We start from the raw sequence: 69,138 nt of genomic DNA on the forward strand, positions 1-69,138 counted from the left end.
GTGTTGTCGTCATCGGACGGAGTCCTCGCCCTGGAGTTACCAGTCCGGCCTGGAGGTACCGATCTGTCGGGGGACACTCTCTCCTTCCAGAGCGGTGGTCGGTCCAAGGCCAGGGTGGGTCTTAGTGTGGCCACAACCACAGTCCGGGTCAGGGGCCCGGCGGTCTGGGGGAGCTCCGGCCTCGGGGTGGTCGGTCCGCAGCCAGTGGCGGTCGCCGAGGGGTTACTGCCTCAGCAATCACAGTCGGGTCTTTTCCCTCGGAAATTTACATTCCAGACGCAGAGGGATTCATCAGCAGGACAGAGCAGGGGGCTAGCGAGAGGGGGTCAGAGTGGCCGTCTTCCCCTCTGCAGCCGAGGCGTTGATGGGATCGCGTTAGAGGCTCCTGATTCCTGAACGGCCTTCCGGTTCGTAAACAGCTTCTCGGGCTCTCTGGGCCGCAGACGGGCGCAACGCCTGTTCTCCCAGGGGACTCTGCGTCGTCCACACCCGCCGCCTTGTTGCCACACGTGTCCCTCGGCGAGTCTCCCGTGGCTGCAGTAGGGGGCTGGGTCTGGAGAACTCAGCACCTGCTTTTCTGCTCCAAGTCTCCAGATGTGACCGAAAAGGCATCACAGTTCACGACAGCCGTGGGAAACTCCAAGCAGGCTCTTGGACCAGATACTGTGGTAAAGAGTCTTCAGAAGACAGAAAGCAAGGGGAGCAGAACCAAAGGAAGCACCAAGTGTGGGTGCCACGTCTAGGGTGCCTCCGCCACAACAGGCTGGCGGGGTGGCCGGTACGGCGACCGTCGGGCGTGCGGGGGCCGCTGCCCCATCCCGGTCTCCAGCTGGGAGCGACGGCGTGGCCGTGTGAACTGGAGCAGCAGGGCCTCTGCAGGTGGGTCCAGGGCCAGCGGGGGCGGGGGGCTCGGTGATGCCGCTGAGGGGATCTCCCAGACCCTGGGCCCGCAGAGGGAGCTCCGGGTCCCGGCACCTGACAAACGGATGCGGCACAGAACGAAATGCAGGGAATTCTCAGAGAAGTGACAGTAAAGTAACTCCCAGGGCTGAGGAAAGGCTACTCTGTGGGCGACTGGCTCAGTTTCCTCCCCTGCACGAGGAGGACAATGATGGTCTCCAGCGTGGGGTTGCGGGAAGCATCCAGGCCGGCCACTCGGGAAAGCTTGACGTCGGGGGCCCGCATCATGGGAATCGCTGTTATTGGGAGGTGCCCAGGGGCCGAGGTGTGAGGCAAAGAACGCACAAAGCCCCAGACGATCAGGGAGGCATTTCGTAACACCACGGGCAAAGAGAAATATGCCGAAAACCTTCCAGAAAGAGCAACGGATCAAAAGAGAAACCGAGAAGCAGACGGTCCCCGAAACAGCAAGTCGGACCGACGCTGATGCAGGCGTGCAGGCAGCCGCACGTTCCAGGCTCTGAGGAAAAACAGCTTAAAGCACGATTTCCTCCGTGGCCTCGAGCGCCCCGGAGGGAAAGGGAAAGGCACGTTCGGATGGGCAAGGACTTAAGAGCACTGCCTTCTCATTACCCATCTGTGTGTTATGGCTTCACCTCTTCCTTCCAAGAATAAGCCTTAAAAATTATCATGTCGTTTGAAGAGCGGCCGACGCTTTGACAGAATTGAAATCAGTAATCTTTTAACTGACTCACGACTGGTGAATCAGTGACTGCGCAGCGATTGAACAGCTAGCTATCCCTCCCCCGAATTCAGATCAGAAGAAGTCATACTGGGTGAATCTCTCTCTCTCCCTTGTGGTTTGGATTATGTGTGTTCAATTCATCTTCTTTTGGTCTTTTTCAGTAATTTTTTAAGAAGAACTGAGTGTAGTCGACACAAACGTTCCAGGAATGTCAGGTGCACAGCATGGTGATGGGACGCGGCCCCACGGCTCCACACGGCCACCTGCCACCACATGACGGGATGACAATACCAGGGACTACAATCCCCACGCGGAACCTCCCATCACCATGTCCTCTTCAATCCAGAACCGGAAGGCTGGACCTCCCACCTCCCCTCCGCCCATTCTGTCTACCCGCCCTTCTCACAATCCATCTGACTAAATTAATACGGAAATGAGAGATCAATCAAAGAAGAGGGGAGATGCAAAACGCTAGTACAGCCTAAAGATAAATCGTGTCTGATTGCTAAAAACAACGGCGATCTGGAATCAGGATCCCAGAGGACACAAATGTGGGAGAGACATGAAGGGGTGGAGAGGGGAGGAAGAAAGCAAAGGAATTCAGAGTTTTGTTTTGTTTGAGGGGAAGACATAGAGACTGGTTCCTTCTAGATGTTGACGGTGATGTAGCTTTAAGTACGGATGTGGAGTATTTAGGGGTTTTCTCCAAAACAACGGAGAAGGCAACGGAACAGGAAATATTCAACATTAGAGAAGAAGCGTGCGATAAAAATACTTGGTCCATTCAGCGATAGGTAGGAAGTGGGGTGTGGAGGAAGAAAAAAGCAGAGTAAATAGGAAACACAAAACACAACGACAAGAGCTGGGGCACAGTGACCGTAACTTACACGCACCTACGGAGACAAACCTCAGGTCAGGTCTAAACATTTACCTCTGTGCTATTTACAAGGGGCACGTCCAGACCAGGAATCACACGGGGATGTGGAAATCAGAGAGAGAGCGCGAGCCGTGCTGAGCAAGACCCCAACGCCCGCGCAGCTCATGGTGCTCTGCTGACATTAGCTAACACGGGTTTCACGACAGGAAGTATTAAAGGGATAAAGAGGGATGACGGATGTCGGCGGGAGGTCCAATCCACTGACAAGGATCAGCAATCGGCAACCTTGTGACCCGAGACCGTGGCTTCAAACCACGGGATGCAAAATCCGATGGGTGAAGAAGTATAGGAAAAAGTTGATCTACAATCAGCACGGGACTCTCTCTGAAACCCACAAATCAGGGAGATTATTCACAGTCACTAGCTGGTCACATATATTTCTGCATATATGCATGTGACATCTTAGTCAACAGACAGTACACATTTTCTTTTTTTTTTTTAATTTTTTTTCAACGTTTTTTATTTATTTTTTGGGACAGAGAGAGACAGAGCATGAACGGGGGAGGGGCAGAGAGAGAGGGAGACACAGAATCGGAAACAGGCTCCAGGCTCTGAGCCATCAGCCCAGAGCCGACGCGGGGCTCGAACTCCCGGACCGCGAGATCGTGACCTGGCTGAAGTCGGACGCTTAACCGACTGCGCCACCCAGGCGCCCCAACAGTACACATTTTCAAGCACACACGAAACAAACATTCACACAAACCGACACGTATTAGGTTACAGCGGAAATCTCAACGAACTCCGATAGGTAGGAATTGCACAGCTCAGACTTCTGCCCGTCCAGTATGGCATACCACGTCCTGTTGACCACCCTTCCCTCTGAAACGGTGCTGGACGTCATTTTTTCCCCTTAAATGCACTAATAAATCGGAAAGAAAGGAACAATGAGGTCAAAAACCTAGTGAAGGCAGGCATCCTTCCCAGTCTTTGGATTTTTGCCCCAAAGGCCTTTGCTGAACTTGAAATTTGATTTGGAATAACAGGCTAAGGCCCGGGGCCAGGTGCGGAGTCTACCAGGAAACCCTCGTTCTCCTCGTTAGGGAACCAAAAATAACCCTTGATGCTCACTGTAAGGAAAACCACCTGCCTTTAAATTTGGTGTAAGTGCAGGAGGAAGAACACTTCCCTTGGGCGTAAATCAACACAAATGGGCTCGTGTTGATTGGGAAGTCTTGGTGGGCAGGACACGATACTCGGCATCGGTAACAAGTGCCTTCTGCAGTTCTGATGAGGGTGGTCCTGAACCAGTGAACTCACGCTTGTGCATGTCCGAGTTACCTGGAGAGCTTTTCAGCGTTTCAATGCCCAGGCCACCCTGCAGGCCGACAGAACCTGAGAACGTGTTGGTAGAATTCGGGCATCAGTATTCTTCACAAGGTCTCCAGGAAGGTCTCACGTGTGCCAACGTCGAGAACCACTGTCCTCAACAGGGGCAGGAGCCAGAGACTTCCGGGTGTCTGTGTGAGAGCAGGCCTCCCACCCCCACTCATCCACTTGTGCATCCCTTCATCCATCCAGCCTTCCTTCCTTCCTTCCTTCTTTCCACCTCCCTTCCTTGCTTCCTTCCATCTGGTCAACAAATATTTATTGAGCCTACTTGAGCTAGTCTGTTCTAGGCACTGGACATACAGAAGTAAACAAAATGGGCAAAAAACCCGCTGATCTCAAGCACTTTGTGTATCTGAACAGTGCAAGGCAGGTGCGAAAGCAAACTCCTGGTGGGGGTGTCCAGTGCGGCAGCCTTTGTGAGAGTAAAAAAACCCGAAAGAACCGAAATGCCTGACGGTGAGGGTGATTGGACCACGGTTTCCCAAACAGCGGTCGGGCACCTGAGGAAGCAGACAGGAGAGCCCGGGATGACTCCCAGCCCCAGCGCCCCTGGGCAGCGTGGCCTTAGGCAGGTTAGCCGGTGGCTCTCGTCCTGTCTCCTCATGCGTAAAGCGAGGACATTACCTTCCTCAAAAGATTTTTATTTATGTGACTTATTTCACGCACGCGCCCACGCGTGCAGAAGGGAGAGCGTCAGAAAGCTTAGCGGGGGTCAGAGCAGAGAGGGAGTCCCAATGGACGTCAGCTGCTGCTGTTCTGTGGCTGTTATTATGCTGGTTGATGTGACGGTTGCCGGGTTATGGTGGGAAAAGTACCAAGTTGAAAAGCAGGAAACTGCAGCTCTCTTCCTAATGATACCTCCTACTCTGCACGTGATCAGGGCACGGAACGTTTAGGAAAGGTGCCAATTAGAGCCTCATTATATTTCAACTGTCACGGTTGATAATCCGTTTCCTTCGACCAAGATACTGAGCCACAACGTCCTGTTCCTTGGGGCTCTTTAAAAAAGGAGGGTGTCATGGGGCGCCTGGGTGGCGCAGTCGGTTAAGCGTCCGACTTCAGCCAGGTGACGATCTCGCGGTCCGGGAGTTCGAGCCCCGCGTCAGGCTCTGGGCTGATGGCTCAGAGCCTGGAGCCTGTTTCCGATTCTGTGTCTCCCTCTCTCTCTGCCCCTCCCCCGTTCATGCTCTGTCTCTCTCTGTCCCAAAAATAAATAAATGTTGAAAAAAAAAATTAAAAAAAAAATAAATGAACGTTAAAAAAAAGGAAAAGAAATAGAGAATTGTCGGTCCCATCGAGAGAGCCCCCATTCTGAGCTAGACCCAGGGCTGAATACTTAACACCCAACACGTTATGCTATTTATTTTTCAAACCCCCTGCAAAGTAGGTGCTTTTATTGTTCACAGACTAGAAAAAGGACCTCTGTCCACGGAGGGTCAAAGGCGGGCAGGTGACTGAGCCCACACTGGACGTGGGTGTGACAGCAGCAGCCGTGCTTTCAATGTCTCTCTGCTTCCTGTGAGCAGGTCCCAGGGAACCGGGAGGGAAGAGACCGGGTGGGCTCTGACAGCTGCCATCACCTGCCCGAGGGCAGTTTGGGAAGAGCAGGACTCAGCGCTGTGACCTCTCAGAACTCTCTGGAAGCTTGGCACACACCTGGCCCCGAACATGTGAGCAGAGGTCTGACACTGGGACTTGATCTGAGCAGAAGTCTGACACTGGGATTTGTTACAGTGAGGGCCCTAATGGCAGCTGTCTTCTCTGGGCCACCAGGCAGGCTCTGTCCTCTGTGACTTGTCATCCCGCCTGGCTCTGGCACTGGCCTCCCCACCACTGCCAACGTCCCCACTTGCTTCAGCTGCAAAATCTGAAACTAGACCCAATGTGTCAATAAAAGCCTCATTTAAGTCACACACTGTGGGAGGATTAATACCACGTTTATCGACCGAATCAATTATCGAGTTCCGGGGTCCTCACACAACGATTTCGCCATTGTCCTTATTAATGGGTTTCCTCCCCAGGAATTGCGACTCTGCCGCTCACACTGGTCATACCCCGTAGCAGCTCCCGGAATTTCAGTGAAGGGCTCATTATTTTTGCATATTTCATGCTTCATTTTCTCCTGAACACAGTCCCACGTTGGCTAATTGCGGCTGTGTTGCCGGGGTCACGGCTGCCCTGCGTGAACCCTGCATGGGAGTGATGGATCCTGTCTCCCCTGGGCTAAGGGTGGACGTGCTGGGGGCAGGAGGCTTGTACACATCAAGTGAGCAGGGAGAGTGGGTGCTCCTCCTCTGGGAGACAGGTGGGCAGGGGGAGGAGTGGGGGAGGGTGGGGAGGGTGGGCAGGGGTGGGCAGGGGTAGGAGTGCGTGCACCCTCCCGCCCCTCTCCAGGTGGCGCAGAGGTGAGTCTCAGGGACACGCTGGCTCTACCCCATTCCCTGCCAGGTCCTCGCGCTCACCGCTCTGGCCCCTTTCCCTCCCCATGTCCACTCCTTCACCTCCCTCAGGGACCACAGCCCTGTCCCCTCGCCCAGCGCCCTCGCCCCTTCCCCTGCCTGTACCCCCTTCCCCACGTACTGCAGCCTCAGCCCCACCCCCTCCGTCCTTCCCCCACGGTGGACCCCAGCCCAGTCCCCTGCGCCCCCGCCGGGGCCCCCACACACCCTGCACCACGCGTCCTGTCCGCCGCAAGACAAACTTGCAGCTCCTCCCTGGCCGCTCCAGAGGCCGCCGTCCCTCCCACCCCTGCCACGGCGCCCCCTCGGCCGCCCTCGGATCCCGAACAAGCATCTAACCTTCGACTGCTCCACACGGCTCTGCGGCAGCACGAGCTCAGTCGGGCCGAGCATGTGACCCAAGCCGGCCAATCTGAGTGTTTCTCTCCAGGACCTTAGTGATTGGGCGGACGGGGACACGTGACCCTAGCCGGCCAATCCGAGTATTCCCTGCCCCGGACTTCTGGGTGGGCAGGGACACGTGACCCGAGCCGGCCAAACCGAGCGAGAGGCTTGTCGGGTTCTCGCAGGAGCCATGGAAACTGTGGTCTTGTCGTCTCTCCGTGGGTCCCTCCCGTGTGGGGTGGGGGAGCCTGGCGCCGGCGCAGAGCAGCAGTGGGAGTCCCCCGGGCCGGCCAGGCCTCTGGCCCGTCACCCCGGACCTGGACGTGCCGGTCGGGGCGGCAGGAGGTCCGTGTGCACGTGCGGGGCTGTGTGCGGTGCCGGGGCCGGTGACCTCTGTGGTCGCGGGCTGGGACAGCGGGTGACGGAGGCCGGCCGCCGCACCGTCGGGGCCTCTCGTAGCCTGTGACGTTGGCGCCGCAGCTGCAGCAGCAGCAGCTGCAGCAGCAGCAGCAGCAGCAGCAGCAGGAGTTTGGCCGACTCCGGTGAAGGCGGTGGGAAGCGCCAGCACTGAGCCCAGAGGTGGGCCGGGGGACGTTGGGGGCAGGGGTGCTGGGGCAGAGCCACGCGGGGAGGGACCGCGTCCCGCTCCTCCCCACTTTGTGCCATTTATACCTGTGGGTCTGTCCTAATCGTGGATGTCAGGGTGTCCCCGGTAGGACGTGCATGTTGTGGGGTGGCTCCACCCGGAAGCCTTGTAGGACTTGGGGTTTTTCTCAGAGTGAACTAGGGCTTCGGCTGAAGGAGGGGCAGCAAGACGAACAGAGGTAGGAAGGGGCTTCCAGGCAGACAAGAGCTTGTGCAAAGGCCCTGTGGCGGGAGAGGAGGGTTTGGAAGGATGGCGCTGGGTGTGCCGGGAAACACGGGTGGGTACGGCAGGGCACCATTCAGGTGAGGACGACACCGAGCACAGCCTGTCGCCCGGAAGTGCCTGACCAGGGTGACTTTCCTTCCTGGGGGACCCAGGCCTCCCAGGCTGCAGATGTGTGGGTCCCAGTGAGCAGTTTGGTCAGTGGGTTGTCCAGACACCTTGACGAGTGCCGGTTTCCTGCAGTCAGAACTGCGGGGGGGGGGGCACTGTGGTGTGACCCCAGGAGCCCAGTGTGGCGAGGCAGCTGGAACACATCAGTGTGGGCCGTTGGCTCTTCCTAGAGCTGAACGAAAGCGTCCTAGTGAGTAGGCTCGGCTCTCTCCCTTCCGGGCACCGCTGGGTTCCGTGACATCCGCGCCCCGAATTCGTATAATCTGGGGCTCTGGGCAGGAAGTAACGAGGGGAAAAGTGGTTTGGACAAATAATTGTGAACGAGTTGACGGGAACACGCGTGAGTGCTAACGTGTGGTGGGCGGTGCGTGGAGGGTGAGGAGGGAGTCGGGGGCCCTTCCGTGGTCTCCCGTCTGCGGGGACGTAGCCTCGGCCTCTGTGACGCTCAGCCTCGTGAACCTGCCCCCCTGCTGTCACTTCACGCTCCGCTTTCCCGCCGCCCTGGGGGTGCTCCTGCGGGCTCTCCCAGGTCCGGGGCCCAGACGCCGCCGTGGGTTTGGGAGACACGTGGTGGGGTCACGGCTCGGGACGTGGTCGCCGCGGAGGGTCAGCCTGTCCGGGACACGGGCACGGTTCAGACAGAACGCTGTTGCGGGAGGGCGTGGCCTTCAGGCGGGGAAGGGGCTAGCACCCTTGGGTGGGGGTCAAGGAGGGGAGCAGCCCGGTTTGGGGAAGGAGCCGCCAACGGCCGCCCCGGGCTCGACGGGAGCCGGGTCCCGGCGGCGTGATCTCCCAGGCCCGGCCTGCTGGGACCGCGCCCACCTCGTGGGCCTCAGACCGCCCTCCCGTTGCCGCCGTCCAGGGCCGGGACGTGAAGCTGGTACGGGACCCGCCCTGCCTCCGCGGCCTCGCCACTGCGCCCCGGATCACGTCACCGTCAGCTCTGCCCCGAAAGTCAGGGTCGGGCCCCATCTCCCTCGTACTTGCCTGGCCGAGCCAGTCTGTTTGCAGGCGTGCAGGTGTGAGCGGGAACGTGCGCGTGGGTCACGAGGCGGGAACGTGGGCGCGGACCTGAACGCACCTGATCGGTTGCCTGCTTCTCCCGGAGACCTCGGGGACCCTTCCGTCTCTGCGGCCACTGTCCCGAGCGGTCATCCGCCCGTGATGCTGAGTGTCCCCCGGCGTCTGTTCCCCCCTTCCAAGCGCTAGCTGGGCTGTGGCCCCCAGGCTAGAAGCTATGTTTCCCGGCCTTGCCATGACTGGCAGAGCCGGGTGCCCCTGTGGCCAGATGTGGGCAGTAGGGTGTGAGTGCGAGTGCTGTGTGCCCTTCCAGGCCCTGACCCGTAAGGCCAGCACCGTATACCGAGCTGGCAGGCCCGCATCGGGGACGGCGGCCCTGGCCGCCCGGCCTTGTCCCTGACAGCCTCGGAGGGTCAGCCTCCAAGCTAGACCCCACTGCCTTCAGAGAGGAGCGCGCTGTTTCGGTCAAGCCACAGCCAATACCCCAAGCTCGCGAGGCCCGCGCGTCGCAAAGCCCGCAGCCTCCCTTCGGAGCTGTCCTCACGTCTGATCTTGACGGTGGCCCCTGTGAGTCGGGGGCTCGTGGTAGCTACCGTGCTTTGCCCGTAAGGAAACTGAGGCCCAGAGACAGCTGGGTTCTGTCCCAGTCACAGATGCAGAGAGGAGACAAGAACCCAGGCCCCTGGGCCCCAGGGCACAGCTTTCTCGTGTGCAGGCTGTTGCCAGGAACGCTCTGAGTCGAGGCCGTGAGGTTGTTATTAAAATATTTACTTGCATGAAAAATTTCTATTACCTGAAACTCATGTATTATAGATGGAATCAGTAGCTTAGGAGGAAATAAACAAGAAGAATCACTTTAATAACAAAAGCTATGCAGATAAATTCCTCATTTCAGCAAGCTCTTGGCGGTCCCGAATAAATATATCATTTTTATCAGGCAAGTGCTCTAGAAACAGCGTCTTCAGGAAATATGTCAAAATAATCTCTCTGGCTGTGCTGCTTTGTGGAGGAAAGAAATATGACAGTGGCTTCGGCACAGGCTGTCGGGACGGAGGGCGACGAGGCGCTGAACAGGCTGGTCTCCCGGCTGCGTTCCAGCCCACCAAGCACAGCTCAGGGGGCGGGGGCCACGCTCTCACTTCCTGGCTGACAGTAGCCACGCTGCTCGCCCTCTCTGAGCCTCCACTGACCAACTCACAGAGCCGTCTGGGTATGGAAACTTCTTACCAGATGTGGAGTGCTGCTCACAAATCACGTGGGCCCCATTGAACGCCGCCACTCCTGCTGTTGTCTAAGTCGTGGACGGGGTGTAAGGGGAGGAGCAGAGTGGGGCCCGATGCCTGCTGGCTGAGGAGTGCGTGCGCCCGGTGCACACCTGTGTGCCTGCCCCTCTCCTGGAGGTGCACCATCAGCCGGGCCTCAGCGGTCCAACCCCAGGACCCTCCCAGCCCCTCGCCTCCCCTCGAGGAGAGCCGGTCCGCGCTGAGCCCCGGAGCATCGGAGCCCTGTTCCTTGAGTCCCTGCACCACCTCCTGTCCCTGCTCCCGCTGTCCCTGCCTTAGAGCAGGACACCATTGCTCCTGACTGCTGCCTCAGCGTCCCCACGTTCGCTCCCAGTCTGAGCTTCCCCCAGGATGAAAACTGTCCCTCGTTTGTGCGAAAACCTCCCACTGCCGGGCCACGGAGCCCGGATTCCTCACCTGACACCGAGCCCTCGTACCTGTCCAGCCCAGCGGCCCCGACACGCCCCGCCTTCCGTGCTCCCACACTTCTCGCTCTCCGGTCTGTCTGCAGCAGCCTCTCCTTTCTCTGGGGCGTCGGCTCTCCCTGCAGGGTCCAGCTGGAGTGTCTCCTGGACGTCAGGGACGGAGCGACCTCTCTCCCTGCTGCGGTACTCTCACGGAGTCCCATCTGTACCTCTCTGGCTCCCAGCACGCCTTGCGGGGCATGGTCACCCTCCTGCTGGTCCCGTGGTCTGAGGCTGGAAGGGAAGGGGCTGTGGGGCCCGCGGCCCTGCTGCCTGCAGCGGGCCAGCACCTCCGCTTGGGGACGGCCGGAAGTCAGCGTGCAGTCAGGGACCCGGGGGAAGGGCGTGGAGGTGCCCCTCCTGTACCCTGACCCACCGGATGTAATTAGAGCCCATCCGTAGCGACCCCCCTTCCCGTGGAGCTGTTAGGGTCTCTGTGAGGAAAGGAAGGAAAAGAAGCTCTTGTCTGGTGCTCTTTTGTTCTGGAAGGTTCCTGGCATCTTGGAGGTACAACATCTGATGATTAGTTGAGACCCCGTGCTTTACGTAACGCCCTTTGTGTAACACGTGCGTGTGTGTGATTCGCGTGCAGGCATGTGAGTGCGCGTGCAGGGGTGCAGGTGTGCGTGAGTGCGCGTGCAGGTGTGCGTGAGTGTGCGTGCGGGGATGCAGGGGTGAGTGCAGGCGTGCGTGGTGCTTCCATGCACGTGTGATCGGGTGTGCCAGGACTTGCCGGTGTCGGAGTGGATAGGTAGTCATTTTGGCCAGGGGCCCGTCACGGACGGAGCTGATCTCCCTTAATGCCAGTGTCCCTGGAAAACCAGCCTGCCGGTCACTGCTGGCCGCTGGCGCTCCCCGTGGAGGGGCGCTTGGCAGTGACTGTGTGGGACGCGCCCGGCAAAACTGCCCCAGTGTGCTGGAAGCCGAGCTGTCCCGGCCTGAGTGGCAGGGCCCGGACTGTGGACGGATTGGTGACTGCAGGGCGGCCCGCCGACAGGGAAGCTTCTCGTCCTCCCGCTTTTAGGTAATTTGGCCTTAAAACTACCAGGGGTATTGTCTGTTGGGGAATGGCCCTCAGCAGGCCCCCTGGGGAAAGAACCATTAGGGAAGAAAATAAGGTTCCGCAAGAAATTGTGCGGCCTTACGTTTAGCCCTCGCCATCCTCTATGGAGACTCCTCTACTCGCAGGAAGGATAGCCTCATGCCTCTGCCAGCAAAGAGGGCCTGTAAGGGAGAGACATGGATTTGAAAGCCTCACTCTGGCAACTAAGGAGTGTATCTCTGGGCACAGGTGACTTCAGCCCCTAGGCCCACCTGGCCCCCCGGAGGCATTCCAGATGATGACTGAGCCTAGTCGGTTAAGCTACAGAATGGTTCATTGGTTCCTAGGTGCGTTGTCTCTCTGAGAATGTATGAGGCGTGGGTTTCTAAGGCTTTTTCGGCCCCTTCCTGGCACCTGGGACCGAGGCAGACACATTGTTCTTCTGGCCTCGTGTGGTTAGGAGGTCACGTCCCTGTCACTGTTCCCCTTGAGGTGTTGAGAAACGGAGGGCCTTTCACGAGAACAGCAAAGCAAATGCTTTGTAGATTATAGATAAACGCAGATGTGTAATGGAATAATGTAAGAAATTAATCAACAATCAAAGGGTACGCGGGAGAACTAGGGGAGAATCGCCATGTTACTTCTTAAAGCTTGATTACACACAGGAACGTTTTCCAAGTTAGGTAATGTTAGGAAAACATAGATGACGTATGTTACAAGGAAATCGCTAGCAAACATAATGCCACGTTTACTGCAGTAAATCGGCCAGTTCAACCCACTTCTGTTGTCTGTGTCCATTTTTATGTTAGTTTTAGTTTTTTATTTTAGTTTTTAGTTTCACCGACGCCGTTCTTCCTTCGGGAACCCCTGGTGGCTGGAGCTGGTCTTCGGCCCCAGTGCCACGACTACGCTTCGGTGACACGGCAGGATTTAACCTCGTAAGCTCCCTGTTTGAACAGCCCTCATCTATATCTTAAATTAATGAGGGGACTCCCACGGGAACGACTCGAAGGAGATAATGATGCGTCCTCGTGGGGCTGCGGGAGCGTTGCCAGCCAAGGAGCATCTCATTTCTCGGAAAATTAAGCCAGCACGCCATTATCACATCGTTTCTAAACGAAGGAAGGACTGGACCTCAGCGTCGTGGCCTCGTTTTGGCAAGAAAGAGACAACCTGACAAGCTGTCTTGTCACACGCTTGTTGGAGCAGAACATTTTGAGGAATGTCTCTGGATCCGTTCGGGAAGAGGAGCCGGTGGGTAGGAGAAATGTCCGAGATGACCAAATGTGACGGGGCCGTTTGCCGAGTAATCACCCCACGCCCGAGCCCGGGAAGAAGGAAACGCGTTTCTGTTTTCTGCTCTTGAGCTGCGGGACCTTGCTCGGGGTGGGGAGCCAGAGCCCGTCTGCTGAAAAGTCGTGAAGCTCTGCTCGGCCGTAGACGCTGGTGAACACGGCCAGGTGAAGTCGACCGATCCTGCCTGATGCACCTTTACCCCATGACAGGCCCTCTCGGGACGGCCTTCCTGCCCGTACGCCCTCTGTCTCCCCAGGAACTGCCCTCCTGACTCGGTGGCACCCCGCAGCCTCTGCTGCCCCCGGCGAGAGCCGCTAGGCCCTCCGGGGCGGAGTCGGCCTGTGCTGGGCCAGTCAAGTCTGTCCACTGGAAGCGGGGACTCGGGAGCCCAGCAGGAGCTGGGGGCCTTGGCCCACTTGGTGAACACCTGCCAGCAACCGGCCCCTCCTCCCCGGGAAAGAAGGGGGAGGAGGGAAAATCCGGAGCCACGCTTTGAAGCCTGACGGTTCTGGGTTCGAATCCTGGCTCTGCATCTTGAGACCGATCCCGATCTTGTGCCCTTGAGCGTGTGACTTAACCTCTCTGATTCCCGTTTCCTCACTTGGAAAATGCAAGTTTGATAACAAGGAAAATTGTGATTTAAAACAACTGTCATGAAACCTGTCTTGGTGGCTATGAAACTTGTCTCTAGAGTAAGTGGACTTTGGACCAAACATCGATGAAGCGTCCCCCCTCCCAGGGAAGTGGACTTATCCTCCGGTCAAGTCCCTCCGGCAGCAGACGAGCTCAGGGTCGAGGCCCCTTGTGTCTCGAGAAGCTCCACCGATGGCCATTGTGTTGCCTGTTTTGTCCCATCCCTCAGCACCCCATCCCCTCCTCGACGTTTCCAGATCCTCAAGGCTACAGGCACATCTCCCGGGTTCTCCCCTCCCCATATGTCCGCCTTCTGGCTCCGGTCTTCACTGAGTGGTTTCCAGGCACATCACGCTGCTGCGTGCAGGGACTGTCTTCTGTTGAGTGATTTACTCCCTCATTTGTCCGGAGCACGTCCTCAATCAGCTCCCTAAGAAGGCACACGGGAGGGGAGTCTTTGGCGTCCGTTGATACTTGAAGGTGCCCTGACGTTCTCCTAGCATTTGATAGTGTGGATGGTGTGGACGGGCTGGACGGTGTGGATAGTCCAGAGGAGTGTAGAGTTTTAGGACAAACGCGATTTTCCCTTCTGTGCCTTGATGGTATTTTCCCATTGTCTTCTGGCCTTCGGCGAGGCTGCAAAACGTTCCTGGTGCCGGGTTGATTTGTTCTATTGCGAGTGAATTGTTGTCTGTTTTGCACTCTTTTTCTGGAAGCTTTCTCTCCAGAGCAAAGGTCAGCAATTTTTTTCTGTCAAGGGCCAGATGAGAAATATTTTAGACTTTGTCGGCTGTATGGCTTCTGTTGCGACCGCTTAATTCTGCTGTGGTAGCACGAAAGCAGCCGTGGACAAGGCACAAACGGGCGTGGCTGTGTTCCAGGAAAACTTTATTGACAACGTGCATGCTTGGGCAGCACGTGTAATAGAATCAGAAGGACGCAAAGAAGATTAGCATGGCCCCGTGCAAGGATGACGTGCAGATTGGTGAAGCGTTCCCTATCACAAAAGCCTGACAACTTCATTCACAAAAACATGGTTTGCCAACTTCTGCCTTATGTCAAAGGGCGTTCTCTTTACCCTTGATTTTCTTTTTAAGTTTCTTATTTATTTTGAGAGAGACAGAGACAGCATGGGTGGGGGAGAGGCAGAGAGAGAGAGGAGAGAGCATCCCAAGCAGGCTCCGCGTCGTCCGCACAGAGCCCGGCGCAGGGATTGAACTCGCAAGCCGTGAGATCGTGACCTGAGCCGAAACCAAGAGCCAGATGCTTCACCCGCTGAGCCCGCCAGGCGCCCCCTGTCCTTGGTGCTTTGAGACTTCCCAGCGAACCGTTTATGGAGTGTTCTTGTTTTCATCGATTACGCTTGAAAACCTGGTGAACTTTCAGTAGAGTCGTGTCGTCCAAATCTGATAAATTCCCTAGCTTTCTTGAAAAGGTATCTTCTCCCTCCGCCTTCTCGGAGCCCTGCTGGTTACCCTGCATTTGCAGGGCCTCCCAGACTTCTTTGGTTTGCCTCTTATTTTCTCAGCTCACCTTTCTGTTACTTTCTCTTGTTAATTTTTGTTTAGCTTTAAGTGATCTCGACACCCAGCGTGGGGCTTGAGCCCACGGCCCCGCGATCGAGAGTCACACGCTCCACTGACTGAGCCTGCCAGGCGCCCTGCTGTCTCTTTTCTTTTTGTAATGTTTTCCAGGCTATTGGATTTGACTTTTTAACAGCCTTTTTACATGTTTTAAAAATACTTTTGGCCATATATTTTTAATCTCTAAGGGTTCTTTCATGTTCTCTGAGTGTTTAAATATCGTAGAATCGTTTTATTTTATACGAGATGCTATGTCTCCTGGATTCTCCCTGAAGATACTAATTAGGGTTGTTGGTGGTGGTTTCTCATCTCCTGTTTTCAGAATTATTTCTAATCCCTTAGGCGTCAGCTTTTCTCTTTAATGATCTGATTCCTTCTCTTTTACGTTGCAGGGTTTCGCCCCCTTATCTGGTGTTCTGGTTGACAATTATATCGAGGTGATTTGTATTTGTATTCAGAGTAAGCCATGCACAGTTGCACTTGTGCTCTGCGAGTATGAGCAGTGCTTGTTAATGGCGGAATTTGCACTAGACTGGTCACAAGGAGTTGCTTTTAGAGCTGCGGGACCCCTGAGCCCCAGACGTGGAGGTCTGTTTTTCTGGAATGGGGCGGATTTATAATTTACCTACAGATGTTTGGGCATACCACCTTGGGCTTAATTCCACTTCCCTTGAGCGACGGTTGGGCTTAGTGACTTTGTTCTAACGAACAGAATACGGCGAGCGTGACCGTGCGCGACTTCCGATATTAGGTCCTACGAGGCATCGCGGTTTCCTCGTTGTTCTCGCGTTGTGACGACACCCGGGCAGCCTCCGGAGAGTCCGGGCGGTGAGGGAGCCGTCCAGGATGCCAACCCTCCGGCCCCAGGCGAGGCTTCAGATGATGCAGCTCTGGGGCCCGTCTTGGCTGTGCCCTCATGAGAGACCCGAGCCGGGACCCCCCAGCAAGCTGCGGTTGAATCCCTAGCCTGCACGGGCTGAAAGATAACGAGTTTTTGTGGTCGTGAGTGGCTCTGTTTCGGGGTAGCGTGTATAACGTGTATGCAGCCATAGGTAACAGCGCAGGGGCTGTGAACTTTCCTTGGGGTTGACTCGCCGAAGTTTCACCTAGATCTGTGTACCTGGCTGCGAGGTTTTCGTCCAACGGTTGGGCCACGTATTCTGGGTATAATCACGGCCACCCTGCTCTCAGCGCTGTGTCCCATTTCCATTTCTGGGTGAAGTTTCTGAGGCCCAGCCTAGGGCCGTGAGGGGAGCTCTGATTCCTGGGCTGCACCTGTCTCCACGTACAACCTCAGGTGTGGTGTTCGCCATGCTGCCTCCTGTTACCCCGCGTCCACCCGCCTCCCCCCACCCTGTTATCCTGTGTCCACCTGCCCCCCTTACTCCACATCCATCCGCCCCCCTACCGAGTTATCCCACATCCACCTGCCTCCCTCCCCCCTTACCCCAGGTCTACCCGCCTCTCTTACCGCAGTTATCCCGCATCCACCCCCCTCTTACCCCATGTCGACCCGCCCCCCTTACCCGCGTCCACCCCCCCTCACCCCACGTCGACCTGCGCAGAGGGGAGGCCCAGGTGGCTCTTGCTAAGCCTCCTGCCTCCTCCCACGAGTCAGGTATGCCATCGTCTCCGGGTGACAAACCGTTGCTGAAGGCTGGGAGTCTTAATGAAGCAGTAACTTTAAGAATGTGAGTGGACACAAAGGCACAACCAGTGCCTCCTTGATTTGCTTGTGTGTCTTACCTTCAGCAAGCGCGCGTCCCGCGTCTTGTGGACTCGCAGGGACTCCGGCACCCTGGGGGCCCGGAGGCCCCAGTCTCGGCCGGGGGTGCGGCCAGGCAAGGACCTCAGCTTTGATGGGTCCTCTTGCGAGGCCTAGACCATCCTCCCGCGTCCTAGCCCCCAGACCCGTGAGATGCAGAAACGGGTCTCCTGGACCAGAGCTCTAGAATGCCAAGGGCACAAAAGGAGCCGACTCGGGGCAGGAGGGTGGCTGGTGGGTGCGTGGGAGGGGGAGCCGGGCGTATCTGTGGTCGCTCCTTGGTGGGAAAAGGGTCCTCATCTCGGGCCCAGACTTAGCGTCAGCTGTGCGCAGGGAAGCTCAGCTGCGAAGGTCGTGTCCTTGGGGGGCTGACGCGGGCATCGAACGGCGATCAGAGGGAAGACAGAGCACTTGTGCCTTTGAGGAGCGTGTAGAGCGACCGGGGACGCCTGTCGAGGGGAAGCAGCCCGAGCACGGGTCAAGAATCCCTTCTCAAGGGTGGGACCTCGCGGTCTCACCAGTGGTGCCTCTAAATCGTTGCGGGGTTTCAAGGACGTCACTTGTGTCATAAAAACATACAGGACACTTGCACCTCAGGGGAGGAGGAAGCGTGTCGTTCCGTGGCCTCGTCTTTTTACTCTCTGGTGCTTGTCCGCGTGGTCAGCAGACATTTCTGCCGGGCGGCTGTGCACCGGCCCCGGGGGGCTGGCCCCCCGGGCCGCACAGGCCGCAGGAGGGCCCAGCGGGTGCAGCGGGTGCCCTGCCCTCGTTGGCAAGAGTGGGTGCAGAGCCGTCATCGTGCCTGACGCTGCTGCTGTCCAGCCTGCTCGTCCTGCAGTCCCGCTTCCCGGGTCGCCGGCGCCTCAAGGACAAAGGCTTTTGTCTGTTTCAATCAGCTCTGCGTCCGGCGCCTGGCGCACAGTAGAAACCCAACAGGCACTCACTGCTTCGGTGAACGCTTCCAGACGTGTCTGCGGGAGGCGGTCGCGGGGTCACGTGCTGTCCCAAGCGCAGGCCTGTGGCGCAGTCAGTCGCGCTTTGAACGCGCCGTGGGAAGGGCCTGAGGCATCGTCCCTTCCCCCCCGCAGCAGGGACGACACGCGTCCCGCACGGGGGACGCCGGCGGTGACCAGGGCCAGGCCCTCACCTGCTCCGTCCACGCCCGGTACCCCGCGAGCGGAGGTGAGCGATCGCGGCGGCCGCTGCCCGGTTCTCGGCCTTTCCCCTTCCGGCACTTTTTCCAGGTGTTTCCTCCGGGAAGTATGCACGTGTGGAAGTGCCGGGTCAGAGCGCGTGCAGTTCAGTCTTGACGCGCATCCACAGGTGCCCCTTCCCGCCCTCCAACACTGGCGTCCTCGTCCCTGTGAGTCCGCACTGTCACGTCACCCTGCGTCCCTCTGCTCTCGGGGTGGGGGGTGGGGGGGCTGAGCATGTCTTCGTGTGCACACCCCCGGGAGCCCTGCGGCGCTGGCCCTGCTGGGGGACTTCATCAGGGAGGCAGGCGAGCGCCCAAAGTAATTAAAAAGGAATCAGACCCTCTTGTGTCTCTCAAAGATGATTAACGGGGCTCTCATTCATAATTTAAGAAGTCTTTTCTCAGAGTCTCCTCTCCTCCCTCGTCCTCCCACCCCTGCAGGCGGGCCGGCTCCGGGGCGCTGGGCTGGGGGTTGGGCACGGGCTCAAGTTAACAAGCTGTGTCCTCGGCACATTCTTGGTTTTCCTGGGAGTCGCCGCTGGGAGCCTTTGGCCCTTTTTCCTGCCGTGACGTTAGTCTCTGATTTGCACAAAGTGCGTCCCTGTCTGCTGGGAACAGGTGGAGTAGTCCCCTCGCGCCAGATGGGTGACAGACCCCCGTCCTGGGCGTGCGTCCGCCACTGGGGGGAGCGGGAGTTCCCGGGGGGCTCTGAAACCCTGGTTCTGACGCCTGCCTGCCCCTACCCGCTCCCCCAGCCTCCGGGGGCCCCTGAGGGGCGTCTGTGGAGAGTGGGGCAGTCACCGTGGAGGCACAGGCTGCGTGGAACCGTGCCGGTGGGCTGTGGTGTCTTTTTCTCTTTTTAACGACACAGGCGACGCCAGAGCGGGAAGCATCAGAAAGCAGCGCGAGTACAAGTGTTGTTTCCCTGCGGCGGGTGTCCGTGCGCACGTCTGGTCTTGCCTAAGTGTGCCCCTGACGCTGGGTCCTGTGAACACCGCTCACGCCTAGCGAGTTTGGGCCCCGGCAGCGGGCCCGGGGCGCGGAGTTCTGCCTGTCCCCACCACGGTGGTCGGGGTGACCCGTGCTCGGATTCTGTCTCTGGTCTCGCGGCCGCGCCTGCTGCCTGTTTCAGCCGTCCCCTCCGAGTCCCCCTCGGCGTCCCCAGATCCGACCCCATGGGCCCCTGCGCTTCAGCCCCGGCGGCCGGTCTGCCGTGCCTCTTGCCACCGCCTCGCCGGAGGCCCAGATCGCTGCCTCCTGCTTGGGCCCCGCCCTTCCCGGCTCCAGGGCCCTGTGGCCTTGAGCTTGGAGACTTTCCTGGACTCTCCTGAGAAGCCTCCCCGCCTGCTGCCCGGGTGGGCCATGAGCTTTTAGTAGGTGTGTTTGCACATACACGTTCATTCTTTTCACTGCACACTCCCTCCGTCTGTCCCAGGAGGGGGCTCCGTGCACACGTGTCTGCTGACAGCCTCACGCTCTGCCGGGACTGAGTCCGTGCCCCCACCCGCTTCCCCTGTGGAAGCCTGACCCCAGCATGGTGGCATTTGGAGGCGGGACCTTGGGGAGTTGATTGGGCCACGAGGGCGTGGCCCCGTGATGGGCTTAGTGCCCTAGGAGAGAGACCCCAGACGGCCGCCTCCCGCCTCCCGCCTGCCGCCATGCGGGCACATGGTGGCATGGCCAGCCAGGAGACTCCAAACCTGGCACCTTGACTGTGGGCCTCTGGCATCCGGAAGTGTGAGAAGTGGACTTCTGTGGTGTACGTCGGGGCCCCCAGTCTGGGCATTTGCTGCGGCAGAGCCAGGCCCACTGACGCCAGCTCTCGGCCTCCTGCCACTTTGCCCATTTCAGCGTGGCTTCGGAAGGATGAAAGTGAATCCTTGGGTTCCAAGTGGAGATGAGACTTTTAAATATTGTGTGAAAAGTCACGTTGCATAGGGGTGCCCGGGGGGCTCAGTCAGTAGAGCACGTGACTCCTGGCCTCAGGGTTTTAGGTTTGAGCCCCACGCTGGGAATAGAGATTATTTAAAAGTAAAACATATTAAAAAATTAAAGATCCAGGGGTGCCCACAGGGCTCACGGTCAGTTGGGCATCCGACTTCGGCTCAGGTCACGATCTCACGGTTTGTGGGTTTGATCCCCGTCTCGGGCTCTGTGCCGACGGCTCAGAGCCTGGAGCCTGTTTCACACTCCGTGTCTCCCTCTCTCTCTGCCCCTCCCCCACTCACACGCTGTCTCTCTGTCTCAAAAATGAACGTTAAAAAATTTTTTTAAAAAAGTGACATTATATAATACGAACTGTTTTAAAGCAACAATTCGGTGGCATTCAGTGAACATACGATATCATGCAGCCGTCACCTCCCTCTGGTTCCAAGACGTTTCGTCTCCCCCAGAAGGAGATCCTGGACCCGTTGATTCTTCCGTCCTCTCCCTCCGCCAGCCCCCAGCAACCGCCAGTCTGCTTTCCGGGTCTGGGACGTAGCTGTTGTGAATAGTTCATGTAAACGGAGCCCCACCATGTCTGACTGCTGGTGTCTGGCTTCCTCCACTTAGCGTGTCTTCTCTTAATTCATGGTGAAGATGCTTAAAAATCGTGTGCGAGAGTGTCTTTTGCGTGTTTAAACTCAGAGGGGTTTTGTGTTTATTTATTCGTTCCGGCGTAATTAACATACGGTGTTCTGTTAGTTTCAGGTGTGCGACACAGGGGTTCCGAGCAGCACCGGGTGCCCGCCACGAGGGCGTCCTCAACCCCCGTCGCCTGCTCCATCCACCACCCTCCCTGGTAACCGCCGGCGTGGTCCCCACAGGTAAGCGTCTGTTTCTTGGTTGGCCGCGCTCTCTCTTCTCCTGTGCCTGTTGGTTTTGTTTCTTAAATTCCACATTTGAGTGAAATCACGTGGTGTTTGTGTTTGATTTATCTCACTTAGCATATTTTCTAGGTCCACCCACGTCTTTGCAAGGCACAGCAAGACTTCATCCTTTTTATGGCCGAGTAGCCTTCCGGTGTGTGCACGTGCGTGTGCGCGTGCATGCGTGTGTTTTGGCCGTTGTAGATAGTGCTGCTGTAACATCGGGTGCGTGGATCTTTGAATTAATGTTTTTATTTTGGGGAGTAAACACCCAGGGGAGGGATTCCTGGGTCGTAGGGTAGTTCCGTTTTCACCTTTCTGAGGACCCTCCACCCTGTTCCAGAGCAGCTGCCCCAGTTTGCACCCCGGCCAGCCGTGCACGGGGGTTCCCCTTTCTCCGCATCCTCGCCGGTGCCTGCTGTTTGTCGCGTTGTTGATTTTAGCCACTCTGGCGGGCGTGGGCGGTGTCGCATGGTGGTTCGTGGTTGTGACGTGTATCTCCATGAGGATCAGTGATGTTGAGCGTCTTTTTGTGCGTCTGGGTGTCTTGGGAGAAGTGTCTACTGAAGACGTGAGCCCCTGGGAGGGTGGAGTTGTCTTGTAGTTGTTATAGGGACGTGGTTTTGCGCTCTGCCCGCCCCCTCCCCCATCCTCTGGGAAAGAGGGGCTCGTCCTGGGCTGAGCTGAACCTCAGCGGCCAGGCTGGACGGGGTGAAGCAGGATGAAGTTCTGCAGGGCTTCCTCCAGCTCCCTGCTCTGGGCAGTTCTGGGAGCATTTTTGTTAGTCAGTCGAGGGCGATCCCAGCCGCGGTTTGGGTCATGCCAAGTGTCTGAGCGCTTAGTGCCTGTGAAGGGATTTGCAGAGGGCTCGTCCTGTACTGACCAGAACCTTAGTGACCTCAGGCTCTCACGGTGCGGGGGACGTGGGTGCGAGCTGCCCGCCAGAGGCAGGGGGGGCCCGACCTCCTCTGCAAGGCGGCATCTTCGCTCAGGGAAAGTGGCTGACTCTTTCAGGGGTGTGGGGGCGTCGGGGGCGGAGGGGGGGCTCTTCCGTGCATCTTCAGGGCTTAAAGTCCAGGAGACGCCCGCAGGCATCTCACGATGGTCTCAGAGGGGCCACACTGCGGGGGCCTGTGGGATTCTGGGAACACTTCCACGTCCTCAAGTTCAGTACTTGCTACTTCCTCCGTATTTCTTCCTAGGTATCATCAGAAAGCCCCCAATTTTTTGTCTTTGGGCTGTGCCTTGTTTTGGGGGGGATTAGGAAAGGGGTGGCTGTGTGGGCCATGCCTCCAGCCTCAGCGGGCCGGTGGGGACGGGGGTGGTCTGAAGGGACACAGCGGGTGTGGGGCCCTGCAGGGGAGCCTGGTCGGTTTCTCACCCTGGAAGTCAGGCTCCAAGGTGACTTAGATGGGTCAGAATTGAGGAGGAAAAGTAAGTTTGAGGTTGAGGAGAAGAAACGTGAGCCCCCTACGTTTGGGTCTTAAATCCCAAGCGCACGCATGCGGGATGAGGGGACTCAGCACGTGGCTGTCGGTGTGACGGGGCCATCACGGGGTGGACGCAGGTGAGAGGAGGGCCGTTCGGACCAAGGGAGGCCGAGACCCCCGGTGCTTCCTGGACTTGAGCCGGCCTGCCAGGGGGTCACACGTCCACGGCGTGAGGTCGCCACGTGACGAGGCGCGCGAACGTGGGCACCAGAGTTTACCGAGGGGACGACGGGGTCAGCGAGAGCCTGGGGATGACGTTTTGCGGGCAGCGGTTGAAGAAGCCGGGGGTGGGCCGGGATCTGGCTCCGCCTTGTCGGGGGCCCGTGAGGGTGGACGTTCCCCTCCTCGTGCGGCCCTAACAGGTGAGCACACACCTCGTGGTCTGGAACCATGTGAACTCGCCTTGTGGTTCCAGAGGCCCCATGTGTCGGCAGGCCAAAATCAAGGTGTGGGCAGGGCAGCCCCAGTGTTTTCCGGCCGCGGGGGCTCTCGCGAGCTCTCATGGGGTCCCAGCCCCGTTCTGCCTGTGGGGCGGCCCCCTCCCCTCTGACCTCGGCCTGGGTGGGCCTCTCTCCTCCAGCCCTCGCTTCCCACGTGGCAACGCTGGGCCCTCCTGGACAGTCGGACGGTCTCCGCACCGCCAGCTTCCGAGTGTAATCACACCAGCTAAGTAGAAGGCCACACTCCTGGGCGCCGGGGGGATTAGGCCGCGGGCCTCTGGGGGCGGGTGGTGGTATCGTTCTGCCTCTCACAGACAGCAGCTGTCAGCTGTGGTTTTGTTTTCCGGTGTGGCTTCCGAAGCAGAACCCGGGCTGGCGGCTGTGATCACGGGCCGGGAGGCGTCGCGATCTGGGCCAGAGCCCTTGTGTCCCACAGTCTGACTTTGTACGGCAAGGGAGGGGGGCTCAGGAGGACGTGGTCCCGCTCCCCCGGGGTCACTCGGGCACAGGACGTGTTTTGCCTGGGAGGGTGGTTCAGCGGGGCTTCCTATGCTGGGTGAGATGTCGGACCCGGCGGCATAGATGTTCCCAACTGTAAGACCGTTACTTTTACGGGGGCCGTTTGGGGACGTCGTCCCGTTTGGCTCACAGTTGAGACCAGACCAGCTTGTGTCACACGCAGGACAAGACCCAGGCGTGGCCAGCCGGCCGGGATGCGGTGCCCAGGTCAGCGCCTGCCCGAGCGGCCCAGGGCCGGGAACCGAGAGGATGCTTGGCGTTTGTCTGCGTGGCGGGGATGGGATTGTACGGTCACCACGTTGGGGGAAAAGCGTGATGCTCTCGGTCTCTGGAACTGGGTTTAGTTTCTGAGTCCGGGCGCCAGGCCGAGGAGTGAGCTCATTTCTAACGGCTGGTTTCCCTGCCTGTCTGCTCACAGGGGCCGCTGCCCAGCCTCTGCCCGACTCTTCAACCCCGGCACGCTGAGAACCTGGCTCCCCCCAGGACACTTGACCACGCCTCCCTGGGCCTGCAGTCCCAGCCGCAGACCCCCTGTTCCCTGTCACTCCTTCTCTGGGCCCAGGGCAGGGGCGGGGACCCCGAGGCCCCTCTTCCCTCTGCCGTCCCTCCCGGGGTGGGAGCCTTCCCACCTGGATCGGGTGCGGGTGGGTGGCCGGTGGGTCATTGCTGCCCACGTTTACCCCCTTTCAGTGCTCACGCCCTGTCTCCATCTCAGGAGCCCAGAGGGAAACCGTGCCTCAGCGGTCCCCGCAGTTCTCACACCTAAATGGGGGTGCCGGGGGACTACGGGGCCGGCTACCCTGCCGGAGGCCCCAGGCACCCCCCCTCCTGCCCCCAGCGGCTTGAAAGCAGCCGGCGCCAACAGATGGGGGTGGCTTCTCTGCGTTCCGTGCCCCCGAGGGCATGCCCTCTTGAAATGTCACCGATAAGTCGTAGCCACTCGGAACAGCTTTGCCATGGGTGTGCTTTACAGTCTTTCCCTGGGGTGGTTCGTGACACATTTGCAGTGAGTGTCACTGTCTCCACAGCGGGGGCCACAGGGCCCCTAGCATCCTGCGTGGCCGCTGCAGTGGACGCTGTGGGGGCACGGAGGGCTTGTCCCCGGCTGCTGGGCGGCCTGCAGACAGAGTGTTCCTGGCCCTGCCCTTCTAGGGCCGGCCCCCCAAGAGGGCCTCACCCGGGAGCCCACTGCCTTTCTGGGGCTGTCAGGAGCCCTGCAGCCGTGGGCGGGCCGGGCCAGCCCGGGGTTGGGGTGTGGCTAGGGGGCGGGAGCGGGTGCAGCCACCTCCTTCCGCAGGCTTCCTGTCCTAACGGCAGCTTCAGGGTGCCGGGACCCAGGCTGTGCTGGTGCAGATGTCAGCGTGCCCCTGTCCCATCGCCCCGGCCGCGTGGAAGTCCTTCCAGCTGAGGGCATCGCGGAGGGTGGCCCTGTCTGCGGGGGCCGCACAGAGCGGGCGTGACTCCCAACAACCTTGGGCGGTGCCCCACGTGTAGAAACCCCTCAACGCTTTGTCCTCTTTGACCCTGACCATAATCTCCAGGGCGAGATCGTGACCCTTGTCTTATCTCTAAGATGCCCACAGAGCAGAAAGTTCCAGGACTTACCCAAGTTTCCCTGGAAAGGCGCTTGGTCAGGGTTTGAACTTGGATCGGCCCAGTTCGGAAACCCACACTGATGCCACCGCCCAGACGGGTGGTTCTCCAACAGGGTCCCACGCCCAGAGTGAGCTGGATGGGGTGGCCGGGGTGGCCGTAGGCAGACGGTGGCAGGACATCTAGCTCTGCCGGCTGGTTCACGCTCCTGGAAGATTCTCTCATTCCGGGATGAGGTCTCCGGCAGGCCCTCAGCTTCTGGGTGCACGCTTAGGGATTAATAGGTGTCCTGCCCGCCCCGTTAATAAAAAGTCTCTTCTCTGTATTGTCGGTTTTCATCTCCTGCCCAGTTCCAAACAACTTCATCTTTCCCGTCACCTTCTAGCTGGGATGTCCCTCGGGCTGGGACAGCTGGCACAGGGACCAGAGGTCAGGACCACCTCCTGTCCACTGCTGGAGGTGGGGGGAGTCGCTGCCTGGGGCTGGCGCCTCGACGGGGGCTACGTCCAGGCTGGTCCTTTCTCTCCTGGGCCCCCGATGGCAGTTCCCTGCTTCCCCGGTCCCCTGAGCCCTGGCTTCCCGCCGTCCACCCCGCGGTCTCTGACGGAATCCTGTCACCCCCTGTGCCCCGTTGTTCCGGGGTGAGTGCCCGCATCACCCAGAGGGCACCCAGCTTTCCAGCCCCACGCCGGATGGTCATAACCGAGGCCTCCAGCCGCGGAAGGGACAGGCGTGCCACCCTGGGAATATCGTAAGCGGGGTGGGACTTGGCTGGACCGGGGTGGACCCTCCCCCTGGTCTGGGGCCTGCAGCTCTGCCTCTGCTTGTTCAGGAAGCGGCTCAGGGGCCGGATGAGTTGTCTCCCTGGGTCCTTGGGTAGATTCAGGGGACACCATCCAGCACTTTGCGGGAGCAGCTGCGGGGGCCCCGGGAACAGGGCCAGGCACGGAGGGGCGGACGGGACCGAGGATCCCCGCCCGAGGGTCTGAAGACCTTGGCTTGAGCCCCAGCTCTGTCTCTGACTTCCTGCATGACCTTGGAGAGTCCCTTCTCTTCGCGGAGCCTCGGTTTCTTCATCCGAAGATTGGGGGTGAACATCCCTGCTAGGGTGGTCCAGCAGGGCTCTTGTGAGGACCAGGGGGGATACCGGCACAGGCGAGGCGTTAGTGTTCTCCTTACTGAGTAGCCGCAGGACTCGGACAGGTCGGTTCTCCCCTCCGCTCCTTGGCTTCTGTGTCTGTGAAATGGGCGTAATAAAACCTTTCTCGTGGGTTTGTCGTGTGGCCCAAAGGACCCCGTAGCTGCAGCTGACCAAAACTGTCTCCGATGAGCATGGCAGCATGGCACCTTGGTCGAATCAGCAGGAGCGTGTGGAACCTCCAGAGCGCCCGACCTTTGAGCTGACTTGGTTCCAAAACGCCGAGTCTCCGTGTCTGTTCAACGTAGAGGCGCACCTTGGGTCAGGTGTTCGTGTCAGGACCACACAGCTCTGGCCAGGCGGCAGAGACTGGCAGAGACACGGCCGCTGAGAGCCCACCCCTGTGGGCGGGTAGGCAGGCTATGTGCCCCTCATAACGTGGAGCTCTGTGTGTGCTGGTGTCCCGTGGCCCTCGAGGGTCCGTGACTGCTGTCCTGGAGAGAGGAAGGGCCCCCGTTATTCCTGATGGCAGAGTTGTGGGGGGGCCTTAGCTGTCGGGACCTTAGGTGGCCTTTCACTTACCCACCCACCCATCCATCCACCCGTCCATATATCCATCCATCTATATATCCATTCAACCACCCACCCACCCATCATCCCTCCGTATATCCACCCGTCGTAACCTATCCGTCTGTATATCCATCCGCCCATCCACGCAACCATGTATCCATCCGTCAGTGTACCTATCCATCCACCCATCCATCCGAATTACCCCAGAAGTTAGCGGCCTGAACAATAAACGGGTGTCTTTCCCACGCGGTTTCCGCGGGAGGGGGCCTGGGGGCCGCTCTCCCGCTTGGCTCGGCTCAGTCTCCCTTGGTTCTGGTCAGGGTGTGCAGGACCGCAGTCATCTGTCCGTCCGCAGCACGGAGGCTTCTCGGCGGAGATGCTGAGTGTCCTCCGGAGGCGGCCGTGGGCTCCCCCGAGAGGGCAGAGCCGTCCTGGAGGGTGCACGTGCCGTGGCCACGTTCTGTTGGTTGCAGCCGGCCACCAAGTCCAGCCACACTCAGCAGGGGCGGTGAGCCCCGCCTCTCAGAGGCAGGGGCATCCCAACTTTTGTGCGTGGATTTTGCACCCATCACCGAGGCACTGGGAGTTTCTGCCACTCTCTCAGCTTCTCCTTCTGCTGGGAAAACTCTGTCTCAGGACTGATCCCCTCCCTGGACGCCAGACCCTTTGGTGGTGGTGGGGGGGGTGGCGGTGTGTGCTGTGGTTGTTAAGGGCAACGGTGACAGGCACTGTCAGATTCTGAAATCGGCCTGCTGGTTCCTGCAGCATGGGTGGTGGGAACTACCTGCCGCACGGGGGCAGGTCTGGAGGCGGGGCCGGTCGAGGTGGGGGCGGGGTTTGGTCTAAGGGGGCAGGTCTGGAGGCGGGGCCGGCTGAGGGTTGGGACGGAGTTTGGTCTAAGGGGGCAGAGCTGGGTGGGGGCGGGGTCTGTCCTAAGGGGGCAGGTCTGGGGGCGGGGCTGGCTGAGGTGGGGGCGGGGTCTGGTCTAAGGGGGCAGGTCTGGAGGCGGGGCCGGCTGAGGGGTGGGGGTGGGGTTTGGTCTAAGGGGGCAGGTCTGGAGGCAGGGTGGGCTGAGGCGCAGGGGGAGGCGTTTGGTGTAAGGCCCCAGAAGGGCGCAGGAAGGTGGAATGCAGAGTGCTCGGTGGCTGATGGGCCGTGGGCGGAGAGGGAGCCGTCCAGAGAGCCCCAGCAGCAGTCACCTGGTGGTGTGGCTCTCACCCCCAGGGCGGCTTGCCATCAGAACAGCGGGGAGTAAAGCATGCCCAGACCGACCAGAAGAGTCCGCACGAGGGCCTCGGGCTGGGGCTGCTGGAGGAGGGCTGGGTTGTGGGATCTACTGCTGAGAGCCTGCTGAGAGCCCAGATGGTGTGCTCCGGAATTGATCCATTCCTTGCTTCCTTCAACCAGCTAGTGCGTGTTGAGGACCTGCTGTGTGCTGGGCACTTTGCTACGCCTTGGGTATACGGGGATGAACAAGACGGAACACAGCTAGCCTTCGGGGGTTGAGAGCCCGGGACCTGGGGAGAGGCAAAAAAACGGGACACGGGGCTCAACTGCCCTGTCTGCGCCCCAGGGGTGGCGGTTTCTCCAAACTCCTCCTCCAGGAAGTCTGCCGGGAGCTGCCTGGCGCCACGTGCAGGCTCAACTGCGTCCTCCCCACCCCCACTCGCCCCCTGTGTGCGTCAGCCTTGTCCCCGTCCGTCCCTGTGACACTGACCCTTCACTTGAGGACACAGGTGTTTGCAGGTAAAAGCCGCCTAGAGAGGAACCCGGGAGGACCGGGCCCTCAGAAGTGGCCTTTTCCAGCATCAGGGCCAAGGGTGACCTCGGTGCCTGCAGGTGTGACCTTCACACTCCCAGCAGCGACCGCCCTGGCTTCTGTAGCAAAATCCAGTTTCCCATCAGAACGTTTGACTGTCATGGTCTCCATCTCGAATTTCCGTCCCTGTGGGTCTTCACGCTGCGTCGATAGCATCCCCGGTCCCCGGGATGGCCGGTCCATCAGCTCTCCTTCCCGGGGCTGAGTGCGGCAGAGATCCTTGTAGAAAAGAAAACTTGTTCTCAGCTTTTTTGGCGGAACGTGCATGCAAATCCCCCCGGTAGAGACTCCTGTCATCGGCCAGGAACTTTGACTGTGAGGGGTTGCCCTTTCCTCTAGCAACGTACGAGCCAGTAGGAGTGTGTTCTGAGGTTTGGTGAAGACTGGTCAGACCGGGTCAAGAGGTCAGGGGAGACGTCACCCCAGGTCGTTCCTGGCTGAGTGAAGTGGGGGCTGTTCTGCCACCACGGTCTCGCAGCCAGGACGCCTGAGGCTCAGGAGGGTCAGGACCCGCCCGCTGCCCGTGGCTGGACGGTCTGCCAACCTCCGGCTCGGTCACCGTCCCCGCAGCCCAGGCCGACCACCGCCCCTTTCTTTCCTCTGCCTCTGCGTCACCCCGCAGGTGACCTGTCACAGAGCCCAGGCACCCCTCCGGCCCCGCCCGGTCTCCGCGAGGAGCCTGCCGGTCATGGCGGGAGCAGGCCTTTCTTTGGCCCCCGAGGGCGTCTCTCCTCAGGAGGCTCCGTGGAGCAGGGCTTGCGCCCACGTTGGGTGTGTGCTGATTCAGCTGGGATTTGTAAGCAGGAGACTTGTACGCCGTTCCCAGTACGGGGTCCTGGGCAAACGGCCTCTCTCTGGAAACGGCTGTCTGCTCACCATCTGCCAACCACTGCCAGGCTGGGCCCTCCCTGGTCAGCCTGTAGACTGGGTGGCCTTGGGGCGGGAAGCATCCTGAAACCCATCGGAGCCCACAGCCCTCCTGGCATAAGAGGGAGACTGAGGGCCAGGGAGGGGCGGCCCCCGGTGCAGGGCCGTCTGGATGGGGCATCTGTCCAGTGGGGGTGTGCTGTGGAGAGTAAATGTCTGCGGGGCACCGCGAGGCCCGGGGGCTGGACCGGGGCCGGTGTCGGATGGGATCCCGGCCTCCCAGACGCCGCGTCCTGATGCCCTAAACCTGTGAATCTGCGACCTCAGCTGCGGTTGAATTGAGGTTCTTGATGCGGGGAGATTATCCGGAATTGTTTGGATGGGCCCCAGGTTATCCCAAGGATCTTCCCGACTGGGGGCCTGAGGGTGTGTGTCAGAGAACGTGTGATAAGGGAAGCAGAGGTGTGTGTGTGTGTGCCCGTGTGCATGTGTGTGTACGTGTGCACCTGTGTGTGTGTGCAGACACACGAGTAAGACTGAGACCAGGAGAGAGGGAATGAGACGTGGAGATTCTCCGCAGCTGCCGCGATGGCAGAGGCGGCCTGGGGGCCAAGGGCGCGGTGCGTCTGGGCCCCGGGAAGGAGCACAGCAGCTGATGGCCTGATCTCAGACCCTGTGGCTCCCAACCGGGTGAGAAGTTGCTGTGGCTTCTGGTCACCGGGCGGGTGACCTGTTGTGGCAGCCGCAGGAGAAAGCACGAGGTACGAACCCCAGCTCTGAGCGTGAGGGGGACCGGGGGCCTTATGCGGTGGGTCCCGGTGGTGATGGTGACGGTGACCTGGGCTCTTCAGGCTGCAGGTGTGCATAGCAGTTTTCTCGGTGCCCAAAAGATGGGCTCCTATACGTTTTGGGTAACCAAAACAATAAGTTAAAGAATAAAAACAGCTAAAAAAAAAAAAAAAAATTAAGTGTATCTTTTGGTACGTAAGGGAACTTGAAAAATCTCCAAGCAAAAGTTTTCATTCGAATGCCACCGTTCAGTCTGACTATTTAAAAATATCTTCCCACTGTGCGCATCCAGATTCGGTCTCTTGGAATGAGAAGCAGATAAGGAAATTAAACAAACAGCCGCGTCCCTCGGCGCCTGACAACTCTCATTGGCCTGTCGTCCAGACGGGTCTGATGCGGCCCTTTCCCTCTTGGACAGAATTTCCGTGATCACCGGGGGAAATGCTCTCGGGGTCTGCCCCGGCCTGGACCCGAGGGCGGCCCTTCTGCGTTAACCGCCCGCGTGCCCCCCGCGCCGGAGTCCCGGCTCCCAGAGGACCGCTCTGGCTCTTGGGCCTCCCGCCTGCTGCGGTCACCCGCGCTCAGTGTGCGCTCCGGGGAAAGCGCGTCCGGTAGGCGGCTGTGGCGGCGGAGGACCTGCTGGTGACGTTCTTGGGACCGTGGTCCTCTGGCTCGTCCAGGCGGCGTCTGGAATCGGAGCAGAAGGTGAGCCAAGGGGGAAGGGCTGGGGCAGTGCCGCATGAGCTCCCACGTGGGCCGGATCACACACGGTTCCACGGCTCGGTGCTCAGTATTGAGCACTTCCTGTATGCCAGGCCTAGGGCTTGGCACCGGCACGGCCTTCAAGGAGGGCGTCGCGTGGAGAAAGAAGGCAGGTCATGGGAGCCACGCAGACAGGTGTGTCACACAGGGGGGGACGCCGGCTCTGGTTCCTGGGGAGGACCCGGGCTTTCCCACTCGGTGCAGGAGGACGGGTGGGGGGGGGAGGACACCGTTGTCCGGTGGCTTTAGTGCCACGGGCTGGGCTGCTCCTGTAGCACGTCTGCCTTTCTGTTTTCTCACCGCGGAGACCGTGCGTCCCCAGGGACGAGGACTCTGTCTTCTGCCCCTTCTCTCCTCTGGCAGGCCGACAGGACCCGGACGGAGAGCCTGGTCTCCCCCCTCTGTCCCTGGTTCCCCAGGGCCGGGCCCTGACAATCCCGGGAGGAGCTTCCCTTTGCGTGGGGCTGACGGTTCATGCTCCGGGGCGCTCCCGGGTGCTGGGGTAGAGGCCTTCTTCCCCTCTCCTCCCTTGCTGCTTTGAGGCCAGCATCCTCGCACACCGGGCACCCGGGGCGCCCTTTGGATCATTTCAGTGGGGGCCGTGGCTTCCCTGAAGTGGCCGAGGGGCAGCGCCCTGGAGCCAGCGAGGCCGTGTTCCCTCGGACGTCTATGCTGCGCCCCCCAGATCGCGCGCACCACCGTGGCCCAGGAGGCGTACGTGGCCTCTCTGCGCTTCCGTGAGACCCCGTGTCACGGCTGCAGAAGGATGAGCCATGCTGCAGCCAAGGGGGACCTGGGAGAACGTCGCAGTCACCGGGACGGCTGCCCACGGCCTCCAGCCTCCCACGACCCCACTGCTTTCCTCTCCCTGGTGTGGCAGGAGGAGCTCAGACACACAGGGACATTGCCAGGCTCCAGGTCAGGGCCCGAGAAGGCAGCGTCCTCCTAAGTCACAGAGCCGTCCTGGTCCCCGCCACATGCAGGGCAAGCTCTAGGTCCCCAGTCCCGGCAACAGAGACGCCTTTGTTCTGGGACCCACCTCTCGCTGCCGCCCGCCGCTGACCTCTGCCCCATCCCTGCGTTCCAGGTGCTGCACGTGCCGTCCCACGTCTGCACCACTTTCGGCAGCCTTAAGTCTCGTGTGCACGGGAGACCCCTGATTGTCCCCCAGGACCCTCCTCCAGGCGGGGCTGCGTCCGCCGCCTGGGCTCGTCCTGAGCGAGGACATGCTGCATCATGCCCTGCTGCTCTGCTCCGTCCTGGAGGATGGGGACCCGTCACGTCCTATTCTCGAATTCTCAGTCCTGGCACGGGGACGCTCGCCAGAAATCCCTGGGACACGGGGCTGAGCTGGGGTTTCTGAGACCATGTCTGGTACATGGCTCCTCTGTCCCTCAGCCGAGCTCAGGCCCGGAAGGGAGGGGACAGGGTGGGGCAGGACCGCCGGACGAGGCTGACGGAGGTCAGCGGAGGGGCTCCTGGCTTAGCTGCGTCTCGAGAGGGCTTGTGAGGCCCCAGCCCCAGGCCAGACCTTGGGGCCGCTCGCCCGAGAGGAGAGCTTTTGTCCGGTGGCCAAGTCCTTGCTGGCAGGGTCCACGACTTGGAGAGAGCCAGAGGCCAGTGGAGAAGGCTGACGGGGGAAAACAAAAGGACCTCTAACCCTGACTTTCTGTCACATGACAGTTTCCAGGGAGGTGGGTGCCTGGTCCGGGTCTCAGTGCTGACCCGAGACCGGCTCCCTCACACCAGCCCCTGCCCGGCCCCGAGGCACTTGGGGTGGGGTTCCCCGGCTTGGGCAGAAGCCTCTGAGGGGACCCGGGAGACATAAGGTGGGGTCTGCTGGGCTGCGCTTCTCTGGGCTGATAAATAGTTGTCCCCGGCCAGCGTGGCTAAAGAGTCATCAAACCACATAATTCAGAAATCACGCTCCTTAAAAACTCCCCATTTAACGTGCGGTGGAAAACGCTAATCCAGCACACAAGGTGGTGTTTTATTTTTCTAGACGGGGAACATTTTCTTCAGTCACATAACGACCGTCCTTGACATAATGGTGAAGGGCTGTGAATTTAAAGCAGCCTGGGTCTCAAGGAGCGTTCTCTGTTGTGTGGGGGCGCTGGCCGCGCGGGGATGGCGGGGCAGCTGCTTCCTGGCCGGGCCGTGTCTTCATCGAATTAACTGCTTGCAGAGACCGGAATTTACCAAATGAGACTTTAGTGAGTAATTCTCGTTCACACAAACGGCCGAAATTAAACCTCTGTGCCCGTGCTGGGTGGGCTGTCACCCGGGCCGACGACGCGTCAGGGCCGCGCCACGGAGTCAGGCGGAGCCAGGGTGCCGCGCGTGGGGGGCGGGGGGCCCCCGCTCTGGAATCAGGAAGGTCACCGTTCAATCCCCAGCTTTCCCGCTCCCTGTCAGGGAGGCCCGGGGCGTGTCACCTGCGCCCCCCAGCCTCAGTCTCCCCATGTGTGAAACGGGCCCGTGGGTGGTGTCCATGGAAGCGTTTGGTTCCCTGCGAAGGTGCAGGTGGGTGTTGGCCAGCCCCCGCCTGAGGGGGCTGGGCCGGACCAGCCCGGGAAGAAGAATTATGGCGACTCGGGAACGAGAAAAGAAGCCGTCCCCCGGCACCTGCCTTTCGCAAAGGTTGGAGTCGGTGGCACGGACAGGACTCAGCACCCAGGGCACCTCTGAAGATCGGCTCCACTGGACGCGGCCACACAGCCACTTAATCCACGGGGTCCACGGTCGGTCGGGCTGGTTGCTGGGATGCCGAAGCCGTAGGTGAAACACACAAGCTTTGGCGGCCCTGCCCTTGTGAGGCCGAGGAAACGGCGATAAGAAACGGGGTTTTCTGACCCCTGGGCGGCCCCGTGTGGCAGGTGAGACAAGTGGCGAAGACAGTCCCCTCCCCACCTCCCCTCAGCTCTGGGCTGGCCGCATGCCTTCCTGGGGTGTTGACAGACTGTGCACGAGCAGGGACTCTGGAAACACGTTCGGTCTGCTCTCTCGCCATGAGACGCTTCCCCTGCACCCCGGGCTCGGAAATAAACACAGAAGGAATGGACCAGAGCCCAGCTCGGTGGCGAGGACCCAATTCTGGGCAGAGCGGCCCGGCCCGGCCCGGGCAGCCCCAGCTGAGCTGCAGATATGCGGACAGGACCCCCGAGAGGTTTCTGGCAGGTTGTTATGCAGTGGGGCCCGACTGATGCAAGCTGCTTCCGTAGGTGTTGGCTCACCCAGTCTGGGCGTAACTTCAGTAGTTCTGATTCTCTTTTCCACACGAGGAAACGGGGGCTCAGGGAGAAGAAGTGGCTTCTCGAGGTCACAGCTGGTCAGAGAACTCGGCATGCGGCTGGGGTCCCTTCCCTCGTCTGTCAGTGGCTTCTGCACGGGGCACCGGGGGCTGGGGCCCTGGGACCCAAGGCGGGGGGATGTGTGTCCGCGGGGCTCGCTGGGCTCCACCACCTCCCGGGCGCAGCCAGCGACCGGCCCGTGGCTCGCAACATGGCGTTTCCTGTGATCCGGGTTGGTGCCAGGCTGGCCCTGGGCGGAGGCGGGGGGCCGTCTGTCACGCACGCGTTTAGTGGGCGGCCGCGCCAGCGACTAAGCGGTACGGCGCTCGTAACGGTGTCGTCCCACAGCGGTGTCATTCGTGTTGTCAGAATGGTGTGATGTCCCACGCGGCGTGGGCCTTCAGAAATGCACGTCCGGCGCCGTGTGAGGCCAGAGCGGGCGTGCCCAGGTCCCGGCTCTGGAAACACGTGGGATTGTTGGTTCCCACTTGAGAAGATGGGAGGGAGTGCGCCGTGGGGCCGACGCACGGGCGCGCGCCGGGCCGCCTGCGATGGCTCGTTCGCCGAGCCGGCTGGCGTCAGGCGTCCTGGCCCTGCAGCGGCAGGGCAGGGGGGCCACCGCAGAAGTGCCCTCGCCGGGCTCCCCGCTCCCTGTAGGAACAGCCCTGCGGGCTTGGCAGAGGCGCCCCCTCCCTGCGGCTCAGGCCGCCAGTGGTCAGTGCCCTGATGCGGCACACGTTTCCAGCTCTGCCTCCTCCAAGTCGACCTCCGCACGGTGGCCACTTGGGGGTCTCAGGCCAGACACTACACTGACCCTCCCCTGCGTTCTGCTCTGGGCGCTGAGACGGAGGCCTGAGCCCCTGCCCCGGCCTGCAGTGTGATCAGGCCTCAGCCGGGAACACAGAACCTGTGCCGGAGGGATGTTCCCCGGGGCCTCACCGCGGGGAAGGAGCCCGAGTCCCTGAGACGGCAGCGGGAAGGTGAGGTGACCCAGGGAAGTGGCTGCAGGGACCCGGGAGGCAGGGCCGCCCGCGGGCCGGAGCCCGAGGGGAAGCACGCGCTCGGCCTCCCTCTCCCCTTCCGACTCCTCCAGCCGGAAGTGAGCTGGGGCGTGCATCCGTGGAGGGACGCGTACGTGGGGGTCGTGCAGGCGCGTGCTGTTGCCGTGGGGCTGGAAGCCGGTCTGCGTGTCCATCACCAGGAAGGCGGTACACCGCTTATACGCTCACCCGCTAGACGGGTGCTCAGCAGCTCGACTGTGTGCGGACCCTAAGCGCCGGCGGGGACGATGGGCTCGTCGCTGGCCATGTGCCGTGGCACCTGTGCCCAAGCTTGCCCTGCTGTGCGTGGCGGGGCCGACCCCGGCTTCCCTGTGCCCGGCGTCCGGCTGCAGGGGCCACTGCAGGGACACCTGCGGTCTCATTGAGCATCGGGGCTGCCCCCCGGGGGGCCCGCGCTGTGGAGAGGCCGCCACAGGTTCAGGGAGCCGTGCCCTGTGCCCACGCCGGCCGGCCGGCCCTCTGTGTGCGTCTGGCCTGACCATGGAAGGCCACGGAGCCCTGGAGGCTCACGAGCGATTCTTTGTCCCGTGTGAGCGCTGGGTTCATCGTCACCTTTTCCTCTTCGTTCTTCCCTCATTTTGCCCAAGTGCCTCCTCAGGAAGCTTTCTCAGAGGAGACACGGGGCGGTGGAGGTGTGTGGAGCCCGTGTGGGAGCGGCTCCGCGCTCCGTGCCATGGCGAGCTCCGGTCTCATGTCTGCCTCCCGTGGGTGGCGGCGCTTGGCCCCGCTGTCCTGTGAATCTCCTGGCTCGGGGCACACGGGGAGCGGAACACCGGCACGTGGCTCCAGACCCCGCGGTGGCCCTCTGTTTCTGAGCGCAGGGACGGCAGCCTGTCCCCGGGGCGTCCCCGGGCTCCGCGGCGTGAGCACTGCCTGCTCTGTGCGCCGTGTCCCCAGCCCGTGGCTGTCCTGTGACCCTCCTCTGCCTCCGCCTCCCCGTCTGGGCCGCGTGGAGGGGGCACACCGAGGTAGGGGCCACAGCTGACAGGGAGGGGGTCATGTCTCACGGGGATCTCGTGTCTTTGCACCACGTCGTAACGCCCGAGTGTCCGTCACCTGAGCGTCTGGGGGTGACTCTGCAGGAACACCATCCTGTGAGCCCCTCCCCCACTGCCCCCAGAGGGCAGCCCTCGGGGTGGAGGGTGGAGCTTGGGGGGGGGTCACAAGGCCTGGAAGATAGAGACGAGATTAGGGTGCCGGGCTCTAGGGGGCTGGTGGGCCGAGGGGACCCTCCCCATGGAGGACCGGGGAGACTCTGCTTGGGCTCCGTGAGCACTGCTGTGTCCCGTCGCTGAGGAGGGCGGGACAGGCACGCAGAACCAGCAGCTGAAGGGCATCAAGCTGTGGGGGCCGAGCTCTGGGTTGGGGTCCCAGCGGGGCCCCCCAGCATCTGTGTGTCCCTGGGTGGGTCACCGTGGGCTCTCGCTCTGTCCACTGAGTCGCTCTTGTGAAAACTGTGCACGTGCTGAGTCTCTGGGGAGGGTTCGGGCGAGCTGGTGGTGATACTCCAGAGAGTTTTCCATGCTGTGCACGTGCATGCGCATGCGGTCCTACCTGTCTTGTTGCCCCTCGTGGAGTCCTGCCGGTGATCCCGGGGCAGGACAGAAGGTCCCCCCGAGTCGAGAAAACCGAGACCCGGAGAGGTTAAGGCGCGACCAAGCCCCCGACGGAGCCGCCGAGCCGGGTCTCCGGGGTCACCGTCTGCCCTCCCTGCCCCGCGAGCCTCTCTCCCGAACTGGCGATAGCGCCCGCTTGTTTGGAAACCCCTGAGCGTTAGGCACCTGCTGGCTTTCACGTTTGCCGCAGATGCTTTGCTGCTGGCTCCACGCGGCTTCATTTCTGGAGCTAAATTCCACACCCAAGGGCACCATCTTCCGGACGTAATTCAGCGTGCCCGGGGCCTTGGTTGCCCTAATAATTCTTATAAGTAATTACAGGGCGTCCCTGCGGCCGCAGAGCTCACCCGAGGGGCCACGGGGCCGCCAACGGGTTGAAGCGCTGCTTGAACTCAAACACGGTGGCTCGGACCTGGTGAGCAGCGTGGGATCGCCTGGCCCACTCCTTTCCCTTCCCACGTGGGGAAGGCTCAGGGCAGGGAGCGGCTTGAGAAAAGTCAGCAGCGGCAGGGGTCAGACCGGCACACGCCCGGGACGCACCGCCCAACTCGTCGCTAGTAGGCTGTCGTGTACCACCCCTGGGGTGACTTCCGCTTTGCGGTCCTCACAGGTGAAGGCAGGGCGGGCACAGGCTTTCTGTAAGGGGTGACCCAGGCTCTTCAGGCCGTGAGATCCGGGTTGCAGCCGCTCACCTCCGCCCTTGCGGTCTGCAGACAAAACGTACGTAGATGGGCGTGGCTGTTCCAATAAAGCTTTACTTATGGAGGAGGGGTGGGGGGGGGGCCGGATTGGGTCTGCAGGCCACGGTTTGCCTGCCCCTCGTGTAAAGGTGACTTTTTTTCCAGGATCTCATCTGCTGTCCGTGGAGCATCTGAAAATCCCTCCTTTTGCCAAAAAGCCCCCGACAGGACGGTGACTGGCCAGTCAGGGGTGAGGGGGCCTCTGCCACAAGGTCCAGAGTCGATCAGTAAAGTGCCGGGCCGTGCCCCTCGACGGTTCCTTCATTCCGCGGCATGCTTTCCGTGTGTTGTGTGTGTGTGCCTGGCCGGTGACAAGGAGGTTGGTGAGGGGAACAGGATTGGGCTCCTGTGTCTGCAGCCCGCGGGCCCCTGTGCCTCCCCTCTTAGACCTTGTCCCCCTGGCTGGGAGCCTCCCATTTCCCGTTTGTCCCCAGTGCTGGGCTGGGGCCCCTGGAAGGCAGCCCTCGCCTGTTGCTGCTGTGACCCTGGGCCCCAGGTGGGGCCTCGTGCCGCAAACGTGCTCAGTAAGGGGCTGTTGAGGGAACGGCCAGATGTGTGAGTCCTGGCTGGGGCGTCAGGAGCCTGGAGCCAGGGGCCAACCTTCTGGATGGAAGAGGGGGGCCGTGCAGAGGTCACACCTGGGGACGGAGAATCATCAGGTCTGCTGCTGAAAACGCCTTCGCCCAAAGCACCTGTTCCCCGGGTTGTGGAGGGACGAGGAGGCCCCGGTGCCATATGGACACATCAGCCAGGGACCAGGAGAGGGACCCTGGCCTGACACACCCACCCCTCCTATCCCAGCGCTCCAGAAGGAGCCGGACAGGCAGGCACACAAGTAGGAGGGGAATCTTAGCCTGTGTGGGTCCAGTCGTGTCCCTGCTCCCAATAACCTACGTGCTGGGGTCCTGACCTCAGTCTCTCAGCCCGTGACCCGATTTGGAAAGAGGTCTTGACAGATAATCGCGTTAAAATGAGGCTTTCAGGCTGGAGCCTGATCCAATATGACCAGCCTCCTTTAAAAAAAAAAAAAGTAATAATAATAAAGAGGAAACTGGGACAGAGGGTGCAGAGGGAAGAGGCTCCTGGGAGGGGATGGGGACAGTGCCTACGAGCTGGGGGAGGGGCCAGAGGAGGGGCCGGGGGAGGGGCCTGGAGCAGACCCGCCCCCTCCAGCCTCCAGAACCCGAGACGCGGAGATGCCACGGCTCTGCAGCCTACTCGGTGCAGTCCGCGGAGCTGTTCCGACAGCCCTGGGGTCCTGCACCCCGACACGGAGCCCAGACGGGGCTCCCCTTCCTCCTGCGCCCTGTTTCCGGTGTCCCCGGCTGCGTGGCGTGGTCCGTGGCTGCTCACGCGCACGTGTTACAGCTAGGGAAAAGGGAAAACCTGGCGCCCGTCCCCGGCTCCCAGCCAGGAGGAAACGGCAGGTAGACCGGCCCGTCCGGAGCCAGTCACAGGAGGACAGAGCGTGTGGAGAGGTGCCCTCCGGGCTCTGGGCACCACGCGATTGAGGACCGGCAGGGGGGCTCCGGGTAATGAGGCCACCGGCACCGTGATCACGGAAAGGGCTGTTTGTGCCTGTTGTCTGTCTGCTTTTCTCAGTCCACAGGGTACATCCCACCGGACTCGGCCGGTGGGCAAACCCCGCCACGGAGTCAAGGGGCCGCGTTCTCTCTCTCGGGACACAGCGGCCCGACTCGGGTTTTACCATTTTTCGCTATGGTTATGCAAAATGCGTGCTTCCGACGGGAAAACAACAGACGGGCTGTATTCAAGGCGGCCGACTGAGCTCGTTCAGTTGTCCCTCCGTTTCCACTTCATCCCAGCAAACGGCTGTGTGTTTTCACCTTCTTCCTGCCGTAAACCACTGTACTTTTCCCACCCGGTGACCGTCTTTAGCCTGACGCCTCGCGCTCTCCTCCTTGTCCTGTAGCTTTTAGCCTGGAGACCGTGCAGCAGCTGTGCAGGTGGCACCCCTCCGCTGGGACCCAGCGCAGCGCCACCTGCTTCTCCAGCCCCGGCTCTGGCAGACCCTGGGGGGAAAGGGTCTCAGCTCCTCCCGGAACGGAAGCCAGAAACGGGGGTGGGGGGTCCCCACCCTTCAGGAGCCTCTGCTGCTCCTGGTTCTGTGCCCCAGGCCACGTGCGGGAGCTGCATGGAGGGCAGCTGGGGGTGTGGAGCCCAGGGGCTGGGACCCCAGCAGGGCGCTGCGGCCATGGCTTCACGGGGTGACACGAACGGGACAGATGCCAGCTGTGTGGATGGACAGAGGGATGGGCTGTGGATGTGCCTTCTCCTCACTGGCCAAAGCTTCTCTTCTCGAACCAGGGAGCCTGGAACCCCCTTCCTTCCCGATTCACTGGCGGAGGCCCCAGCTTGGCGTGTATTTCAGTCACAGGGATATTAATTTCACTGGGTTCTTAGGCCATGATGCTCCATGAATCCTGCCTTTCCCGAGCTAATGGGGCAGCATAAATAACTCCAGGCGACGCAGTCACTGGGCAGCCCCCAAGTCCAGCCGGAGTTAATCAATCCTTGGCCGACGCGTCGCTGGTCAGGGGTTGTGTCCGTTTGGGGCTAATGCCATCGGAGCAGAGGCCGCTGCAGAGAGCCTGCTGCCCTCTGGTCAGAGGGAGGCGGCCTGGGAAGTTAGGGCTCTGGCCTGATATCCCCTGTGACCCAGAGACAGACGGAAGTTCAGCCGGCTCCCCGAGTGAGCTGGGGCCGCCCCAACCCTCCCTCCAGGACCCCAGCCACCCTCCCTCAGCCTGAGAGGGGGTCCCCACCAATGGCTTGCCCCCCCATCACCCCTGCGGCCAGTTGTTGTCCCCATCTCTCACCCCTGTGTCAACTCTTGCCCCCGTGTTTCACCCCTGTGTCAACTCTTGATCCCTGTCTCTCACCCCTGTGGCAGCTCTTGACCCCTGTTTCTCGCCCCTGTGTCAACTCTTGACCCCTGTGTCCTTGACCCCCATCTCTCACCCCTGCGTCAACTCTTGCCCCCGCCTCTCGCTGGCTGATTCTTAGTTTTCACATCACTGGGGGGCCTGGCCCTGCCCAGCCACGGGGCTTCTTCAAAGGACTCCAGGCGTGAGCACGAGTGAGTCTTAGACCAGGGCCTGGCCCGTCGGAAGTGGTCCTGCCCTTGGGGATCTCATCTGTCCCCGTGCTTGGGAAGCACCCATGGTGCCCTGGCCTCCCACCCAGTACCCCAGGGGCGGGACTCAGGCCCGTCAGGACTGTGGCTCCACCTGGGGTTCTCCGGGTCCTTGCAGGTGTCAGCCCTCAGCTCCTCAGATGCTCGCGGATGGTGGACCCCCCCCCCACCCGCTTTGCTGCTAGATTGGGTCACCTGTCAAGTGTCTGCTAAGCCCAGTGCTGGGGGCACCCTGACGGCAGTGGAGAGAGGGTCCAGGCGCCCGGGGGCACAGGGCCCTCCTCACTGGTGTCCGATTCACAGTCTACAAGCTCCCTGGCCCCTCCTTGAGACCCCGTTGAGCCTGTTTCAGGGCCCGGGGAGACCGGCGGGGGGCGCCCTCCCCACGCCACCAGGGAAGCCGGTGCGGCTTGCAGGGCAGACTCGGTGTGCACGGACGCACGCGGTTAGGGCGGCGGCGGGACCGTCTCGCGGCTGCCAGCTTACCCGGCCTCCCGGGCCTAGAGCGCTGTGCTCCCAGCCCTGCCCCTCGGCCCACTGGCCGCTCCCCACAGAGGCTGAGCTCAGGCCACTTGCTGGGGGCGGGGGCAGCAGGGCGCCTGGGCCACCGGTCCCTCCTCCCCCCCGGGCTCTGAGTGGGAGCAGGAAGTCTGCGCCTCCAACACGTATTTATTTTAGAAGTCATTGGGACAAACCCAACTCCCAGAGATCCGGGCTCAATTTATTAAGCTTAGATGATTAATTACAGGGTAATTAAATATCTGATTAAATTAATCCTAAGGTGTTTAAACATTGTTTTGCAAAGAATGTTTGCTCATTAATTAGAATGGCTAAATGCGGAATTAAGCAAGGGGGGGTTACGGAGGGACGAGTGGGGCTTGTCCCTCGGAGGCTCTTCCCTGGAGTCCCCCCTCTCTGTGTCCCCATCTGCAAATCTGTGCAGGGAGGAGGGAGCCTTCAGGGAGCCCGGGAAGGACTGGGGTGAGGACACGGGGTGGCGTGAATGTGCGATGGGGCGCACCTCCGTGGGAACTGAGGAGAAGGGGCGGGGCTCCGGGAGGTCAAAGGGAAGGGATGACGTTCAAAGGAAGATAATAAAGACCAAATGTTTGGTAACAGGTGTTTGCTGGGCTGTCTGGAAATGATGGGGCGCAGGGGACCCTGATCAGACGGGCCAGCTGGGCTCCTCCCTGTCCCCCCGCCTCGTTCAGAGTATGACGTCGTTATCCACAGAGATAGCGCTCTTCCTGAATTTTTCTAAACTTTTAGGCAGTTCGGGGGAGGTCAGCTTTCTTTCTGAGTTTTTTGGGCCTTGGTTGTTTTCAGCTCAAAATGATCTGAACGCCGCCTTGGCCCATCTTGGGCTATTTGTTTGGGGCCCTGGCAGTGGTCTGGGCAGAGCAGAGAGTAGGGGACACTGGGTCAAGGACAAACCTGGGTCCAGGGGCGGTGGGACGGGAGCCTGGAGGTGAGGACGTCGAGTGCAGACGGCACTCACCAGCCTTGTTGGGGGTCCTGGGGGCAGAGACGGGGTGCTAGCTGGAGGGAGGTGGATCGGGAAGTGACAGGCCGTTTTAGAACAGAACTCACGGGGCGTGTCTACGCTGCCGGCAGAGATAGTAGGGCCCTGGTGGGCAGGGGCGTGTGCGGGCTCCTTTCTACCGATTGCGACCACTTCCGGGTGTATTTCTTCTGCTCTCAGGGTCCCGGGGCCTCTCACCGCCCTGGCCGGCAGCTCTCCCTGGGGGTGAGGTCACCTGTGGAGCCCCGGACCTGCCCCACCTGCTGGGGGGCCCCGCAGGCACAGCTGCTCCGGTGACCACAGCCCATCGGAAGAGCTGTAGTCCTTGCTGGGTTCTCCCCGCTTCTGCACCGCAGGCTGTGGGATCCTGGGCCGGTCACTTCTCTAGCTCCGGGGGACACCGGCTTCCCCCCAGGGCGGAGCGTCTCTGCACCCGTTTTGTGAACTAGCCTCTCGACTCCACCCACAGCCCCGCCTTCCGGGCAGGTGTTCCCACTCTTCTCCTGCCCCCACATCTGTCCCTCCCTCCTGGTCCCGTGTAGGTCCTGTCCCCCAGGGCCTCCCCCCATTCAGAACGGGGTCAGCTGGCCTTCTCCCCCGCTTCAGCCTCTCCTCACCTGGCAGGGCCCCTGGGCCCCCGGAGCAGGGCTCCACCCGTCTCCACGTGCCCCACGGGGCCTGGGGCCTGCGGGCGGTCAGAGCCACAGACGCTCCTGGGGGCAGGGCGGCCGATCCCCCCGCTAGAGTCCGGGCCGCCCCCGTTCCTCTGGCACCCGCCCACCCACCGCTCTGCTCCGCATATGGGTCACCGAAGGGATGAGGAGGTTCGGCTCACTTTGTGACAGTTAGACCAAAATGGGGTGAGGGCAGCGCGGGATTCCCTGTCCCCTACCCAGCCTGGCAGCCCCACACGATCTCCATGCCCAGAAGCTTCAAGTTACTTAAGACAAATGCACACGTAACTCCCTTGGTTGTAGGTGTTTGAAATCTCTAGTTCGGGCTTGAAAGAAGAGGAGATTTCTTACAGGAAAGCAGTGTGATGGGGTGAAGAGAACTTCGGGTCTGGGATCGTATCGGAGCTCATTTGGAAATTTCTACTCTGCCGTTTCTTAGCCGCGAGCATGTCAGGCAATGTATCCGTCCATCCGTCTGTCAAATGGGGGCTGTCAAATGGACCTGCCCCACAGGTCGGACGTGAATTCTAGCGTGTCTGCAGGAACGTTTCGGACATCTGTGGCCTCGGGATGGTGGGGCGAGGTGGTGACTCGGCTCGCGCCGAGCTGCCTGAGCAGCGGGAATGGCGCTTCCCAGGAGCCGTCCTGTGCTCTGCTTGGATCCCAGGGAGGAGTAACTGTTCTGGCTAATTGGAGCAGAACAAAAGTCCTCCCCCCCGCGCGGCAGAGAGCAGCCAGGGAGCGGATGGGGGCGGGCAGGTTCCGGAGGAGGCTTGGCGGCTGTCTGCAGGAGAGCCCACGGGAGGCCCGGGAGGCACCGACTGTCACCAGGGCGGCCGCAGGAGGGAGAACAAGAAGAATATCTGGGTGCAGAGTGTGGGGTTCTCCTTCCCCACTTGTACTTGGGCCTCAGTGAAATTGTAGTCAAACGCATCTTGTTTTTCTTTCAAAGAGAGATCGTTGGCAATTAATTCTCTGGTCTTGGCAAGTTTCTTAAATCAAGAGCCACTCTTGCAGATGCTTGGTACTATTTCACCACCGTCATTGAAACCCGCTGAGCCACCACTGCCCTGAAATGCTCAGAGGCAGGAAGCGTTCTATCCGAAAACACCTTCAACTGCCCGTGTGTGCCGGCGTTGTGGCGGAAGAAGTTTCCTCTGCCCTTCAGGCTTCTTCCAGTTGGTCTGAGCGTCAGAGCGACGTGAGACGGACTGACAGGAGCGAGTCGGACAAAAGTTTGATTACACGTGTGCCTCCTGCTTATACCCGAGAGACCGAGGAAAACGGTAACTCCGGGAAATGGCCAAAGCCGTCACCTTAAATACCATCTTTGGCTAAAGACAGAAGGTTGGGGGTAGGGAGTCGGTGATGGCAGGTTGCCAGGGAAGCACAGTGAACAAGGGTGAGGCTGTCATGCAGATTTGAGTCCATGCCTCCTGCCCCGATTAGAGTTTCCCGGGGTTTGGAGTCACCCCTTCTTCCCAGCGCAGCCAGGGGGACACCCTTACAGACCGAGATTCCCTCATACGTGGAAATGGCTCTTACCGAAGGGAAGCTTCGTGCGGGCTCCCGGAGCTGCTCTTGTGTCTGCATTTTCTTGAAAACCGGCCGCTTAAGATAATCCGTATGCCAGAGGGGCAGACCCTGGGGTGGCAGAATTTGCTCCCCTGCACTGGTCATCACACAGCTGCGGGCAGCTCTGAAGCCTTTGTGAACCAGGACGCATCTCCTCAGAGCGAAGACTCGATCAGACCACGTGGGGGCCGGGGGCGGGAGGCCTGGGGCGGGGCCCCCGCTCTGCCGCTGCGGGGGGTTCTCATGATTCGTTCAACGGGCAGGATGAGGTAAGGGGTGTGAAAGCACGCTCACAGCTACCTGGAAAATAACGCGGTAGCATTCAACCTTTTAGAACAAAGAAAAGCTTGATGGAAGGATTCTTCCACAGGGTGACACGTAAGTAAGAAACGAATCAGCACCGGTAAAGTAGCTTCAAAACGAGGAACAAAAATAAATTCCTCTTATCATCCCACTGACAATTAACGAACGGTAATTAACGAACACCCAAGCAGGTTCCTAAACAGACTTAAGGTAGTTCAGCTCGATCTTGTCTGGACATTCTGGTTAATTCATTCAGGCAAGATAAAATGAACTGGGGGCAGGGAGACGATGCGGGAACCTTGGTATAGATTGTGGACAAAGGAATCGGCAAAAATCCACGAACGAGGGTTTAAGAAGCATGCGGGCTGTGCGTGAGCGTCCATGGTCTTCCTGGGTTCGAACGATAGCTAGAAGATACAAAGAAAAAATCCGTTGATAACAGAAACGGGACGAGTATTTCTCACCTTGCCGCACACCGTTTGCGTCCAGCCTGGCGATGTTTGCTTGGCCCCTGCCAGTAACCGAGCTCACCCGCACCCCACGTCCCACACCCCAACCCCGACCTCGCCACGGCGGCTTGCTGTACGTGTGCGTCTCGGGAGGGTGCTTCCCGCCAGTTTCCCAGGTGGCGCCCGGCCCCGCGACGTCCACTGCTCTGGTGACCGGCGGGGCTACGCGTTTTCCCAGCGCCGCTGACGCGGCGGGGGCCCCGCGCGTGGACAGCCTGCCCGGACACGGTGCTTATCGTCTGCGGGGTCGTCGCATCCCGCTCTTACCAACGGTAACGAGCCCTCGCTTGGCATAGCCATCGACCCTCCGTCCGCCCCGGCTGGCAGCGACCCCCACCCCCCGCGTCTCCTCCTGTCGTGCGGGAGTTTTCTCTTTGTTCTCGCTGCCATCCGCCCGTGTTTCCCTCTGTGGTTTCTTGCTTTGCTTCAAAGCTGGGAGCGGTCTTTCTTCATGAGGATGATAAATATTTCATTTTGTGCTAACTTTTCCATTTTTTGTAAAAGAGATTTAGCTCTTTGAGGCATCTGCTTTGGCGTTGGGGGCGGGGGGACTCGATTAGAATTCTTCCGTGCTACCCAGTGTCCCAACATCATGCATTTTTAATTATTTTTTAATTATTATTTTATAAAGCATTCTAACGTCGAACAGGTGAGGCCTTCTGTCTCGCTCTTTTTAGCCCTCAGATGTCCTCTGAAACCGTCATCTGTTTGCTTCTCCAGAATCCACCGCGTCCGGGAAAATACCGTTGGGACCGATCCGAGGGCAGCTGTGTTTGCAAGCTAAACTAAACCGGTGACCCGTTCTCCCCACGGCTTGTGTGCTCGTCTTGGGAAAGACCTCGTCTCTCACCTTGCCCTTGCCCCACAGGGTGCAATTCTCTTCACGAAGATCGGGTATATGCTCTGTTTATTCCTAAGTAACCGTTGTTCGCACTGGAAGCCCTGGCAGATGCCCTCCAAGACTGGTGGGGTCCACGTCACGGCCCCTTCCCCCCCACAGCCCCTCCCTGGGTCCGCCCGGGCGCCCAGTTCTCGGGTCCGGGCCCCGCTTTCCTTCTCCACGGAAGTGTGCGTCTGCACCCCGGGTGTGCACAGCCGGGCCAGCAGCTTCCCGGGAGCCCTGGAGGCCTCTGCAGGCCCCCCTGCCTCTGCAGAACCTGGCCGTCTCCCCCCACAAAATTATTGCTGAGGTTCCCCAAGCGACCCGCTCTGTCCGGGTGACCTGGCCGGGGCAGCTCAGCCACGGGGTCAGGGCCCTCAACCCCGAGGCTGGCAAGGAGCCTCCGGGCCCCACGCAGAGCCAGACTCAGACCCTGCAAACCCCGGGCAGGGACGGGTGCACGGAGCCCCTGCAGGGAGCCAGGAGCGGGGGTCCCCGCCCTCAGAGTAGCTACCCCATGCCTGCAGGCACCGGGGGCTCCGGGCTGGGCTCTGAGACCCCCTCACTCCTACATTCCGGAAGCTGCGTGTGTGCACGTATGCGTGTATGTGTGTTTGCGTGTGTGTCCGTGTGTGCTCCTGTGCACGTGTATACATGCGTGTGCTTGTGTGCATGTGTGTATGTGTGTGCACTTGCGTGCTTGGTTGCCCGTGTGTACATGTGTGCAACTTGTGTGCATGTGCGTGTGTGTGCGTGCACGCGTGTACCTGGGTTCCTCTTACCCTTCCCCCTTCGTGCCGCACGCAGTCCTGCTCGTGTCCCGTGTCCTGGCGTCTGTGGGGCCTGCCCTCGGGCCTCAACCGTTAACTGAGCTCATTGTCCGCGTCCCTCCGTCCGCAGGACCGTTCACGGGGCCCGAGGGCCCCTGGGGAGGGATCCTGCAGACAAAGGAACCACCGCCGGCCAGATGGCGCTTCACGATGTGCGGCATGCCTCTGCACACCCTTGTCTGTGTGCTTCCTCCCACAGAGGGATGGTCTCCGCTCAAGCTGGTCTTAACCCAGAAACACACCATCCCTGCTTCCCGTGCAAAGCCCCACCTGCCAAATGCGCCCCGATCTTGCAGGTTCTCCCAAAGATGCGGGACGCGCAGGGAGAGACCGCGTGCACAGGGGGTGCTTTGCCAGCGGTGCTGCGGGAGCCGGTGTCCTGGGGTGGACCTCATCCGCTCGGGCTGAGGGACAGCCTCTCCTCACCGGGGAGGGGCTCTCCGGGGGTCTCACCCCGAGCGGAAACCCTGGCCCGCCACGTGGCGCCAAGCAGCTGTGTTTCTCCTGTGCAGGACGGGGACGGGGACGTGGGGTCCAGGCTTGGTATGCCCGCAGAGCGAGCTGCACGTTCAAGGGGCTCCCGCGGGTCTGCGGTGCCTGGCGAGGGGGCAGGAGAATCTTCCAGCGGGTCAGACTCCCTACCGCCCGCCGGCCAGGCCGCCGTCCCCTCCAGGCCAGCCCCACACCGCCTCCTGCCTGGCGGGTGCTTCTAGGTGACACGGCACCTGTCGCCTGCATGGCTCTGCGGAAGGGCCCCTGTGTCCCGCTCACCGTGTCTGGGGTTCATCGTGGGCTCTGCAGTTAGTCTGTCCCCGCGGCTCCTGCCCTCGCGTGTCACCCACATCGCTTCCTGGTCAGGTACCCCGCTCCCTGTTCTTCTCTTGTTCTGGGACCGTCCTGCCTCGTGGCCCTGAGTCCTGAGCAGGCCCACTGGCTGGTGGCCCCTGCCTCTGACACAGGTAGCGTGGCGGGGGGGAGGCCCTTCCTGGGGATGTTCGCGGTCACACGTGGTGGCCACCACGCCCTGGAGCTGTGTCCTGTGCCGGGAGACGTGGGGTGGCTGAGGATATGTCCGTGCATCCTGGCTGCATTTCTCAGAGGTGCCAGGTGACCCCGGGGCCCAGGGAAGGGGACTTGAAGGTCCGGGATTCAGACCAGCTCCAGTCTGGCATTCAGGAACCCCAGAAACCCGGGACAGCGGCTGCGTCTGGACTCAGACTCGAGCCAGGAGTGGACGTGGGGGTCTGTCCTCTGCGTGGAGACGGTGCTGGCTGCTCATTCCTTCCTTCCTCTGCTTCTTTTTTTTTTTTTTTTTTTTTTTAATGTTTATTTATTTATTTTTTTTGAGACAGAGAGAGACAGAGCATGAACGGGGGAGGGGCAGAGAGAGAGGGAGACGCAGAATCCGAAGCAGGCTCCAGGCTCCGAGCCATCAGCCCAGAGCCCGACGCGGGGCTCGAACTCACGGACCGTGAGATCGTGACCTGAGCCGAAGTCGGACGCGTAACCGACTGAGCCCCCCAGGCGCCCCCCTCTGCTTCTTCTTAACCTCACACCTGCCCGCCCCTCACCTGGGCATTTAAACACATGCACCTAATATTTCCTCTCACTCGTACGCACAGCCACTTGGTCCTTCTGTTCCCGCTCTACTGGGGCTCGATAAACGGGGCACGTTGCAGGCATACGTTTCGGTCAGCCTGCCGTGCACTCGCCCACGAAACCATCGGCAGTGAGGACCGTGAACACACACGGTCACCGGGAAGGTCCCTCCTGCCTCGTCCCCGCCTCCAGCTGACCGCCGACCTGCCTTCTTTGACTGCGGATCGTCTGTGTTTTCTGGGGTTTTGTAAGCGGAATCCTGCTGTGCCCTCTCTTCCTTCCCTCTGGCTTGAGCCCCCCTCGTGGCCTCCGGTCTCAGTACTTGGCTGAATCGTACTCCATCCCGTGAACACAACTGGTTTATCCACTCACCTGTTGGTGAAATCTCAGGTTGTTTCTAGTTCGGGGCGATTGCAAATAAAGCAGGTGTGAACATTCACCTGTGAGTCATTGTAAAGCCACGGTTTTGCATTTTTCTCGGGTACAGACCGAGGGGGGTGGAGTGGCCGGATTTTATGGCAGGTGTGCGTTTAACGTTCTTTGTAATTGGAATTTTTACTGAGGCGATTATAGGTCCACACGCGGTTTTAAGAAATAACGGAGAGATCCTGTGTGTTTTTACCCACTTTCCTCCCGTGGTGACGTTCTGTAAAGCTGAGCTGTGACATCCCGGTCAGGACGCCGACACGGATTCGGTCCGCGTGTCGGGTCTCCCACGGCTGCCCGTACCGATCTGTGCGTGTGCGTGTCACGCGTGCAGACTCGCCCGTCCGGCACCCCCGTGGCCAGCCTGGATGTGGTGTGTCCGTCCCAGAGAGGACCCCCTGCTGCTCCGGCCACACGCCCCCCTCGCGCCCTCGCCCCCATTCGTGACCCCGCGCCATCACCCACGGGCTCTTGATTTCTGAAATCTTGTCACTTGCGAGTGTCGTACGAGCGGTTCCGCACGGCACGTGCCCTCGGGGCCCGGCTCCTTCCCCGGGGAGCCCTCTAGGCGCCGCGTGCCTCGGTCCTCGGCTCCTGGTTGTGGCTGAGCGGTGCCCGCGCTGGGGGTGCCCCTGACCGTGTGTCCGTCCGAGGACATCCAGCTCGATCCCAGTGTGTGGCTCCTGTGAAGCAAGCGTCTGTGAACGGGTCTGCACAGAGGTTTCATTTCTCTGGGATGAAAGTCTAAGCGTGCGCTCGCTGGGGAGTCTAAGAGCAGGAGCCGCCGAGCCGTTTTCCAGAGTCACTGCCCGCTTTGCAACCCCGCCGGCAGTCCGTGCCTGAGCCGGCGTGTCTCATGGGTGGCATCCGCTGTGGCCGTCCTCGTGGGGGTGCGGCGCTGTCTCGCCGAGCGCTCAGTGCGTTTTCCCGACGACTGATGACGTCCAGCTTCGTTTCACGCACTGTTTCTCATTTATATATCGTCTTTAGTAAAATGTCAAATTACGTGTTTTGGCTCATTTTCTTTTTTTTTTTTTTAATTTTTTTTTTTGAACGTTTATTTATTTTTGAGACAGAGACAGAGCATGAGCGGGGGAGGGGCAAAGAGAGGGGGACACAGAATCGGAAGCAGGCTCCAGGCTCTGAGCCGTCAGCCCAGTTGGCTCATTTTCTAACTGGGTTGCTCGTTTGTTCCTTGCTGCTGAGTTTGGAAGGTTCTTTCTCTATTGTAGACACGGTTTGCAAACACCTCCTCTCAGTCTGAAGCTCGCCCTTTGTTCCGTTTTACGAGTCTCCCACATTCTGGTGTGCTCCCGCCTATCCAGCCTCCCGATTTCCCTTCCCTGAGCCCTGCTGCTGTTTGCCTGGCTTCAGGTCTCGAAAATTTTCTCCAATTTCCCCCCCGCCCCCCAAAATGTTATGGCTTTGCATTGTAATTGAATCCCGTGGTGCATTCCGAGTTAATTTTTGGACGAGGCGTGAGGTGTTAGATGAGGTACAGTTTCTGCCCGTGAATGTCCTCCTTCCACTGAACTGTCTGTGTGCCTCCATCAGACGTCAGTGATGCGCTTTTGTGGGCTGGGTTCTGGGTTCCGTCCCACTGATCTGTCTCCCCCATGGGTGCCACAGGCATTGCCTTAATTACCGTGACAGTGGTATCGAACGGTGATCCCCCCTCTTCCTCTCGGCCAAGATCGCTTTCATTATGCTGGGGTCTGTGACTCCCCGTATGTGTTTCAGAATAAGCTTGTCCACGTCCGTGAAAACCTTGCCGGTGTTTTGACAGAAACGTCATTAAACCCGGAGATCGATGTGGGGCTCATTTAGCTCCGTTAGATGAATGTGGCTCATCCGTCCGTTTCTTTGGGTCTTCGTGACGTCTTCCGTCGGCGTGTCCTAACTTGCAGCATGCCGACCCCGTGCACCTTTTGTTAAACGTGCACATAAGGATTTCATCGCCTCCGAGGTGGTTGTAAACGGCCTTGTGCTTTTAATTTTCGTTCCGGCACATTCGTTGTTAGTGTAGGGAAATGAAATGGGTTTTGGGGAGTTGGTCTTGTAGCCTGAGAATGCGCTGAGCTCGTATATCAGAGTGTTTTCTTGATCTCTCGAGATGTTGTGCCCAGTGAATCACGTCACCTGCAAACAGAGACCGTTTACTCCTACCTGTCCGGACTGTACGTCTGTTCCCCTTGCCTGCTGCCGCAGCTGGGACTTCCAACACCGAGTCAGACAAGAACGTGGGGACATCTGTGCCTCGCTCCTCGTCTTTGGGAGAAAACACCGTTTTTAACCATTAAATATATCGTGAACAGTTGCTGCTTTGGTAGCTGTTTTTTATTGGCGAGGTAATTCCATTCTATCTCTGACTTCCTGGTTTAAAAACAAATTGTGACTATTGGATTTCATTGAGTGCTTTTTCTGCATTAATTGATACAGTCATAGGAATTTTCTTTAGTTTGTCGGTTCCGTGGATTACATCGATTCTTTTGAATGTTCAGCCAACCCTGGGTACCTGGAATAAATCCCCCTCGATCGTGATACAGAATAGCATTCACCTCCATCACGCGTTGTTTGAGAATCTTTGCCTCTTAATTCATGAGAGATATTAGTCTGTATCTTTCTTTCTACGGACTCTGTCTGGATTTGGTATCAGGGAAATAGTGGCCTCATAAAATGAGCTGGCAAGGGGTGCCTGGGGGGGCTCAGTCGGTTGAGCGTCCGACTTCGGCTCAGGTCACGATCTCACGGTTGGTGGGTTCAAGCCCTGCGTCGGGCTCTGTGCTGACAGCTCGGAGCCTGGAGCCTGCTTTGGATTCTGTGTCTCCCTCTCTCTCTGCCCCTCCCCCACGCGTGCTCTGTCTCTCCCTCAAAAATAAACAAACATTAAAAAAATTTTTTTAATGAAATGAGCTGGCAAATGCTTCCTCCTTTTGTGTTTTCCGAAAGAGATTGTGTAAAGTTGGAGTTAATTTTCCCCCAGTTCCGATGCTGTGTGATTGACAAAGAGCATCTCTGTTTGCCGTGCGCAGCGTGATGTTTTCCCACGTGCGCACGCCGTGAACTGCTCACGTCCACCGGCAGACGGAGTGGTTTCTGTGTGTGCTGAAACGTTTGTGATTTTTCTGTGGGCAGATCCCCAGTGGGCACTGTATTAGTACGGGCTGCAGTCACGCTGCACATGGGGTTTCCAGAACTCCGTGTCGCATAACTAAAGCCTTGTCCCCCTGACCCGGCATCTGCCCGTTTACCCTTGGTCCCTAGCAGCCGCCACTCTGCTGTCCGCCTCTGTGAGTTCGACTTTCAGAATCCACACGTCGGTGAGACCAGTCTTGTGCCCGGCTCTTTTCGTCCAGCGTGGCGTCCTGCAGGGTCACCCACGTCGTGCCGAATGTCAGGAGCTCCTGCTGTGGGGCTGAGTGCCGTCCCACCCTGTGTGTGGGCCACGTTTCTGTTACCCACTCGTTGTTGGTGGACGTGTGGGTGCGGGTATCTTCAAGATACGGGTTTTCATTCCTTTGGGTAAATACCCAGTAGAGGGATTCCTGGGTCGTCGGATAGCTCTATTTCTAATTTTGGGGGACCCTCCACACCGTTCCAGAGCGGCTGCCCCGGTTTGCACTCCCACCAACAGTGCACGGGGGTTCCCCTTTCTCCGCATCCTCGCCGGCACCTGTTTGTCGTGTTGTGGATTTTAGCCACTCTGGCGGGTGTGAGGTGGTGATCAGTGTGGTTGTGATGTGTATTTCCCTGAGGATCAGTGATGTCGAGCACCTTCTCGCGTGTCTATTCACCGTCTGGGGGTCTTTTTGTGTAAAGGGGTTAATTTTTTTTTTTTTTAGCGTTTGGTAGAATTCTCCCATAAAACCATCTGGGCCTGGTGATTTCTTTCAAGAGGGATTTTAATTATGAATTCGGCTTCTTTAACGGTTAGGGGCCGTTTAGATTGTTTCTTTAATCTTGGTTAAGTTGTCTGGAAATTGGTCCATTTCTTCTGTTTGTATTAGGAGTTGTTTGTAACAGTCCCTCATTATCCTTTTAATGGCTACGTGAAGTACACGTTCCCCATTTAATTCCTGATATCGGACAACTGTTTCTTTTAATTTTTGTCAGTTTTGCCAGAGGTTTGTAAATTTTACCGACTTTTATCCAAAGAACCAGATGTTTGTTTCACTGATTTTTTTCTACCATTTCTCTATTTTCAGTGTCACTGACTTCTGCTCTGGTTTTTCTAGTTTTCTTCCTTCTCTGGGTTTATTTTGCTTTTCTTTTCCGGTTTCTTGAGGTAAGGACTTAGCTGATGGAGACGAGATTGTCCTTATTTCTGGTGTATTCAGTGCTGTAACATTTCCTCCGAGCACCGCTTTAAAATCGTCATGTTCTTGGTTCTTGGCCTGATGAGCAGTTTCTGACCGTGAGCCGGACGTGGCCTCTCTTACGTGAGGAGACGCCAGGCCGTATGTGAGGTTTCTCCACAGCAGGCAATCACCCTGTTCCTTTTTGGACTGCGGTTCCCGTGACAATTGATTTAAGAGCTCGGACGATGTCACTTGGTCTGCTTGGTTCATCTGGAGCCACCGTTGCTCGCGTTGGTCCCTGCTGGTGGCGCCGGGCCCCGTGGACCAAGGGGTTTCCTGGTGGTGGGGGCTCCTCTGCCAGAGCCGCCTGCGCCCTGGGACGTCCCGGCAGGAGCGAGGCATCTGGGGCTCGTCCTGGCCATTCCCTGTCAGCGGGACTCCCGCTGACGCCCCCCGTGGGTCATGCCACCGCTGCTTGCTGGCATGGGAGCCTCTGAAGAGGCATCTCTGCTTCCGTTCTTGCTGCCCCTGCCCCGGGCCCGGCTCTGCTCCAGCATGAACTTGGCCTTCAGCCAAGACAAGGGGAGACGTGATTTCTGGTGCGTGCGCCACTCCTGGCCACGACAGAGAACAGACGAGTCACAGGTCCTGGGCAGAGGACCAAGGGCACAGTTTGGGTGTGAGGCAGGTGGGCCTCTCAGAGGCGGCCGCTGCCATCGGGGGTGCTGGACGTCCTAGACCCGCCAGGCGAGTTCTAGAAGGTAGGTGTGCCGTCCGGCTTGTGCCAGCGCCCGGCCTCTGTTTTCCCTGTTTCTGCCCTGGTGTTGTCGCAGGTGCACGGCGGTCCACCTAGACCTCTGCCTTGTCTTTCTTCTTTCTTGCTCAGCCCACACACTCGCTTCTTCTCCACTTGGCTCTCGTGGCACGGAGGTTTCCAGGAAGATGGCGTGAAGGCTGAGCTGTTCTAGCAGGAACTTTGAAAAGGATCGAACAAACTCCATCCCGTGCTTCCTTGGCATCCCAGGGCAGCTTCTAGGACTGCAGACCGTCCACTGTTGGGCCCACCCCTGACCGCGTTCTTCCTCCTCCTCGTGACCCAGCCTCACAGCCTCCACCAGACTCCCGGACTGGGCCCTCAGGGCTTTTCCCTGCTCTACGTCTCAGATCAGCTGTCACCTCCTCAGAGACCCCTTCCCAGCCATTCCCTTCTCCTTTACCCTGTTTCTGGAGCCACAGTGTGTGGGCTTAAATCTCAGCAAATCCACCAGGAGGGAAATATTTGCTTCTCCCCCTGGCCAGGACAAGAAGGGTGACCCTCCCTCCCCCACCAGGACAAGAAGGGTAAGTGACCTCTGACCTCCCCCACCAGGACAAGAAGGGGAGGTGAAGTTCGGGAAGAGAGACCTGAGTACGGTTTTGGATTTGCTGAGTCGGTGGCACTTTTGTGACGTCAGACAGCTCCATATGCAAGAGCAGGGCCCGGAAAGAGGAGATGCCCGTGAGGGATTTTTGGGCCCAGCGGAGGGGCCTGGCATCCCCATCGCGTGCGGAGAGCGCGTAGAGTCCGAAGACAAAGCTGTGGACCACAGCTGCTAGAGGCAAGGACTCAGCGAGAAACAGACACAGAAACGTCAGAGGGAAACAGGAAAGATGTACAGTGTAGTCCTGGGGAAAGAAAGCCTGTCCATGCAAGTCACAAAAGACAAAAATTAAGAGCCCCAAATTCCACGAGAAGGAAGAAGACACGCTGGTGGAAAATGGACAGAGGCACGGCCAGAGAGAACCCAGGGCGGGAGACACGCGGGACCAGCAAACACAGCGAGTGTGGCCCACGTTCCCAAGAACCGGTTCCGGGGAAATCGACGAGCAGGGCTCCCCACCCGTCGGCCTGGCAAAACCGAAAAGAAGAAACGCGATCACAGTGGAGCAGAAGGGACCCTCACATCCCGTTGGTGAAGTGTGTTTGGAGGGCACTTGGCAGGACTGTGGAAGCTTTGACCAGCAACGGAATCCGTAGTAAGAGAAGGCTCATGCACGCGACGAGACACACCTGACCCACGAGGAAGTTTGTGCGGCATTTCTACGTGAAGGTTTAAACAGCGGCGGAAATAACAGACGTGCGGAAGCACGTTGCATACAGTATGCGGCTGTTCACCGGAGCAGAGGGTCCCCAAGGGGTTGACGAGGTGGGCGTGGTCCGTGGGAACCCCGCAAGGTCCGAGTCTCGCGTGACAGGAGCGTGCCTTTGCATTCACCAGGTGACAAAACAAACGATCAGACGGGAAAGAGAAGGCCACGGCCGCCCCGTCGCCGGGCTGCCGGCCGGGAAACCGGCCCCCCGTGCCTGCAAGCTCGCCTCAGTTCGCAGGTCCCGTCTGGGCAGGGCCGGGCGTGGAAGCCGGCGGCCGAGGGAGAGCTACCGTGATGAGGCGGCCGGCACCCTGGAAAGTGCTCTGACCTGCTCAAAAGCACACGGACGCCCCCATTTATTCACATAACCTGGCAGAATATTTTCGAATAAATCGTGAGCATGACAGCTACATTCTCTAAACCACACTGGAAAAAGGATTATAGTATTTACCACGGGGACAGGAAGATTGATGCTCGCCCCAAAGATCTGCCAGCTTCTTGATTTAGGGAGCCAGTGATCAGCACGGGTTAGCTCTGACGGGTTTATGTTGGCTCTCTCCCCCCACGGCCTCCTCTCCGGGGGCCTGGGGACACTTGGGCGGGGCCGTCCTTCGGGGTCTCTGCAAGATGGCGCACGGAGGCCTCGGGTGCGGGCAGAGATCGCGGCCTTCCGCCGTGCCCCGGATCCTGATCCCTGCCCGGATGGAATCCGGCTCCTGAGCCTGCCGGGCCTGCCCCGGCGCCGGTCCCAGTGCGAGGCTGACTCCTACGCTGAGGGACGGGCAGGGGCCAGGGAGGGCGGCTCAGGGCCCAGTGCTGGGCACCGACCCGCGGTCAGTCCCCTGTGACCGGTGGGCTGAGGTGCATGGAGGGGGCGATGTGCGCCCCTCTCCCTGCCTGCCGTCTGTGCACCACCTACACCGTCCCAGGTCACCTTCTTGTCCTCACACCTCACACCGTTCACGTTTCCTCAGAGCCGAGTGCAGGGCCTGGAATGCACTGTGACCCCATCAGCATACGCTGACCCGAACCCAACCCTCGGGAAGGAGCATCCGGCTGACCGGGGGCCCCAGATCCTTCCTTGGGGGTCACTGAAGGGTGGGTGGGTGGTGAGGACCCCTCATCCCGTACGTTGGGGAGGTTTGGAACTAGTCATGGACGCGGCTGCCCTGGGGGGTCCCCGGGACCAGCCTTCCGCGCCCCAGGACCCGGCAGCCGGCCCCATGCTGACCTCCCCAGTTCCTCCTAAGACCTGCCCCCCAGAGCCACCTCCCAGCCTGACTGGATTCCACACGGTTTAGGTTTGTTTCTGGCTCTTAACACCCTCCTCCGGGGGCCCCTGCGGCCCTGCCTCTGCCCTCCACCCGCCCCCCCCCCCAACCTTCCCCCGTGGACGCTGCCTGGGTCCGCCCTCGCCAGCCCGCGGGACACGGGGGAGAGGGTGACACATGCGTGTCCCGGCTCCACCAAGCACTGGCCCCGTGGACCCGGCAAATCCGCGTGAGGCTCAGAGTCCCCCCTTTACGTAAAAGCGAACTTCCTGCAGTGGCTGTGACATCACCTGCCCCTGATGACAACATAAAGTCACACTCCGACATCCGGCTACCAGTGCCCGCGAAGCCATCTGCTGGCCCGCTGCTGGCTCAGGGGCCCCGCCAGCTGGCCGCGCCCTCCGGTGCCCGGCCCGGCTAGCCCTCGGGTGGCTCTGGGCGGTGGCACCCTTGGGCACCACGGGGCTCTAGAAGGGCCCATCGGATACTGCCTGTGCCCGCTCCCTCCACCCTGTCGAGACCGCGCTCGGGCCTTTCCTGGCCTCCGACTGCCCCGCCCAGGAACCTACAGCCTCTGTGGGTGGGGCTGCCCCCAGATCCCCAGGACCCTCCCCCGGGGCCCAGCGAGCCGGCGGTGTCCATATGGTCGCGCCCGTGCGGCTCACAGAGGGGCTGGTGTCCCCTCCCCACGCCCGGCCCGGAGCCAGCCACCTGCAGCACACTCGACAGTGAGGACACCCACGCTCCTGCGGGGGCCCCACTCTGCCCCTTAACCTGGGCGGTCCAGTCCCACTGCTTTCCTGCCCCCATCTGCCCTCCAGCAGGAGGGGGAGTGACACGGGGACTTGCTCTCTCGGACCCGGTGCTGCCCACAAAGGGCCCCGCGTCCCCGCCGGACCAGCACCGGAGGCTGAGCAGCCGCTGTAGTGCGAGTGCGTTTCTCTGGCCGCTTCTCGCCTGACGCCCCTGGGGGGAGGGGCAGCAGGACCGTCCGGGCTGCTGGAGCACCTGTGTCCTCAGCTCAGTGTGATTCCACGGTTTCCTCCAAGAACAACCGTGAGCATCTCTGTAACTGAAAAGCACTTCGCGCTGATTTCCCTAAATGAAGGCGGATGATCGGGAGATTCATCGCACATTGCACAGTTTCCAACACGAGGGTCAGGAGTCCTCCCGTTGGTGGTCCGGCTTTGCGGGCCTTTCAGGACCGGGAGCTCCCTCCCTCCCAGCGGCTCTGAAGGAGCCCCCAGCGCGGCCGGCACGGCTGAAGTGGCCACGGAGCCTCGAGCGCGCAGAGGAAGTCGCCGCGGCCCCAGGGAGCAGACCCCGAGGAGGGCCCACGACCCGCGTCTCTTCCGAGGGCTGATGTGGCGAGAGGAGGGCCGAGTCAGCGAAAATAAATGTGGGAGCACGCCCAAGGGCTCCTGGGGAGGCCCCACGGCAGCAAGGTAATGCTTTTCCAAAACTTTAAAAAACAAAGTGGTTTTTGAATTTCAAAATAGACACGTGAATCAGAAGTCTGTCCTTTTTGAGAATTACAGTAACGACGGCTCATGAGCCCGGGCGCAGAGGTGTCTGAAAACAGAGCGTAGAAGCACAGAGGTCAGAATCAGGGAGAGAAATAGATGGACGGAGAGAAAGAGGTCCGGGAGGGACCCCAGCGTGTGGGAGTGCGTGTGCATGTGTGAGTGTGCGTGTGCGTGCAGGTGTGTGTGTCTGTGTGCGTGTGCCTGTGCGTGTTGGGCGATAACGAGCTGCGCTCTGACTCCGCGCAGGCACACCTGGGGAGGGTGGGGACAAGTGGTTCCTGGCGAGGACAAGCCAATAGCCGCAGAGCAGAGCAGCCAGTGACAGGGCAGGAGGGAGGCTGGGGACAAGCGCATGCCCCGTCCCTTGAGGCGGGTGGGCTGGGTCTGCCGAGGCCCAGGTGCAGGTGGGTCCCGTCCCCCCGTTGGGGAAGGAAGCTTGGCTCAGTCTCGTCCCCAAGAATTCGCCCAGGAGTTATCAGCGAAGGCGAAGAGGCCGTGCTCCCGCGGGGAAGGTCGGCAAACTTCCGGCCTTGACCTGCCAGCGGCCTGGTTAAAGGTCGCGTTCCTGGGGGTGTGGGGCCAAGGTCAGTCAGGCGCCAGGTCCGTTAGCTGGCACAGGGCTGGCGACGCGAGTGACCCGTGTACAGCCTGAGGCTTTCTCGTGATGCCGTCCGCGCCCGGGATGAGGAAGGCTCGAGGCCCTGGGTCTGGGAGCGTCTGGGAGCAGGTGGGGACCGTGCTGGCGTGAAACCCTCTCCTCGCCCCCCACCCCGTCCTGCTTGTCCTCCTCCGCCAGAGCGCGTGTGCGGGGACTGGTTGGTTTTTATAACCGTTACTAACCTGCGCCCTTTACTCACGCGCTCAGTCTTTCGTCATCTCCAGTAACACGTTGTCCTGCTTCCTTCGCGGCTTCTGCAAATCAAATTTATTTTGCCACCGAAAATACCGAAAGGCTTCGGCCGGAGGAGACCTGAGATTGCTGGGGAGGCAGGACCCTGACGCTGGCTCTCGGGACGCAGAGAGGGAAGTGAAATCTCCCGTCTCCGAGCGGGTCCCCTAAGTCAGGGAGGGTGCCGGGTGTCCCTGGGAGGAGGGAGGCTTCACATCTGTCCGCTGGGCTCCCGCAGGGTGACCAGGACAGCTGGGGGCCCGTCTCTGCTGCCCTGTGCCGGGGTGGGGGTGAGGAGGGGCGTTACACATGAGAGAGACCCGGGCCGCCCCCCCTGGCTCTGGGGGTGGCGCTCCAGACAAGTCAGCGCCCAGTGACGCGGGGAGAGTGTTCGCGGGGTGTCCGCCCGTGCTGTGCAGCCCTGAGCCAGTCAGTCACTTAACCTCTCTGGGAGCCTTGTCTGCAGAACGGGGACACAGCACCTCACGGGTCGCCCCCCACGTCCGGGCTCTCGGTTCCGTATGTTGGGTCAGAATTGGAGTCCACGCCTAACCAGGGGTCAGGCGTGTTTGCGAAAAGGCCACCGGTGAACAAGGTTTTATGTACGTCAGGTGCCGGGGTGCCGGTTTCCGAGGATTCCAGAGAAAGGGGTGTCTGCACTGGAGGAAGAAGTCAGGAACCCTCACTGAGCAGTGAGCCTGCAGGGCTCGTCCTGGTTCATGCAGCCTGGTCGTCACCCCAGGGACACGGGGCCACACAATTCCCGGGGCCACCGCCTGACGGGCCCAGCCCGTGGGACACACACAAAGCACCTGGGACCTGCTGGACTGGAGCCCCAGGAGGGCCTCCCGGGGGGGCTGGTCCTGAGTTGTGCAAATGAGCCACAAGTGCACACGGGGTCTCGTGGTGGAGGCAGCACGTGGGTGGCGGGCAGGGCCACGGAAGGCGGTGCCATGGAAGCCTCTTCTGTGATCGGAAAATCGTGGCAGTTACGACTCTGATCGTGGGTTCTCCTGCCCTGGATACTGATTCAGCCCCTTCCGCTTGGACTGGCTAGTCCTGTCTTCACGATCATTGCCCCCCTAGTAGTGAGCTCCCCAGGGGACATCGAGGCGGTGCACGTCCCCACTGCGCGTCCCCAGGTTCACCGTCACCTCGCGTTCATCTGTTCAGCAAACACAGAGTTTGCACTGGCCGGTGTGCTGTGTGCTCTGAGGGTTTCGCCTACATGAACACGCAGGTGTGTGGATGCAGGGGTAGACGGAGGCAGAAAGGGGCTCTCGCTGGCTCAGGGGGTCCGTGGGAAGGGTCTGGGGGAACTGGTGGAATCTGAGGGTGACCCCCAGCACCAGGCCTTGGAAGAGCTCCGAGAGGCAAGGAGCTCCCAGGACGTAGTCGGGGAAGAACGGACAGACCTAGCATCACCACTTGGCCACTTTCCACCCCAGGTCCCTTGGCGATCATTCAGCGTCCTGGAAGGGACTTTCACTGGTTTAACTTGGGACGTGGGAGCCTCCCCAGGCTTTGTCAGGGCCTTCCAGCTGACGGCACTCTGTGGCCACCCCCCGGAGGGACGGGGCACCCTTCAGAGAGACAGGTCACCTCCCTAGAGGGACGGGACACCTCTGGGAAGGACAGGACACTTCCGGGAGGGACGGGATGCCCCCTGGATGGGACAGCGCACCCCCGGGAGGGACAAGGCACGCCCCACAGAGACGGGACACCCCCCCCCCCCCGGAGGGCCGGGGCACCTGGTCTCAGAGGACAAGGTTCCATGTCCCATGCATCCTCCTTCCTCCCTCGTCCCCTGGCTGGGGGTCTGGGAACCGCCTGGTCTGGCTCAGCGACGTGCCCTCAGGGTCTCTGAGACCGAATGCCATACTAACCGTGCTCGAGAAATCAGGCAGTTTCCCAAAAACGGAGGGTGGCCGTGGCCCTGAGACATGTCAGTTCTGGGAAGAAGCCAGCGTCTGACCGCGCTTCTGCAGTCCGCGAGGGCAGGAGGCGCCCGGCGAGGACTGAGCATGTGCACGCGTCTGTGCACGTGTCCCGCGTGTGAGAGTGTGTGCGCGACCACAGAGCACGCCTGCTATGCGTCTTCTGACACAAGCCAGATGGGTATTTCTGGGCTCAGTTAATCTGACGTCTCCCAGGCCAGGGGACACTCTGCCCAGCACGCGCTGGGTGGTTTCTGACGGTCACGGGGATCATCAGGGCTCATCCCCGTGGCTGGCGGCTCAGGCCCCAGAGCCCTGGACTCACACACACCTCATGGAGAGCCGCCCTGTGTTCGAGGAAGGCGGGAGAGGGCCGGAGGGAGTCGCTGGCAGGCCATCACCTCCGAGCTGACCGCGCTGTTCTGCGTCCTCGCCCGGGGCCCCGTCGGCCCCCTTCGGGGCTGGGAGGAGGCGACCCTGCCTGAGAGGCTCACGGCGGCCACGTCTCCTGCCGGAGCCACATGCAGCTCTGGGGCCAGCGTCGCCTTTTGGACGCCGGCCGTGGCTGGCGAGGCCTCCCCCCCCACCCCCCGGCCAGTAAGGAGCCCTTCAGGGGCGGGCCTGGGAGGGCGTGGGGTCCCCAGGGGGTCCCTATCACGTCTTTGCCTCCGCCGGGCGGTCCAAGGGCCCGTTTTGTGAATTCACGTCCAGGCAGTCGGCATGTGACAATTCTCGCTCTCCCACTGCAGTCAGACGAGGGTCACATCCCAAGCCCCTGCTAATGTCCACCAGAGACCACGGGAAACACACACGTCACTTGACCAGGTCCCCTTCGCTCGCTTCTTACGACAGAGGGGAGGCCCCGCTTCCAGGAACCACGAGGTGTCCCCCTTGAGAGGGTCGGGGATGGGTCCAGATGGGTCCAGAGGGCTTGTCCCTGGGGGCTCAGGGCCACGTTCGGCAGGCGGGACTCGTGCCCTCAGGAGTCCGCGGGGACTCTTCAGGGGTCCTTTCAGGGCTCCTGAGCCCCAGAACAGGGAAGGCAAAGCCTGAAAACGTTACAGGGAAAGGTGACGAGTGGGCAGGCACAGCGGGTAGTGCGTGTCGTGTGTGTGAACGTACGTCTGAGCCGCGCACAGAGAACGCGCGTGGGAAACGAGCCTGCCTCCCGTCCGCTGCAGGGGGTCTCCGTGCCTCCCCCAGGAATCACCAGCGGGTTCCCGCCCCACACGAAAGTGGTAGCCAGCGGCCGAGCACCGTCCAGGCGTGCGTCTGGAAACCAAAAACACGCTTTGACATCGTCCTTGGGTTAGAAAAGTCGATCAAAACAGACACTGGCTAGCGTTTTTAGTCGACAAATAAGGGGAATGCCACCTGCCCACGCTTGTCTGCTGTACCTGTGGACTCCAGGCCCCGAGAAGCACGAGAGAAACAGGAAGGAAGGAAACAACGAAGGCGACGATAGAAACGGGTCAGCGATGGAGCGGGTGACAGAACTCTGCCAACGAAGGCATCGGCAAGGCCGACAGCGAGTTGAGGGAGAGCCGAGCACCCGAACGAGCCTCGTGAGACGCCCCCGGGACAGGAGCACTTCTCTGCTTCCTGCTCCTGCACGCAGGCAGGCTCCCCAGCGGATGAGAACTTGTCGCGTGAACAATCTCGTCACTCCGTTTTGAGACGTGGACTCCAGCCCAGCGGTGCCTGTTCTGATGGGACTCACGGAGCCAGAGGCTTCTGCCAGAGAAAGGATGCTCGGAAATCATGGAGGGAGACTCACCAGGCTCCAAAGCGGGATGCGGTTGGGGAGGAAGGTGGAGAAGGGAGCCCAGCGGGGCTGCCGGCCGCTTGTCCCGTAACCGGGCTGAGCCCACGTGTCCCCGTCCCCAAGCTGAGGACCCTCGGTGCCGACCTCACGGTCAAGCAAGATGAAATGAGGCGGTGGCTGGCCCCGCGGAGAGGCCGCGCTCAGTGAATGCAGGTGGAGGGGGGCAGAGGGGTGAAACGCGGGGAGTCACGTGTGCCGTCCCGGTGGCCTTCCTTACAGGCGTCGGCCCCGGGAGGCCCCGGGAGACTCTGGAGCTGGGCCTGCTGAACGAAGGGGGTGCCGCCTAGTGAGGGGGTGCGTGGGGGTCGGCGCAGAGGAGGAAATGCCCCAGCGTGTCCTGGGTCTTCCCTCCTTGAAGCGTGACCCTTACCGCTTCCCCTGTGGCGTGGCGTCGAGCCGTGTGCGCAGGCACGAAACCATCCTCTGGACGAGAGCGTGCGAGAGGCGTGTTCCAGCTCGGCTGAGTTAGATCAGAGGACGGGGCTTGGGCGGGAGCGCATCTGGGATCTGCAGCCACGTTCACGGGGATCCTCCGCCCCCCGCCCTCCTGAGCCAGAGGTGGGGGGGTGAGAACGACCCGAAGTGGGGGGCAAGGACGACTGGAAGTGGGGACGCCTGGTGCACACATCTGGGAGGTCCCCGTTGTTCCCGTGAAGCAGAGAATCGTGGCCGGTTGGGATGAAATGACCCTCGGAGACGGTCTCCAACTTGCGGGTCGCACGGATGATGACCCGGCGGTCCAGAGGGGGGCAGTGACTGGCTGGGGGACACACGGGGAGTCGGTAGGTAGCTGACCGGTACTTGGTGGCAGCGTGGGGGGCCGTCTCTGTCTCTCGTGACTCGTGGGTGGTGAGCGGAAACCGAGCCTGTGGCCTCGTGAATCGTGGAATCCCAGCACGTCCGGGAGGTTTGTGTCAAATGATGCTCGTGATAAATTTCCCCCCTTGAGGACCGTGAAGTGCAAAAGGAGGGGTGAGGGCTTGGCAGGGACTCTCGTTAGAGCCCAGAACAGACGTTCCCAACAATGCAGGCCGCTGGCGCCTCGGAGACAAGAATGACTCGGAAGAGAGCGGCTCCAGGCCAGGCCGGGGGGAGCCGGGGCCCCGGGCCAGCGAGTCAGAGGCTGAGCCGGAAGCAGGGGGGAGGCGTGGGGTGTGGGGTGCGGGTGCATGCGCCCCTGTGCGGTGGTGTGCTGCCTAAAAATCAAACAAGCTAAGCCACTGAAACTTACACGAATCTAGATTTGTATTAAAAAATTGCGGTTTGAACCCCAGACACCCTCCTCCCGAACCTTCCTCCAGGCTCCAGACCTTCCCCCCAAGAGACCTGGCTGGTGTGCCACCTCCTCCATGAAGCCTTCCTGGATTGCTACCTGCAGTGCTGCCCTCGGACCAAGCCCCCAGAGCCTCTGCAGGGTCTCCCAAGGGATAGGTCTTCAGCCCCTGCTCTAGCTGACCGTGCCCCTGGACAGACCCTGCCCCCCCACCCTCACCCCTCAGAGAACAGGGCAGAGAGACAGACGAGGCCACAGCCCGGCCTCCCATGGGTCAGGCGTCCCCTGGAGAGGCAGCTGGGGCTCGGGGAAGGGGGGAGGGGGCTCCGGCTGGCCCTCATGTGGGACAGGAGACCCTGCACCCGCCCGCCTCCCTCCCGCAGGTGCACAGACGCCCCTGGCCCGGCTCTTCTCTGTCTCCTTCTGAGGCTCCGCCCACGGGCACGCGGGAGGAAGGAGACCTCATGACTCTCCCAGGGCTCCTGGCCCTGGCCGTGGTTTCCAGACTCATGGCGGGAGTGCGAGACTTTCTGCAGAAGGGCCCTTTCTTCGTCTTCAAAACAGGATGCCGCCTCCCCGTGTCCTGGCGCTGGCCGAGGAAGCGCCTTCCTTCCGGAATGTTCTTTCCCTGACCTCTCATCCTGGGGCTCCTCCCAAGAACGCCTGCAGGCAGCGGCATGTGGAAGCAGCCTGCCTCTGTTCCCCAAGAGGACGTCGGGAGGGGACTGTCCCTTGCGGGACATAACCCTCCTGACCCCGTCCTCCCAGCACGGAAGGCTGGCTGGCCCCACGTGCTCAGGGGAACAGGCACCCACGCCCAGCCAGGGGCGTTGCCCTGTGCAGACACGCGAGGTGGGGTGTGGTGTGGCACTTGTCACAGGCCCTTCTCACTAAGGAGGTGACTCATTTATCTGCTTTAGAGGAAGAACGGGAAGGAGGGGCCTCATGGCCGGCCGAGCCCCCGGAGATGTGGGGGAGTTGTGGGAGAGGGGCCGCCTGGCCTGGGCCACATCCTGGCTCTGGCCCGCCGGCTGCGGTCCCCGGTCAGGTGGCAGTTCTGCCCCGTGGCCCCGGAGTGGAAGGGGTGACGCGTGCGGTCTGGCAGAACAGGGGCCGGTCACAGCGATGGGGGACGGGGTGGAGGCGTGTCACGCCATCCCCCGGGGTCGTCATGCAGCTCGGGGTCACGTGCCGGCCAGGCCCCGCGTGCCTGTGTCGGATGGGGAGGCGGCCTGATCCGAGGCTGAGGTCAGCTCGTAGTGATTGGCCAGCATCCGCCCACTCTGAGTGGGGGTCGGGGCCGCACCCCTGCTTCCCTCTAGCGGGAGACGCCTGCCGTGTCATCTGTGCGTGTGCCTCTTCTCCCAGGAAGAGGAGAGTCTGGGGAGCTGCCGCCGTGCCCTGGCCCCCTCCTCGCTTCCCCGCAGCTCCGCCCCCTCTGCTGGGCCTCGTCTCCCGACAGGCACCTGGCGAGCCCGGGTGGCGTGAGGGGGCCTGGCCCGGGTCCTGGGGCAGCCGGAGTCTGCAGGCAAGGATTCGAGGATTGTGACCTGTGGGCTGTGAGGAGAGGCATCTCTGGGAGGCTGGGGCAGCCGGGGGACTTCCTGGAGGAGGTGGTGTCAGCACTGACCCGCGAGACTCTGGCAGGCTGTGAGGCCAAAACCCGATGCCAACAAGAGACACATAGAAACCTGGCAAAGCTGCCCAAAGCCTTTCCTGGAGGTTACTTTACGTCAGATGCGATGTTTTGATAGTTTCCACATAAGATGAATTGGGAACCGAAGCATTAATTTCCCCTGAAAACGATGTCGTACTCGGCAGAAGGTGGCCCGAGACCTGCATGGGATCCGGGACTGGGGGATTTGCGGTGTTGGGGGGGGCGGGAGGGAGGGCGTGCAGGAGCCGGAGCACCAAGCGGCCTGTTCCCGGAAGCTGCCCCCCGCAACTCCGTGTGGCGGGGGCCCCGGGACGCCGTTGGGTCAGACCTCACACGGTCCTTCACGGAGGGTCCTGGCTTCGTCGGAAAGTCCGTGAAACTCTGCTTCTCTGAGTCCGTTTGTGACGTGTATTCTTTTTTTTTTTTCATGTTTTCTTTAAGTTTTTATTTAAATTCCAGTTAGTTAACTGTGACGTGTGTTCCAATCACCCCCCGAGCCCACGTCCCGACCTGCTGGCCGACGGGCCTCACATCCCACCCTGAGATGCACCGCCTATGGGTGCTGGTCTGGATGTATTTGGAGAGGCTCGTCCTTCTTAACCCTGGGGCGTCCGCTGCCTGCCTTTGGCCCAAAGATGGGTCACAGCGGGGAGTGGCTTTGGCCCTTGGTCGCTGGGTGAGCTCCCTCCCCCGGGGCGGGGGGGGGGGGGTCAGGTCACACAGAGGAAGACGGTCGGGCCCGCGGCAGGTGCTCAGATGAGCGGCTTTTCAGAACGCAGGTGCACTGGAGCCCGTTCCTAAGGCAGGTGCGGGGTGCGGGTGGGGTGCCCCGCTGAACCGGCTGCCTGCGGCCGCGACACACCCCAGAGCGAGCGGCTTGGGACAGCGGCGTCCACGGGGCTTGGGGGCGGCCTGGCTGGGCGGCTCCGGCTCAGGGTCTCCCGTCCCCCGGGCCGGTCGGGGGCTGCGGGTCCCTGTCGTGCCGTCCACGGGGGTCCGGCCCCATGGCCGCCCGAGGGTCCTGGGAGCACGGCGCTGGCTCCACCAGAGACGGAGTGGGGGTGGGGGAGCCGTGTCCTTTGCGACCCGGGCCTAGAAGTCACACGCTGCTGCTTCCGCGGGTTCGGTTGGCCACACGCACGTGATACAACATACGTGCACGCGTGGGGGCATGGAACCAGGCGGCGGGGATCACTGCGAACCCTCTGGGAGACGGGGGCTTCTGTCTCCAAGGTCACACGCCCCTCAGCAGGTGCCCACGGAGCCGTCAACCAGCCAGACGCCCCGTGTCCCTGTCGGCGTCACCGGCAGAGGCTTCTTTGCGCGTGACGTGTTTTGCTGGGATTGGTCTCCCAGCCTGGGGCCGACCCGGGCCGTACAAGGTGTCACGTCGCAGCCCTTGTCTGAGCCTGGTGTCAGACGTAGATGGTGCCCAAGTCCGGGGCGGGGGTGGGGGGGCCTGGCCCAGCGTGGTGACGGTCAGTGCCGGCCGCTACCCGCCCTGATCTGGGCGTCCCCCACGCACCCTCAGGCCCAAGTTCCGTTCCTGCCACGGTGCCCAGGGACGCGGTCAGAGTGCAGGCGCAGATGCGGATGGGCCCTGGGGACCCAGGGAGGGTGGGGAAGGTGCCCTCTCTGCCGGCCGCTGCTGCTTTCCAGGTGAATTGGAAAGCAGGGTCGTCAGCCCGAAGGGCCATCTGGGGGCAGGTGCGTCCCTGTGCCCGGGTGTTCCTTCTGCAGCGAACGCTGGTATAGCCCGGATTGGCGGCTCAGAAAGGCCCTGGGGCACTTCCTCCCCCCCCCCCCCCCTGCTCTGCAGTGCTCCCTGAGGCTCCGTTCTGGCCGTGGCTCCTCTGTCCTCAGCACCTGTGGCCAGGAGGTGGGGACATCATGGGGCTCAGAAGCAGGCTGTGCTGGGGGGGCTGCTGACCAGAACCCCCCAACCGCCACTCAGAGGGACCCACCAAGTGTTCTCAGGCTGGGAGTACCGAGGGTCTAGAAGCTGCCCGTAGGAGCCTAGGCGTGTCGATGGGGAAACTGACACCCAGCAGAGGAAGGGACTCATCCCCACACAGCACAAGGAGTCTGGCAGAGCTGGGACAAGAACCTAGGGCTCCTGACTCCCCCTGGTCTGGGGACTTTTCTGCCACCTCTGCTTTGCCTTCTCTCCCACATGTACATCTGTGCTTGTCTTCACAGAGCCTCTGTGACGTTCAGCTTCTCCTTTGATTGATATCTCAGCTGGTGGCATTTCAGTCTGGGCCACAGCAGCCTCCACAGAAGTTTGGGTCACTGGTTCCTTCCACAGAAGCAAGGGCAGTCTCAGAGCTGCGGTGTCTCAAAGGCAGTGGGGCTGAGCCGGCCCCTGCCGGAGAGGAGTGGGTGCAGCAGGCGTGCAAAGGGTTAAGTAAGTACCCAGGAGTGAGGGCAGGGACAGAGCACCTGTGAGGAGTGGCCGGAGCCCAGGGTGTGGGCGGACTCTCTGTTTGGACAGGATGGGATGGCGGCAACACCTGGGTCTTCAAAGAGGATTAGACCAACCCTGTGAGACCTGTGACCTGGCCCTGTACAAGTCACTTAAGTCCGAAGTGCCTCAGTTTCCCCAGCCTTAAAACGGGGAATAACAATAGCGTCGTCCTCGCGGTGCTCTTCCGAGGATTTAAATAACACATTCGCAGCGCCCAGCGCGGGGCCAGCCCGTCGTGAGCCCCCAGCAGATCACGACGGTGGACGTTGCTGGTGTAGCCGCGGAGGCCTTCCAGCGCCAACACCGTGGGGTCGCTTTACGGTCGAGGGAGCCACTGGAAGCACGGGGGGCGGGGCGTGTTTGAGGGTGAGGGAGGCCGGGGCCTGAAAGACCCATCAGGCAGAACCCATCTCGGGAGGAGCCCACTCACTGTCACCGCCGGCCGGAGAGGAGACCGGGTCTTTCACCAAGAGGTGAGCTCCCCGTCACTGAAGGTGTGCAAGCGGATGGTGAGCAGTCACATAGAAGAGACGTGACTCGAGAGTGTACGTGGGCAGGGGTGGGGCGGTGCCTGGACACACGGGCCCTTGTGTTCCTGTTGTTCTGCTGAGGCCCCGGGGCTGGGCACCAAACGGCTAGGTTAGGCTGGGCTTCCGGCTTCACGGCAACCTCACGCGACAGCCACGCTCCTGCCAGCCTCATGGGGGGGTGGCGGGGGGACAGGGGAACGCTCCCCTGGACAGGCTGCAGCTCCGGAACCCAGGGGCAGGTAT

The 69,138-nt window shown here is 60.7% G+C and overlaps 1 long non-coding RNA gene and 1 other non-coding gene across 2 annotated transcripts; both read left to right on the plus strand.

The window, feature by feature from the left end:
• Positions 1-6,943: 6,943 nt before the first annotated feature.
• LOC147573954 (uncharacterized) lies at positions 6,944-46,359 on the plus strand. Its single transcript, XR_015243784.1, has 3 exons — positions 6,944-7,333; positions 20,760-20,881; positions 46,078-46,359. It is a non-coding gene; the product is annotated as an uncharacterized LOC147573954 (long non-coding RNA).
• LOC112857175 (U6 spliceosomal RNA) lies at positions 14,431-14,536 on the plus strand. Its single transcript, XR_003223312.1, has one exon. It is a non-coding gene; the product is annotated as a U6 spliceosomal RNA (small nuclear RNA).
• Positions 46,360-69,138: the final 22,779 nt, after the last annotated feature.

The sequence above is a fragment of the Puma concolor genome, chromosome E1, assembly GCF_028749965.1.
Source record: "Puma concolor isolate L17-30 chromosome E1, mPumCon1.1.hap2, whole genome shotgun sequence".
NCBI lineage: Eukaryota > Metazoa > Chordata > Mammalia > Carnivora > Felidae > Puma > Puma concolor.